Source organism: Tripterygium wilfordii, chromosome 8 (genome assembly GCF_013401445.1).
Source record: "Tripterygium wilfordii isolate XIE 37 chromosome 8, ASM1340144v1, whole genome shotgun sequence".
Classification (NCBI taxonomy): domain Eukaryota; kingdom Viridiplantae; phylum Streptophyta; class Magnoliopsida; order Celastrales; family Celastraceae; genus Tripterygium; species Tripterygium wilfordii.
In genome coordinates this window covers 8,262,848-8,334,936 of record NC_052239.1, presented here as the reverse complement: position 1 = coordinate 8,334,936, position 72,089 = coordinate 8,262,848, and the positions used below count along the sequence as shown (strand labels likewise).

General features: G+C 37.7%; 4 protein-coding genes and 2 long non-coding RNA genes across 10 annotated transcripts; 4 read left to right on the top strand and 2 right to left on the bottom strand.

Moving 5' to 3' along the window:
* Positions 1-5,714: 5,714 nt before the first annotated feature.
* Positions 5,715-6,622, top strand: LOC120003596 (putative pentatricopeptide repeat-containing protein At1g53330). Its single transcript, XM_038852619.1, has 2 exons — positions 5,715-6,504; positions 6,594-6,622. The coding sequence occupies exons 1-2, from the start codon at positions 5,715-5,717 to the stop codon at positions 6,620-6,622; spliced, it is 819 nt and encodes a 272-aa protein (XP_038708547.1).
* Positions 6,623-6,683: 61 nt separating this feature from the next.
* LOC120004460 lies at positions 6,684-9,913 on the top strand. Of its 5 annotated transcripts, none has more exons than XR_005469548.1 (4): positions 6,684-7,991; positions 8,165-8,509; positions 9,081-9,150; positions 9,473-9,913. It is a non-coding gene; the product is annotated as an uncharacterized LOC120004460 (long non-coding RNA). The 5 variants fall into 5 exon arrangements; XR_005469545.1 differs by having other exon boundaries at positions 6,684-8,091; XR_005469546.1 differs by having other exon boundaries at positions 6,684-8,509; positions 9,473-9,579; positions 9,716-9,913.
* A 17,247-nt stretch (positions 9,914-27,160) lies between these two features.
* Positions 27,161-28,107, top strand: LOC120003595. The gene is made up of 2 exons (XM_038852618.1): positions 27,161-27,699; positions 27,813-28,107. The coding sequence occupies exons 1-2, from the start codon at positions 27,161-27,163 to the stop codon at positions 28,105-28,107; spliced, it is 834 nt and encodes a 277-aa protein (XP_038708546.1).
* A 1,440-nt stretch (positions 28,108-29,547) lies between these two features.
* LOC120003484 lies at positions 29,548-29,914 on the bottom strand. Its single transcript, XR_005469356.1, has 3 exons — positions 29,828-29,914; positions 29,641-29,711; positions 29,548-29,563 (listed from the first exon to the last, which is right to left on the bottom strand). It is a non-coding gene; the product is annotated as an uncharacterized LOC120003484 (long non-coding RNA).
* Positions 29,915-37,551: 7,637 nt separating this feature from the next.
* Positions 37,552-60,988, top strand: LOC120004233 (chloride channel protein CLC-c-like). Its single transcript, XM_038853507.1, has 8 exons — positions 37,552-37,613; positions 53,840-54,109; positions 54,985-55,185; positions 56,772-56,949; positions 57,757-58,019; positions 58,560-58,829; positions 59,325-60,453; positions 60,715-60,988. The coding sequence occupies exons 2-8, from the start codon at positions 53,925-53,927 to the stop codon at positions 60,802-60,804; spliced, it is 2,316 nt and encodes a 771-aa protein (XP_038709435.1). The 5' UTR covers positions 37,552-37,613; positions 53,840-53,924; the 3' UTR covers positions 60,805-60,988.
* LOC120003594 lies at positions 41,898-50,497 on the bottom strand. The gene is made up of 4 exons (XM_038852617.1): positions 50,421-50,497; positions 42,626-42,722; positions 42,118-42,488; positions 41,898-42,042 (listed from the first exon to the last, which is right to left on the bottom strand). Exons 1-4 carry the CDS (start codon positions 50,495-50,497, stop codon positions 41,898-41,900), a joined length of 690 nt encoding a protein of 229 aa, XP_038708545.1.
* Positions 60,989-72,089: the final 11,101 nt, after the last annotated feature.

Genomic DNA, 72,089 nt, shown 5'->3' with positions numbered 1-72,089 from the left:
TAGGATGGCGTCCACAACAAATCACAAGAAATATAGGAAGGTGTGCTTTGTATAGCATGCACTCCTTGAGCTTGATTTAGCGTCAATGCCTCAATCTTCTTTGCCATAATAGCCAAGGTAGACATAACTTCATCATATCTACAACTTCCCCCTTGCTTTGGATTCCCCCTCGTCGAGAACCAAGAGTTAGTGGTCTTGGCCATTTTATCAAGTAATTCCTGAGCCTCCTCTTAATTTTTGGTCATAAAAGAACCTCCCGTGGCTGCATCAATAGTTTCCTTAGTATGCATACTCAAACCATTATAAAAGGCTTGATATACCACCCATTCCGAAAGTGCGTGGTTTGGGCAACTTCTAATAATGCATTTAAAGCGCTAACAAGCCTCACAAAATGATTCAAGATCCTTTTGAGTAAAAGACATGATATCCGCCCTAATTTGCACAGCCTTGGCCGGAGGAAATAATTTTGCCAAGAATTGCTCATCCATCTCATCCCAAGTGGTGATAGAATTGGGAGGCAAGGACATCAACCATCCATTAGCCTTGTCCCTCAAAGAAAATAGGAATAACCTCAGCAAGATAGCATCCTTAGAAGCTCCATTAATCCCAAAAGTAGTGCACACATGCAAGAAATAGCGAAGATGTACATTGGGCTCTTCATTAGGAAGACCATAGAAATTCACCGAGTTAGAGGTAATGTTGATGACAGCTAGCTTGATCTCAAAATTAATAGCATTGATAGGAGAATAGTAGATGCTTGAAGGAGATGTATCTCAAGTAGGCCTAGCACAATCCTCGAGAGAGCGAGGATCAAATTGCCTAGGAGGGTTTTCAATCTCTTCACCACCATTTCTTCAATTAGCACCTCCACCATTACCATTGCCTCCATTCACATTTAAACCACCAACGAGCTCACCAACATTCCTCCTTGCTTGATTGTCTCCCATACCTTCCATGATATTATTAGTATGCTCCCGCCTAAGATTGCGAAGTGTATCTCAATTTCCAAATCAATATCAATTAATTTCGAATTAAGAGTACGCCTTCCCAAGCTCATATAAGAGAATGAATTTCTATAGAAAAATTAAAAACCAATTAGTACAATTTAAAACCTAATTTGACACAAAAAACAATTGCCTCAATCCCCAGCAACGGCGCCAAAAACTTGATATGGATTTAATTACAAGCCCACAAATCACACAAGTAATAAAGAGATGAGTAAATTATCGTTTCCACTAAGGATGTGTTGGTAAGAGAAATCAATGTCAAACAAGCAATAATTATGCAAATTGGGTAAAAAGAATGAGTGATTGGTTTTGATTTTAACTAAACTAATTAAAAAGAACAAAGACAAATCAAACACAAGTATGTAATCGAAGATGGAAAGCACTAGGGTATTTAACGTCACCTCACCTATCCAATTCAATTCCCTTGGTCCCTTAATCCCTAATTCATCTCTCAATAATGACAATCGATTTCCCAACCTATTCAATGTTCTATTCCTAGATACATCATATGTATTTTCAATATAAATCCCTGTTATTCCTAGCAATCAGATTAATATATCAAAAACCTATTAAGAACTATGGAAATCATTTAGCGATTGCATAAGTCACAAGCCTATATTCTTATGGTTCATGCACCCTATGTCACCTATGGCTTGAGACAAACCCTAGATATCTCCTTCCAGTCTCAATCTAGGCAACAAAGCATTTAGATGGTGATCAAGCATCCAAAAGCATTAAGCACACCCATAGACAATCAATAAGAGAGACAAATCAAGAAATAAGGAAACCAAGTTTATTGAATCTTCAAGGTTTGATTACATTAAGACCCTAGAAAAAAAATCTAGCCACTCATAGAGTCAAGATACATCATCAAGCAATGGAAATCAATCATAAAAACTAAGATAAAAGAGGAGAGAGAAAACCCCCTTGTGAACCTTCTTCTTCTCCAAGCTCCAATGGTGGCCTCCAAGGTAGAGAATGAAGCTCAGCTCCTAGAACACCCCCAAAACCCTATTTTATGTCATTTTTTACTTCCCCAAACTCTTATGTCATTTTGAAAACAAGTTGGGGTTGTTTTGGCTCAAAAACACGTGAATTTGGGACTTTTTCATGAAACTACGCGTGTTGTGAATAGTAATAGTAACTCCGATCGATCGGACACTGTTCCGATCGATCAGAAATGCAATTTGCCTCCACGAATTCAAGGTTGTTTTGGTAGGTCCGATTGATCGAAAATCGCTTCTGGAGTAAAAATCTTCATTTGCACTCTTTTCCTCCATTTCTTGCCTTGGCACCTACAATATGCAAATATAGTTTTCTTAGGCAATATCAACTCTTAATCAACTCAAAATGGGATGAACTTATATGTAAAAGATGCATAAATATATGTATATATTTGGCACATCACATGGTTTAAAGACTATTATGTGGGTCCATAGATTTATCCAGTGTAAATACAAAAGATAATAGTTAAGGGTTCACATGTCATAAAAAAATTCACTTAAACATTATTAACTTAAACATCAAAGACCACAGTGGGAGAGCCTTGCTATCTGCATTTAAATCTAGTCAAGTTGGGAATTGTTTAGAGGCTAAATGTTATGACCCTTATTCATTAGTGGCGAATCTACTGATGTGGTAGTCTATTATACTAGTTTAAGTCGGTTAATTGTTGAGAGTGTATACTAAAAGCCCGGATTTTATGTATACATTAACTATTTGATTTTATAAATAAAATGTTTAGTTATATTTTTCAATTGAGAATGATGAATGGCATATGTGTCTATCATTTAATATAGTATATGAATTGGTATGTAGAGCTATATGCGTGCATACAAAAGATCAATTCATAGGTTCTGATTAAATATGAGATTTGATCACAACCTAGATGGAGTTGGACACACCATCGGTATAGTTGTGGTACGATATTGTAGTCGGCTTATTTTGGTGACAGAAAGCGGGAATTGCTTTACCCTATCGTATTAGTACACTTTGTGCGTATTGACCGGACCAAATACAAATAAATTGTTCTAGCTGACTATATGAACAATTGTACATTTGTATATTTGTTATTGAATTGTTTACGCTCTTAATTTATTGATGATTATCGTTACATGTGCATATGGTGTATGAGACTTTGATGTTACCAAAGGATGAGGTCTAAATTAAAGGCCAATAATTCCAGGGAAGTTGGGTCACCGCATTATGTGTACGACGGAAGGGAGTTAGTCAATAGAATTCACGTACCTATCGGGACTGCAAATACCCTCTTGAGGTGGCTTATAGGGTTTGGATTTGTGCCTAAGTCTTGCAAGCGGATTTTAATTAATCCGACACAAGCAAACGAGTTAAGTGGATTTGCTCAAGGATTACAGATATTGATTAAATATATGATGGGTATTTGGTACTTAACGTGAGGAGGCGAATTAAGCAATTACAACTTGAGGGACTCAAATTATAATTTTGAGATAATATGGGGAGTTATTCAATATTAGTTTTTTGGTGGACAAAATTAATATTCATATTTAAAAGTAAAATCGTGTATGATGGGTTTGGACTTTTAAATATAGTGTAGCCCATATACTATTTCCCTTGTAGGTCCATTGCTTAGCCCAAATAAGAATTGAGTTAGACCAAATAGGTTATTAATTAAAATAAGAGAGAATTGGGTTGCTTGTATTGCGCAAGCTTATAACCGGCCTACTCTAGGAAACCCTAGAGTGGGGGTCGGCCAAAGGTATCATAAATACCAGGCTTGGCCGGCCATACAAGATACAACACATACAAGTGTGTGAAAAGTTCCTCCAAAGGTATTCTCTCATTTTAGTTCATTAGTTTGGTGCTAACGATCTTTGTTGTAGAGACCACTCTCCACATCAAATGATTGATTCTAGGGAATAAGGAGGAAGATTTGCAAGTCATAGAAGTCCGAATCTCATCTATAATACACCAGATTTGGAATCAAGTTTTCAAGGGTTACAATCGATAGATTGTTGAACTCTCCTTGTGGATCTTCATCCGGAAAATCCAAAAGGTATTTTTCTAAATCACATAACTAGGATTCTGAAAACTTGGGTTAATTGAATGTAGTTCTAAAAGGATCATGAACATGTATCGAGTTTTAGAAAGCTTTTGTTGCATAAACAAAAATTTTGAAACCTAAAACTCTATTTTACAAACGATTTTTCTTACAAATACTGAGTATAAATACATGCTTTAGCCTTAGCTTTTGTTAGTCTTGATAATGAAATGATAAACAAAGGTTTCCTTCAGTGTGTTTCTTCTTTGTTATTCTCTGTATCTTCTTTTACGTTCTTCTCTTCCTCCATTACCTTCCCTTGCTAGGTCTAGGTCAAAAGGGGTTATATCAATTGGTATCAGAGCGATCTTGATCTAGAGATAAGCCTACTATTCCTTTCCTATCCAATCCGAGCCACTGTACTCTCACCATAGCCATGGATTCACAACACCGAGAATCACATAAATGAATGGACTTCCCAAAATATTTTGTAAGTGATGATCTTTTGGTATGGATTCATTGTGCAGAGCAATATTTTTCCGACTATAGGACACCAGATCAACAAAGAGTAGAAATTGCTTCCTCTAATTTGGACTTAGAATCCTTACAGTGGTTCCACTGCACGTACTTTCATCAACCTACACCACGATGGGAAGCCTTCAAGGTAGCTTTGTGTAAGGAGTTTTAACCTATGCCACGCTACCTAATACAATCTGCTGCTATGGAGAATCACAAATCATTCGATGAAGAAAATCTTGAAATTAGGGTTTCAATTCTTGAAGATAACTTGAAAAGCTATTTGCCAGTATGGATAGTGAAATTATGATAGGAACCTATATGTAAATAAATATTTGTTTACCCAACTGTTAAGTATTCTGTTAAACTTAACAGAATATGGTTTTAGGAGCTAATGTCCGTTAGTTGAGTCGGTTCTCCCTATTGTTATAAGAAGTAATTCAACTTTGTAACAACTAGTCTGGTTAATGAATTGATATGAAATGAAGATTACTCTTGACGTGTGTTCTTGTTTCTCTTCTCTGTAATTCTTCTTCCATTCCTCTTTGCATTTGGTTAAGGTTTGAAAGGGGTTCTCATCAATTGGTATCAGAGGTTTGATCCTTACTGTTCCCTTCTTGTGCAATCACACAGGTTAGGTCGAAAGAAGTTTTCATTCTCTATTTGATAAACATATTGTTCCCTTCCTTTGCATTCATGCATAATCTACTGCCATGGAAAATCAATCCATCCTAGAAGCAAATCTTGATAATCGAATTTCAATTCTTGAGACAAAAGTTGCAAAACTTTCTGCAGCAATGGACAGATTTCAGATCTTTGTTCATGTCAAGTTTGCAAACTTGTCGACAACAATCGATTCCAAATTGATTGCTGGAGTGGAAAAACTACGCCAAGATTTAGGGTTTTCATTTCCTGGTTTTATCAACGAAAAAGGCAACTATTGTGATGGAGCCTCTGCGTTGTCGGTTGCGACGATTTTCGGAGATGACGACAACACCGTTGTGGTCGATGTAGAGCTACCGTAACAAGCTGTGAAGATAAATCAATCTGAAAGTGTAATTGATGAAGTAACATATTGTTAACTTCTTGGAAAGAGGCTACAGGTAAGAAGATTTCTTGATTTCAATTTAGCTTTGAGTGAGAAATTTAAACAGCAAGGTAGTGGTATGGAAATGGTAGATGAATTGATGAATTTTCATACAAAACATGGATTAGTTGATTGTGTCCACAAGATGTTTGTGAAAATGCCAAAACAAGTATTGCCTTCTTGGATTTCTATTAAGTTTCCTCTTGATATGACTTCCATAAGAAGAACATTTTATGGGACCAATATATTTCCCTTTGATCCTGGGATTGCAGCTGGTTGTGATAAAATGTATGTTAGGAATGTATATTCAAGGTGTATTATTAGTGAGGCCTTGAGAATTTTTAGTCAAATAAGGAAAACAAATGTTAGACCCGACTTAGTTGAGTGGACTGCTAGGATAAAAGCTTGTGACATGTTGCTTGAACTTGTGAAGATTGCCATGGTTGATATAGTTAGTGGTTTTGGCCAGTTATTGGTTATGGCCTATGATTCGGATTTGTTGTTTGAAAATGGAAAGGTAGATGAAGCAATTTCTATATGGGAACAGTTGCCTACAAAAGATTGTGTGGTCGATTCCACAACTTATGGAGTATCAATATTTGGGTTGTGCACCAAGAGATACTTGAGTAAGGCTTTACAAATATTGAAGGAGATAGAATATGGAGGAAGTGATCTAGACATCTTTGCATATTCATCTATGATTAGTAGTTTATACAAAAAGGAGAGATTAGATGATGCAGCCAGTGTAGTGAGAGAGATGGATAAACATGGTTGTAAATTGGATTCTCGTGTTTGCAATGCACTTTTTGATGGGTTTCTCCAAGCTTACAGATTTGAGGGTGCAGTTAAACTTTTCAAAGAAATAAGCATCAAAGGTGGTTCTCCAACACTTGTCTCCTACAACACTATCATTAAGGGACTATGTAAAGCAGAAAGAATTTGTGAGCCATACTTGAATGTAAAGGAAAAGCTGGAAGAAGGGTGGAAACATGACATAATTACATATAGCTTGTGCATGGATGGCCTTTGTCAAGGCAAAAGGAAAGCTGAGACACTCCTCTTGTGGCACCAAGTTCTCAAAAAGGGGGTTTTACAACATGTAACTATGCACAATATTTTGATACATGGGCTTTGTTCTGTGGGTAAAGTTAAAGATGCTTTGTTACTCTATTTTGACATGGATCAGCAGAGTTGTGTTCCAAATCTTTTTACCCACAACACCTCATGGAACGGCTTCACAATACCAAAGATAGTAAAAAAGACAATAGAGATTTGGTATTGCCTTTTGGTGAATGAGTTGCAACCAGATATTATCTCCTATAATATCACTTTCAAGGTGCTCTATTCATGCAATAAAAATGTCAGATGCCATAAGGTTCTCGGATGATGCTTTAGCTTGATTTTCTATTGTGAAATTTGCAACCTTGTTATCCTTGAGGACAAGGATTCTTTCAAAAGGGGAGTAGTTGATAGGAACCTATATGTAAATCAATGTTTGTTTATCCAACAATTAAGCATTCTGTTAAACTTAACAGAATATGGGTTTAGGAGCTAACGTCCGTTAGTTGAGTCGGTTCTCCCTGTTGTTATAAGAAATAGTTCAACTTTGTAACAACTAGTCTGGTTAATGAATTGATATGAAATGAAGATTACTCTTCACGTGTGTTCTTGTTTCTCTACTCTGTAATTCTTCTTCTTCCATTCCTCTTTGCATTTGGTTAAGGTTTGAAAGGGGTTCTGATGTAGGATTATCCCACATTGTTAAAATCGGAGTCTCAAGTCCAACTTATAAGGGCGGGCAATCCTCTCTCTGTCAACCATGGTTTTCAGTTATGAGTTAGGCCCAAACTTATATTATTTGTTTTTCAGGCTAGACTGGTCTCTTTTGCCCATATGTGTTGTTTGGGTGTAATGTCTATTAGTTAGTCATTGGAATTGTGGAGTTAGCGTAGAAATGATATGTCTGCTCCTCAGAATTTTTGTTTTGTTGGCCGTCTAATTTTCTTTTCATTTTAAGTACGATAATCAGTTCTGTGAGGTATGTTTTGATTTTTAACGGGTTTATTTTTATGTGATTGTTTAGTAATTTGATATTGGGTTTTGACACAAAAGAGAGTAACATTTGGAGTTCTCTGTGGGTTACAGGTCTGATTTATTGGTCTTTGTTTCTTGGATTGTGGGTTTTAAGTCTTTGCTTTAATTCGACGCCTGTCACCGTGGAACAAAGAAGCAAAAACCAACAGTAATCAGATAAGAATACATTCCACCATTGTTTTGTTTAAATGAAATGTTTTGTTTTTTTTTGTAGAGGCTATGGTACACAACGGTAATGACCTTCTGTTTCCTAACAATTCTACTCACAGTTAAGAAAATTGTCAGTTTTTAAATTTTTTTTAAACCTCATTTCAGAAATTTTTCCTATTCGTTTTCCTCATTCAGCCATCCGTGTGATATCAGTGGAGGTACGTTCTTTGGTGTCGTCATGGATTGGTTGGTTGTATTTTACTGATTTTCAGCTTCCATACATTTTTGTAGGAAGAGGACGAGGCAAAAACAAGAGATGACTTACCATTCTATGCAAGCTTCAGTGGAGGAATGCGTCGTTTGATGATCGAACTGCTAATATCATTTGTACAATTGCTTCAGCAGTCATGCTACCAACTATTTTTGTCCTGAAAAGATGCTGGATGTTCAGGGATAATATCCGTGTTTTCATTGTGTAAATCAAACATGTTTGTTTCTAACGAGATTGAAGACTTTTCTTATTCCTATGATTTTTTTAACATGCAGGAAGCCAGGCACCAATTTCTCTTAGTTTGGGTATTTTTAGCATCTTTCAAGAAGAGGAAGAGAATTTTGTGGAGCTCAAAACTACAAATGGTACAGTAAGGCACTGCACAATGTTACCCTTGCCCTTGATTGTAAGCTTAGAATTGCCTTTTCTATGAATTTTGAATTGATTATATGTAAAGGATGTGTAGATTGAAATGATTGCTTTACTATAATGTTGAATTTCTTATCTTTCTCAACTGATCATTTTTTATGCAATAAACCTGAAAAAAAATTCGCATCACATACACTGAAGATGAAACTTATTGATGCATATGTTGGCAAATGGAAGATGTGACTCTGTTATTGTTGCTTTTCCAGTAAAAGAAGATGAAACTTATTGTAACATGCATCAGGGAGAACCTTTTTGAGCATCAATCCAATGCCATATGTCACAAATGTATGTCTATGATTTTCAGACCTAAGTCCTAATGTTCCAGATTCGTCTTCTTTATCACTAACCATTGCCAACCATTTCTTACTGAGTCATGTATTGTTCTTCTATGAGTTTGGTGTTCACTATGGATTCCATTTGCTGACTTATTTAAAGTTTTAAAGTTTTACCAGTTTTCTTATTTATTTTTAATGATCTCATTCAATCATTTGTGTTTCTTCTGGGTAGGTTTTCTTCACTTTGAGGAGAGAATTCAACTGCTATATATTGAGCGTTTGTGCTTCACCTTCCACCTTTGGTTTGTACTTCACTGAGTTTGGGCTTTGTAATTCGTTTGTTCCATGCTGTGACCATAAATAATGGGCCGATTTCAGCTTTTAGAGCTCACTAATTTTGTTCTTATGTTACATTTGGATTGCTTTAATCAATCTTGCCTCCTCTAAGTGCTTTGATTTTTTCTTTTATTTTTGATTCTTGCTTTTCTGATTTGGGATTGTAACCAATTTTGATTCTTATAATACTGTAGGGACAAAAACTCAACTTAATTCATGAAATTTGTTTCTGCATTTGTCTATTGATACAAAGTTGGGTTATATTTTCTTTTGTTGGTGCCGCGGCAGATTGAGGATGGTGACCTATAAGAAGAGGCGTGGAGCAAAATCGTCAAAGCTGAATCATGGTGTAGCAGCAGCAGTGATTTGAGAATTTCCAATCTTGCTCGCCAAGGGTTAATTAACTCCTCCCTCTTTAAATTCTTTGCTTTAGTACCTTTGAATTCATTTGGGGTACATTTTTATTTTTTTTTTCAGAAAAACTTGAGGTTCATAGATGTTTTCATTGTCATTTTTCTTTATCTTTTACAGTTGGTTATTTTTCAACATTGTTATCACACAATCGCCGACTTTAGAAGATTCTGTGAACAGTTCTTCATGTGGTTAGTAGCTGAATTTGGAATCGCTTCGCTTCTCTTACAGTGATGTATTGTGCCAAACTTTGTGCTACCAAGAATAGTAGAAATGTGGTTTCATGCTTCTCCTGATTAAAATGAATTTTGGACAAGGTTGTTTAGTTGGTGGTTTGCATTTATCCAAGTGATTTCTTGATTCATTCACTCATGTTTGCTGATATACGCCTTGGAAAGCTAAACAGGTGGACATTCGCCGACAAACAAATTTCATATCCAAACTTTTTCGGACACATAAGACTCAAAACAGAAGTATGAACTGAATCAGAGATCTCACTCACCAGATTGTCACACAATTGTCTCTTATGGTTCAGATTCATTACATTGATGCCCCATAAACCATCATTCAAAGACAAAGATCAAGCTCCATTAGAAGGTCCTCATCAACATGAAGAGGCCACTAATTCCAAGCGTCATGGACAATATTTTACAAGTAAAATTGGAATAACTATACTAATTAAAATAGACGCCCCGCTGCGGAGCGCGGGTTTCACGCTAGTCTCTCAAGAATCATTCATTATAGGGACAAAAACTAAAAAGAGTAGATGCTTATTGGTTAAAGAGTGGTCCCACTCATATTTCATCATTGTCTCATTTAGTTTCAACTATAGTAATATAAAATAAATAAATAAAAAAGTCAAGGTGAGAAATTGCCTACCCTTGACTCAACTGTGTCCGCCCCTGCTCCTTAGTACTTTTCTAAACCTAAAATATTAGGACAATACGTTATGAATCTATTTGTGTATATAAATCAGTTAGAGTGTGTTTGGATTAAGAGATTTGAGGGGAAGTGAAAGGGAAGGAAGAGAATGGAACAAAATGGAAAGGAGAATACATTTTTCTCTCTCATGTTTGGATAGATAAAAAAAAGATAAAAGAAAAGTGGTTTAATTTATTAATTTATCCTAACTTTTTAGGTTCAAGTATTATGAATAAGGGTAAAATAAGTTTTTAACTTATAAATAATTTAAGTAGTTATCCCTTCGCTACAAATGACTCCATTTTGGGAAGAAGAATTTTGACAAAATTTTTAATGAAATCTTCATCTCAAATCCCTCAAAATTCCTCTTCTTAATTTTTTATAAACTATCCAAACAAGAGAATTGGAAGGAAACTCCCTTTCCCTTCCATTCCCCTCAAATCCCTCAATCCAAACACACTCTTAGGGTCCGTTTAGAGGAGAAGATAAGACTTCGTATAGTATAAATAAAATCATTCGTAAGTGATGATATCAGATGTTTGTTTTTATTTTATACGGAATTCTTAGGATAAGGAGTAACATGACAAATGACAGAAAAATACCTTATTGAAAAATTAAACCCTAGCCATTTTGTCACTTTATTTATTGCTTGTAGTCTAAAAGAAGACTCTAGACACAAAAAATCTAAGGATTTTAAATATTTAAATTTTCATATAAAAATTGAAAAGAGTAAAATGATTAAAAAATATTAATTGTTTTAGATGTGGTAGTTCAAACATATTATCATATATCTTATACTTTCATTTTGTCTAACAACGACCCTTTTTTTTAATAAGAGAATTAATTTAATTAAAAGGGAGAGAACTCCAGCCAAGAACGACAAGAACAAAGAGGCTGTAGACAGAAACTACAACCAGGAACCAACTAAGACCAAAACCAAAAAGGCCTAAGCCAAAACAACAACAGAGGAACAGTAAAGAACAACCACCCATCAACAAACCATAACAACCCAACACCAACTAGCTCACAGAGGGACAAAGAACTACCACCCACCAGTAGACCAGACAAAACCAAGCAACAAGGAAGTCACAAGAGCCAAAAGATCAGAAGGAGGATCGATGTCACCAAGCCAAGCGACAAAGAGCTCTTTGGACATACCTTGTTTAGCAAGCGAGTCAGCTACTGCATTTGACTCTCTCCACACATGATTAAATGAGATGGGAGATAAGAGGTTTGACAAATTTCTAATGGCATTAAGATCATGAGCCATAGTCCAAGAGTTAGAAGTGCCTTCACGCAGCCAGGTGACAACATTCAAAGAATCAGACTCAACAACAACCCAACCTTTATCTTTCACACCATAACTGATAACTGTTAGAACTATGAGGTTAACTTAGTCATTTTAGCTTTTGTTGCTTACTTCTGTGTAATAGTATTTGACATGTCAACATAGTTTGTTAAGTTCTTAGTTTGACAAGTGTATGGTGTGACAGAGCTTCTCTAGAAACTTGTATTTTGGAATATCTTGTTCTTGAGCCTTTATGGCCGGTGTACCGTGTTCTCCGTGTGTGTAATGAATGAGAAGCCAAGTTCTCTGTGTGTTGATATTGTGTCTTTAATCTGTGTGCCTTTTGATCTGTCTTGAGCTCGTTGCTTTCAAGTGGTATCGGAGCTTCAGTTCTTAAGGGCCTGTGGCTATCTATGTCCTGTTGATTACAGAAAGAAAACTCAAGTGAATCATGTCAGCTTCTTCGTTGCCCTCACCTCCAAGTTTTTCAGGTGAGAATTTCGATTTTTGGTATGTAAAGATTGAAGCTTTTTTGTTTGCACATAATTTGTGGGATGTCATAGAGTCTGGCTATAATCCTTCCTCTTTACCTGAGGATCCCACTATTCAACAAATCAGAGATCATTCAAATCTTAGATAGAACAATTTCAAAGCCCTCACCTTTTTACATGCTGCTTTGTTTGATGACATTTTCCCAAGGATAGTGGGAGTTAAGTCTGCTAAGAGGGCCTGGAAGAAGTTGAAAGAAGAGTTATAGGGGAGTGAGAGGGTTAGGCAGCAGACGTTGCTACCCTCAAAAGGGAATTTGAAATGTTGAAGATGAAAGATATAGATTCCATTAAAGGGTATTATACTAAACTCATTGAGTTAGTGAATCAGATGAGGCTGTATGGAGAAGAAGTCCTTGATCACAAGGTTGTGGAGAAAATAATGATTAGCCTACCAGAGAGGTTTGAGGCTAAAGTATCTGTTATTGAGGAATCCTATGACTTGAGTAATTAAACTCACAATCTCTGAAGTGTGTAGTAAATTACAAGCACATGAGCAGAGAGTTAGTTTTAGACAAGATGATGTGATTGAAAGAGCATTTCAGATCAAGCATAAAGGGAAGCAGGAAACTGGTTTCAAAGATGGTAAAAAGAAGTTTAGTGATAAGGGTGGCAAAGCGAAGGCCATTGAAGTACCAAATCCTAGTGATACTCCCAAGAAGGGCAAGTTTTCTCCATGCCCTCACTATGGCAAAACTAATCATCCAGAGAAGACATGTTGGCAGAAGTATGGGAGACCTCAATGCAGATTTTGTAAGAAGTTAGGCCATATTGAGAAATTTTGTAAGGCAAAACATAATTCAAGTCAGGCTGGTGGAGGTGGTTCAGCATCACAGCAAGCAAACTTTTCTAATGAGCAGAAATATCAGAGTCAAGATTCTCTCTTTATGGCTGTGGATACTTCTCAGATTCAAGTTTAGAATGTACGATTGATAGATAGTGGGTGTACAAGTCACATGGTAAAAGATGTGAATTTGTTCACTGCACTGGATAAATCTGTTAAAACCAAGGTCAGACTTGGTAATGGGGATGTTGTTGAGGCAGTAGGCAGAGGTACTGTTTCTATTAGTACAAAACAAGGTATAAAGTTTATCCCAAATGTTTTTATTTGTACCTCAATTGAAGCATAATCTACTCAGTGTTGCACAGATGTTGAAAAAAGGTTATGACTTGCATTTTAAAGGTTGTTTTTGTACTATCACTGCTCCTAATGGTAGTGAGATAGCTAAAATTAAAATGGAGGACAACTATTTTCCTTTGCAGTTTAAGGTTGTCAATAATAGTGTTCTGAGTGTCAGGGCAGATGAATCAACATTATGGGACATCAGGTACGGTCACTGTAGTCTTGGAGTTTTAGAGCTTTGAAGTTGGCTATTGATGGTCTTTAATCAGAGACCTACCAGAGATACATGTGGACCAGGATGTTTGTGCTACCTGTCAATATGGGAAGTAGAAAAGAGAGGCATTTCCTATTGGTGGAGCTTGGCGAGCTGAAGATAAATTTGAATTGATCCATACTGATGTGTGTGGACCAATGTCAGTGCCTTCTCTTGGCCAGAACAAATATTTTGTTCTGTTTATTAATGACTTCACCAGGATGTGTTGGGTGTATTTTGTGAGTAGTAAAGCTGATACGGGACTACGAAGAGGATTCACAATCTCGTATTTAAGATAGAATAGAAAACTACGAAAAGCTGGGTCAACAAGATAAATAACTTGATTTTGTTGAAGAAGTCCTCCGGATACAGAACTCACCACCAAATGATTCAACACAAAGTCAAGGATCTAGTGAGGAATGGATTCGATACAGAAACGCCACGAGTCCACGCTCACTATCTAGCCTAATCGTTGATACAGAAGCACCACAACGATAAAAACTAGGTTTTTGGAAGCTTTCACAATCAAAGAAGAGAAAGCCTCTCAATTTTATTAAGAACCAGAATAATTATTCCATACAAACTAGGGCCTTTATATAGTTGTGAAATAAATCCCCACACATTAGGTTTAGGAAAACCTATTAAAAAGAGAACAACAAAAATACCAAAATTCGTGCTAGCTAAAAAAAGGAAACAAATTCGAAATAAAATAGTTGGTTGATTTGGCTCGAGCTACCAAAGTTTAACTCAAGCTAAAACAAGAAATTATCACATGAGTTGCTACTGATGCAAATTTGGCTCGAGCTAAAACACGTAATTCTTACATAAGCTGCTACTGATGCAAAACTTTGTTGTGGATCCGACGTCCCCGTCAAAAGCACATGTGTTTACAGTTCTTAAAAAATTTAAACTTATGGTGGAGTCACAAAGTGGTAAGAAGATTAAGGCTTTTAGATCTGATAATGGCTCAGAGTATACCTCAAATGTCTTCAATCAATTTTGTGATGATCATTGGATTGCACACCAACTTACTGTGAGTTATAACCCTCAACAAAATGGGGTATCAGAGAGAAGAAATAGAACTGTGATGGAGATAGCAAGATGTTTATTGTTGGAGAAAAAATTGCCAAAGCATTTTTGGGCAGAAGCTATTTATACAGCAGTCTATCTCTTGAACAGATTGCCAACAAAATCTCTGAAAGAGATGACACCTATTGAAGCCTGGAAAGGTGTTAAACCTTCAGCCAAGCACCTTAGAGTGTTTGGTTCTATGTGTTACTGTCATGTTCCATCAGAAGAAAGGCATAAATTGGACAAGAAAGCTGACTTAGGGATTTTTTTGGGCTATGTTTCACAAGCCAGAGGTTACAGAGTTTATAATGTGGAGTCCAAAAAGATTGTGGTCAGTAGGGATATTGTCTTTGATGCAAGTTTATATTGGGACTAGGATTTGCAAACAGCTCAGAAAACTGTTGGAAATAAGGAGTTCGTTCCTTCTGGTGTTATATCTGAAAATTCAGATGATGATGGATTCTGATGATGACATGTTAGTGATGATGACCAAGTCATTGGCAGATGTGTATGAGCAATATTGTGCAGCCATTGTGGAGCCCAGTATTATACTGAGGCTTCAAAATATGTGGAGTGGAATAAGGCTATGGAAGAGGAGCTGAGAATGATCAATAAAAATCATACTTGGGTTCTCTGTGATAGGCCTGAAAATAGAAGTGTTATTGGAGTTATATGGGTGTATAAGACTAAACTTAGGGAAGTTATCTCCCACAGTTTGAGCATTATATCGGGGACTAAACCGGTCAAGTAGAAGAAACATAACTTCGCCCCAAAGAGACAAATCGCCATCAGGGAAGAAGTGGGGAAGCTACTTGTAGTTGGCTTCATCCGAGAGGTTCAGTACCCAGATTGGTTGGCCAACGTGGTCATGGTGAAGAAGGCGAACGGGAAGTGGCGTATGTGTGTTGATTTCACAAATCTGAACAAGGCCTGTCCCAAGGACAGTTATCCTCTTCCCAAGATTGATCAATTGGTGGATGCAACTTCAGGCCAAGAACTCCTTAGCTTCTTGGATGCTTATTCAGGGTACCACCAAATTAAGATGAACCCAAGAGATGAGGAGAGTACCTCATTCATAACTCCAGAGGGGACATATTACTATAAAGTTATGCCCTTCGGACTTAAGAATGCAGGAGTCACTTATCAAAGGTTGGTAAACCATGTCTTTGCTGATCAAATAGGGAAAACAGTGGAAGCATATGTGGACGACATGGTCGTAAAGAGTAGAAGGGCTGAAGATCATCCTTCAGATCTTCAAAAGGTGTTTAACACTTTAGCTAAGTTTCAAATGAAGCTGAACCCAGACAAATGTGCCTTTGGAGTAAGCTCGGGAAAATACCTCGGTTTTCTTATCACCAGTCGAGGAATCGAAGCGAATCCGGAGAAGGTAGAAGCCATACTTCAAATGGAGCCCCTAGAGTCTCCAAAGGAGGAAAGGAGGTTTAGAGATTGACGGGAAGAGCAGCAGAACTTGGGAAATTTCTTGCTCGATCAGGAGATAGATGTAGACCCTTCTTCCGGGCCTTGAAAAAGGCCAAGGAATTTCTATGGACTGAAGAGTGTCAAAAGGCTTTTGAAGACTTGAAGAATTACCTCGGACACCCTCCACTACTAACTTGTCCGAAAGATGGGGAAGTACTGTACTTATACCTTGCTACGACAGATCACGCAGTAAGTGTAGTCCTTACCAGAGAGGAGGATCAAGTGCAGAAGCCGATCTACTATATTAGTAAGGTCATGGTTGATGCGGAAACCCACTATAAGAAGCAGAGAAGTTTGCCTTAGCCTTGGTAACCGCTGCTCGAAAGCTAAGACCATACTTTCAAGCACATACGGTAGTAGTACTCACTGACCAGCCGTAGAAATACATACTCCAGAAGCCAGACACATCAGGGAGGTTGATAAAATGGTCAATAGAGCTGAGTGAGTTCGACATCCAGTACAAACCAAGGCAAACGATTAAGGCTCAAGCCTTGGCAGATTTTGTAGTAGAATGCCTCCGACCGAACCAAATAACGCCGACCAAAGAGGACTATCCGAGGTGGAACCTTTCACGGATGGCTCTTCCAACCAGGAGGGAAGTGGAGCAGGAGTACTCCTCTTCGGCCCGGGGGGCATATGTATAGAGGATGCACTTTCGTTTCAAAGCCTCCAACAATGAAGCAGAGTATGAGGCAGTACTAGCTGGAATGAGATTGGTTGCTGAACTTGAAGTCAAAAATTTATTGATCAACAGTGACTCCTAGCTAGTGACTGAACAGATGAAGGGGGATTATGAGGTGAGAGGATAAAAAATGAACAAATACTTGGCTGCCGTAAGGAAACAATTGGCTAAGATTCCCAAGGTGGAGATTAATCGAATACCTAGGGAAGAAAATGCGAAGGCAGATGTGCTGGCCAGATTGGCCTCAGCTTGTTCGGCCAAAAAACCTACTTCAGTCAGAATAGAAATACTTCCTCAACCAAGTATTTCGACTGCATTAGAAGTGACTGAAGTAGATGTTGAACCATGTTGGAAAGATCCAATCGGAGACTTCTTACAAAGTGGAAAAATCCATGAAGATCAAAATGCAGCAAGGAGTCTACGAAAAAGGGCAACGAGATATACTTTGATTGATGGAGAATTATACGTGAGATCCTTCACACTCCCCTATTTGCGATGTTTGGCACCAAGGGAAGCAGATTATGCACTACGGGAAGTACATGAAGGAATTTGTGGGAGTCACATAGGAGGACGAACATTGAGTTATCAGGTACTACGTTGTGGATACTACTAGCCTACGATGATGGCAGATGCCAAGAAGTTGGTTAAAAAATGTGATAAGTGCCAGAGACATTCCAATGTACCCCACCTTCCTTCTAGTCAGATGGTGCCCATCCAAAGCCCCTGGCCATTTGCTCAGTGGGGGCTTGACCTTCTTGGTCCTTTTCCCCCCGCATCGAGTCAAAGGACATTTTTTATCGTGGCTGTGGACTACTTCACAAAGTGGGTAGAAGTTTTGCCACTCGCAACTATTTTTGAGAATAAGGTAATAGACTTCATCTGGAGAACCATTGTCTGTAGATATGGGATACCAAGGGCCTTTGTTGTTGATAACGGTAGACAATTCGTCGGAGGAAAGATGAAGAAGCTATGTGAAGAATTAGGGGTTGATTTCAGAGTCACTTCGGTAAGTCACCCACAAGTTAATGGGCAAGCCGAAGTGACAAATCGAGTGATCCTACAAGGTTTAAAGACAAGGCTGGATACTGCCAATGGAAGGTGGGTAGAAGAACTACCGAGTGTGCTATGGTCCTACTGAACCACAACACGAACTTCTACAGGAGAAACACCCTTTTCCCTTGCATTTGGCTCTGAAGCAGTCATACCAGTAGAGATCGAAATCCCAACTACCAGGATCATTAACTTCAATATCTCAGAGAATAATGAGGCACTTTTGAACAATTTAGACCTGGTTGAAGAAGTTAGAGAAGAGGCTCGAATCAGAACTATTGCGTATAAATAGAGGATGGCCAGGTATTACAACCGAAGTGTCAAAGAAAGGAGGTTCAACCCAGGGGACCTCGTCCTAAGGAAAAAAGAAGCAGCTGGAAAGCACCCCGGGAAGCTTGGGAAGACATGGGATGGACCCTTCAAAGTGATTGAAGCATTCAAGGAGGGGACTTATCGTATTGTAGACCCGGAGAACCCTGGGAAGGAGATGCGTCCTTGGAACGCTGACAACTTACATAGATATTTCATCTAAATTAACAATCTTTATTACAATGATTGTTTACTTTTTCATTAGTTCAATAAAATTCTGAAGTTGTCTCAAGAATCGTCCAAAATAAGGCCACTTCGGCCCAAATACTTAGAAAAATTTTTAAGTCTCAAATTTAGGCCGCTTTGGCCCGAAGAGACCCTTCGGTCCAATAAGGCCACTTCGGCCCAAATACTTAGAAAAATTTCTAAGTCTCAAAATTAGGCCGCTTCGGCCCCATGAGACCCTTCGGTCCAACCAGGCCACTACGACCCAAAGACTTAGAAAAATTTCTAAGTCTCGAATTGTACACTTCAACCATAAAGGGTACTTCATCCAAAGCCTATCCTTCAGCTACAAAATGGTACTTCACACACGAAGTACACTTCGATTTTGGAAGGTTCTTTAGCAAAAGATGTTATTTCGGCCAAAGGAGTAATTTTAGGCAATGAAGTACACTTCCACCCCCAAGCACATCCAAAAAATCTTAAAAACCAAAATGGGAATAACCAAACATAAAAAGAGAAATATCATTACAAAATGATTCCAAATTGTTCATACAAGAGATAACAAGTCCTAAAGAAAACAATTACAGGATTTAGTCATCTTCGGTTGAGGGGTTTGGTTCAGTCACTGGTAACTCTGGCTGGTTGGCTTCAAGCTGGATAGGCACAGTAGGATCAAAAGGAGGAACTTCATCTAGAGTAAACGAGAGAATTTCCCCTGGTTCAATTGAATGAATTAGAGAACCACCTTCGACATAAACTGTTGGATGAGGATCTTCTGGAGTAGATGTGATGATAGTAAGATCAACCGAAGGAGGGTCATCCATATCATCAAGGTCACCTTCAGAGTCGTCTTCCACCTCAGCTTGGCGCCTCACCTCTTCTGCTCAGGCAAGCTCAGTGTATATTTCCTCTTTTGATTCCTCCAACCCATCATTTCCTATTAAGACAGGGCATAATTTGTCTAGAACGCTGGGATCCTACCCAACATCAATCAAGACCTTCCTGGCCATCTTAAAGGCGCCTCAGCAGCCAAAGTAACCCTCTTGACGAAGAGCCAATTTGAACTCCTCAGAAGCTTTGAAGGTCTCAATACCAATAGCTTTACCTTCAGCAATGGCGTTGGATCGTTCACCTTCTACAACTTGAGAGAGCCTTGCCACCTCATTTTCAAGCCAGAAATTCTCTTTTCGATACTTCAGCTCCCTGGCATTGGCTGCGTTTAATGCTTCAGTTCTCTCGATAAGTTTGGCATGAACTGTCTCCAACTCAGCTTCCGCCTTCGCTTTTGCCACTGTAGAAGCTTCGGCTCGCTCAATTTCCATAGTTTCATTGTGAGCTAAGTTTGCAATGCCTCCGAGAAATGTAGCAAGAACAGAAACGACCTATAAAGGTAAGAAGATAGGCTTCACTACTTCATACCAAGAGTTACTTGCACAAAAATTTTCAAAAGTCCTAAAGACCAAACTGAAGGAACGTAATAACTGAAGCAAAGTGACGAAGAACATACCTTCATTGCTATGACATTTAATTCAAACACTTTTTTTGATAGAGACAGAGCCTCGTAACAACTGACGTCCGCTGGAGTGGGGGCCTTCGTGACCATCCTATCGGCAATCGTTGGATTGTTGGCTGAATCACTTACCAAAACCTCCCAGTTCAGAGTATGAACGATAAGGGCTTCGATGTTCATCCTTCGAGGGGGCTATGTCATTGGAATCGACATGTTCGAGTACTCTGAAATATGGGATCAATTTGTGCTTAACTGAGTGACTCTGACCAAAGTATTGATGATTATGGGAGCGTTAAGAGCAGCACTCGTGGTCGAAGTCTCCGCAGTATTGTTTTTTCCAGAGCACTTCGGGTTAGGCTTCCTCCTATTTCCCTTGCCAATGTCGTGCTTCTTGTCCCTGGAAGCACCAGCGCTGAACATGTTTAAACATGTTTACATAATCTTCCATGCTAGCCATATCTGCAAAAAGGATGACCAAACTTATTAGTAAATGAGTAATAGAAAAGAGGGAATTTCTCTAAGTCTAAATGGACCAACCGAAGCACACCTCTCTAAAGAATAACCGAAGAGTAGGTGTACGCGGAATAAACTCTACTAAAAGTTAGGTGGACCGAGGGATTGGGAGGAAGGTAGGACTTCAATCAATTTAACAAGTCTCTATTAGCCTCAAAGGGATTATTGAACTGGAAAACATGAGGTATATCGAAGGTAGTTCGGAAAGGAAGGTTTTCCCCAGGATGAAAGGGGGCCTTCACGAAGAAGTAACCCTTCTTCCAATCCTTAATGGAAGCTTGATAGTGAGGGGCTTCAATAGGAGGCCGAAACTGAAATAGTATAGCGCGGCCTCTCTACCATGACGGCTTAATCTAAGAACGTGCTGAATGATGAAAGAATTGAAAGGTACTTTGTACTTGGAACAAAGGTTGATAACGGTATTAAGGAAGAGCCAAGAGTTCGGGGTTAGAAGAGTTGGACAAATATTAAAGATACGTAAAAAGCTGGTCAGTGTAGGAGGGTATGGTATTCTTTCACCATATTTAAAGAGTGTAAAGAAATGGTGAACTCTCCTTCCTTAGGATGAAGGGGGTGTTCATCTGAAGGTATGCTTTGATAAGGCCAGGGAATACCGTACTCCCTCTTTATATTGGCCACACCATGGTCATCTAGGCCTGAACCAGACAAACAGGTTGGTTCTGTATCATCCTCATCTCCCCCTCTTATAGGTTAGGGGGAACCTCACTTGGATCAGCAATTTCAGGATGTGCTAACCGAAGTGTCGAAGCCTCACTAAAGTTGATATTGGAAGAGTCAATTACGTTAACTCTAGGGCAGATGCGGTCCACTCACTCGAAGTGGAGGAGGAAGATGTATCCCCCGAAGAGGAAGATGAAGTCGAGGAACTTTAGGACATAACTTTATAAAAAAGGAAGGAAGTAAGGACTGACCAGATGGAAATCGAAGGAACTGGAAGGAAGTATGTTCGATTGAAAAAGGGGAGGCTTCGGTCGGTCAATCGGATGGAACGCTCTCAATAGTGAAAGAGACGGGTGAAAGTCGAAGAGAACTGCAGGTCTCCTATTTACATAAGGTGAAAAATCTGATCTAAAGGTCCATAAGTTGTGGCGCTTCGTATACTTCGATCTTAACCACAGAGATGCACCAATGCATAATATTATTACACTCATACCCAGTTCATCATTAAGGTACCTTGGTATGAGTGTGGGGGGCAACTCATATTCCCAAAATGCCCCTCAATAATTGGAGAATGCCACGTGGTAGGTTAGATGCCAACAGGGCCATGGTGGTAGAAGAACTGAAAGGTGCACTTCTGTTCATAACCGAAGTGTTCACCTCGGTACAAAAAGGAATAAGGCACTTCGGTGCATAAACCAAAATGCCCATTTGGTATATAATAGAAGGAGGTACTTCGGTAACCACACTGCAGAAGCGAAGATATATAAGGTTCAGCCGGAGAAGAGTCCTCATAGGATGACAATTCTCAAGAGAGTCCTACTCCCCTTTGGAGGAGGACACAGAAGTAATTTACCCTCCGAAAAGCCCTCCAGCAAACCAATGAGAGAGAATCTGAATACTACTACAACTCAAACACTTCAAACTCATATAAAAGGGGAACCTCTGCCGTCAAGTAAGCTCTAACTCTCACTCTGTAATACTTACTAAGCAAGAGGCAATGCTCGAAGCACCAAGCCATCCTCTCAAGTTAGTACTATACTAACTTGAGCTTCGGAGAGGTCCCCCCGAGTACACCCTCGGGGCCCTACCAAAGCTTATGTTCGCTTCTTGCACAGGAAGGTAGAAAGGGACTACTTGCCAGCAAAGGAGAAACTGGTTGTTCTTACTCAGCCTGACTTCACTGATTCATCTAATTGGGTGAACTTGTTTTAGACATCATCATTCTTTGTTCTTTTTAATTAGTTTAGTTAAAATCAAAACCAATCACACATCCTTTATACCCAATTTGCATAATTGTTGCTTGTTTGACATTGATTTTTATTACCAACACATCCCTAGTGGAAACGATAATTTACTCATCTCTTTATTACTTGTGCGATTTGTGCGCTTGCAATTAAATCCATATCACCATGTATGTCAGGTAAACACATTATAATTATTTACATGTACGAATTCATTAGGAATCAAATCCATGATCTCCAAAACTAGTTAGTTAACAATTGATTCCTATCTGGATGAATACTTGACACATACCAATCGACTATTGTTTGTCTTAGTCAACCTTTCCTTGAATAAGTTGTGAGATTATGTTACTGTCTTTTTTATTTCCTAATGTAATTTAATGCACATGTTGTTTGATGTAATCTAAATTTTTCTGCATTGCTAATCTTCATTGAGTAAAATAATTCTGATAATGAGAAGCCAATTTTGGGTGATTCATGATATTGTTACTTAGCCCGACATTGTAGGTTTGTAAGAGGACAAAGTTGAGGTAATTTCAAAAATTTTCATTTTTAAATATAGTTTGTACTTATTGTTAATTATCTCTAATGTAACAAAAGTATATTTAGTCAACATATTTGATTGGAAGGAAGAAATCTACTCCTGTTATTTTATTAGTTTAATTATTTCTTGTTTGATATTTTTTGAAATTTCACAAATAATTAACCCTAAATTTTAAGTGTATAATTATTTGCAAAACATGACTATGGAATGAAGCCACGGGGAAAAAGCATATCTGATGGGGTGCAAAATTGAACTGACTTCTAGATTGTTTGACGATCGACTACTTAGTTCTACAAAACTCTCATTTGATTAGACTATGGATCTGGAGGTTGCAGTTCTACCCCAACACAAGTAGGAAACATGAGCGAAGGGGTCCCCGAGTTGTACGTCAGGGGATGCTCTGACGCTCAAGTTGGATTGGTAGACGATGTGGCTAGTGAGACAGCTTGGTATTTAGAACTCTTTCTTTTAAGTAGTATTCAAAAAATGAAATAGTAGTCCCCTTTTATATAAATTTTGAAATATGGATCTTCGATGATTGCTGGAGAGATTTCTGGGGGTGAATCTCCTCAAGATCTTTTGTGGATCTTCTTCATGATTGGTGATGGATGCTCCTCAATGCCCCTAGGTGTTTTGGTCACCTAGGGCTCCCGAGGTCGTGTTTATTAGGTTGTGTTGAGGAGTGTATACCGAGGTGTTACTGAGATGCTCCTCAACTCGATCTAATCAATGACATGTGGTTTTATCGAGATGCTTCTCAACTCGATCTCATCTTCTTTATCTTACATAGTGACATGTGTCAGCGTTTCATTGAAGGGGTGTATAGGTGATATATCCTGTCACTACTCTTTTAGCTCAAGGATTTGATTGGATGAGGTGAAAGAGTGTCATTATTATTGCTCATTAATATTGGTAGCGCCTTGTTGAAAGAGGAGATCAGTAGTCTTGATTGGGATATTTGAAGATGCACGTTTATTTTTTGCCATAGATATGATCGTGGTCTCTATTATAAACAGTGAAGTAAAATATTCATTTCTTATTTTTTACAGCTCTCTGTTGATTTACATAGCAATACTATCTCTTTTTACAAATTTCTCACCTATTACCGAGCAAGTGTCAGGTAACTTATAAAATGTCTTCTTCCTCTGTCACCCTACTGCCTCTATGTTGGGCACTGATGATGCTGCTACAAACTCATCTTCAGACGTTGTAATCACAAACGCTCCTTGGGACAAGAATTTTTTTTCTCAGCCCTACGTATTGCACTTGAATTTACGATAGATCTCACTCCTCGGGAGCTCCCTTCCCTAGTGTGAGAGCAAGGGATGACAATCTCAAAGAGTTTGAACCAATGTACCTTATATGTACTCAGTCTTAAAAGCAGATGAAATCAATCAGGAAGAAATATTAAATCCCTTGGATTTGTCGTCTGGTGAGTTTGCTACCTCACTTCGAGTCTTCCAATCCAATTCTTGGATCCCTTTTCCTTATACCATTACATGTTTTATTTGTAACTTTAATGATGTTATTATTACTCCTAGTTCTTGGCTTTTCCTCGGCACTATTACTTTCCTCACCCAGGCACAACATCTTAGCATATCCTCCTCACCTTTTCACTTTATGCCGAAATTCTCATTCTCTCGACATAATTAGTTAAGTTTAAAAAAAGCTTTAAATCTCCTCACCCTGTCAACTCCTATATAAAGGAGATTGAGGGTGAGGCAAGGAACGCTTCACATTATTCTCTAATTCACTTTCACTTTGATTATCTCTTATGAGTACTGACTTATGTGTCGGAGTGTCCCCAGGCCACGAAGGGCTGCCTTCTCCCTTAGTCTTGCAAGATTCATGGTGGTTTGCCGCTCATTTAGCCGTGTTAGTAGCTGGCATGTGGGTCATCGTGCTTTTTCCATCCACAAAGAGAAACTTTCATACGTATCTAATCCAAAGGTGTAAGGAAGTGAGGAGAGTAGGGAAGAGAGAAATTTTTGACAACTAGAATGCAAAGGAGGCCAACGTCTACTTTGTTGGCTCGGGCTATTATATTCTAGAGGAGTCGAACCAAGGGAATTATGTTGCACCGATTCTAAAGACAAGAAGAAGTATAGAGGGCTCGGATCTTAGTGTCTTAGTATGCTATTGTCGTGTTCTTTAAATTGTAATTTCATTGTAATTGAACATCCTACATTAACACTCAGTGTCCATTTGGCACACCATATATGGCCACAATATGTGGCTATAGAACCATATATGGTTCTCATGCACCAAACAACAATATATGGACCCAAATTCCAAAACAATTATGTGAAAATATATGACCCAATTTGGAATTGTTCTCATTTCAACCATTTCGAGACAATTTCACATCCCAGTTACTACTTTACCCTCAAAGTTGCCCTAAATTACTGGTATACCAGAGTCCATTTGACTATGGCTTTCTTCACGCGAGATGCTTCTCATTCACGTTAAAAATTTATCCAATCTCTGATCTCTCCTCTACAGCTACACGGTGAGGTGTGACCTCCACCGACGATACCAACCTCCTCTAAAGATTCTCCGATTGATTGCTTCACACACTGGTAAGAGTCTCTCTTGACAGCTTTTCAATAGGCTTATGACTATTGAGACAGGGTTGGGGTTCGATTTTGAAACTGGCAAGGTTGAGGCCATTGATGATTGGTGGGTGGCTAGAATTCAGATAATTTTTCTTTGTTATAAATGCTACATGATTCAAGTATTATGTTTAAAAACATTCATATGCTACTTCCTTTGTGCAAGAGAATATAAACTTCAAGAAATTTAAGAATGGAGGCTTCCCTTTTCGTGGGGAGCAAGATAAGTTGTGGGGGGAAGCTCTGCCACTGGTGATAAAAGAGTTTCTCTAGCATTGATATTGGACAATGATTTCATTCAATCATTTGGAGCTGATTGCTACACTCCAAGCTAGTCCAGTAGACTCAAACTATGACAAATTGGTTGATGATTTCTCCACTGGTTCTTCACTTGTCAAGGCAAGCACACACTCCTAGTTCTGCCAACACTGAAGGAAGCAGAAAGAGGAAGAAAAGCCACTGAAGAAATAAAAGATCATTGGTTTGATAAGCTTTGTCAGCAACTGCACTTTACATCTGAGAAACAAACAATACTCTTATTTCGTAGTGAAGCACGAATATTATGATGTGAAGAAAGAAGTTGCAAAAAAAGTTAAACTTGTGTAGCCTGTCCCAATTGTGCAACCTGTTCAGCCAGTGATACCAGTGTAGCCATTGATTCCTATTGATCCACCATATGATGCCACTATTAAGGCCCTTGTGGACATGAAACTTGATGTGCAAAATTCTGCACTATTCTACTTTGCTGTCTAGCTTTTTAATACCAATAGTTAGAGGCAGTTGTTCCTTGCATTGCCACAGAGTACTCGTTATGGTTACATTGAGCTACTCTACAAGCAGCATGATGGAAAGGCTCCAACTACATGATGGCTATCTTGACTCCTATAGGATGACATTGCATGATGGATGCTTAAGTTTTTTTTCCCATTGTTTGCTACTGTAGTTTCAATTGTTTCTTCATTTATCTTTATGGTATATACCTACCATAATATAATGAATTGGACAGTTTTTTTAAAAAAATTAATTGAGGACCATTTTCTTCATTTATTAGGAGTGTCATTTATATACAATTTCTTGTTAATAGATTTGTATTAGCAACCTTGGGGTACTGTATTGGTTTTTATCAAATGTTTGATGTTGTTATCAAATGTTTTTATCAAGTGTTTGATTGACAGTTCTTATTTGGAAATGCTTGGCAATGTTTACTGTGATTCTGTTTGCCATGAATATAAAAATGCTTGCTTTTATTAGTCCATGATTCTGTTAAGCTGAGCTAACTCTCTTACAAGAATTATGTTTTTAATATAATAGAGATGCTATCAGGTTCAAGTTCTGGTGATAGTGATGACGGTGTTGACATCTCATAGATTTTATTGCTTCATTTCCTCAAGCGTCACGTTGATGCTAGAAGTTCAAGTGCACGATCAATGACAAATACTCCATATAGGACGTGTACTTTAAAAGGACGTGATTGGGTAGCAGATGTACTTCAAGGTCACCTGATTCGTTGTCATGAAGCATTTAGGATGCCGGTTCAAGTTTTTTCACGCATTATGTAGAACTTTAAGGGATGATTATGGTTTGACTGGTTTGGATAATATTGGCATTCCTGAGATGGTAGCGATGTTCATATCTATTTTATGTCATGCTCAAGCGAATCGGGATATACAGAAGAGGTTTCAACACTCAGGCGAGACTATTAGTCAACTTTTCCATAAGGTTTTGCTATTAGTCCTGAAGTTGTCTAAGGATATCATCCAACCTAGGGGTAATGCCTTACATGAAACCCCTATGTATATACATAAGCATCCTAAAATTTCTTATCGTATATGTTTTAAGGATTGTATTGGGGCACTGGATGAAACCCATATATTGGCCATTGTTGGGCCAGAGAATACACAAAGATATATTGGGAGAAAAGCTGTCATCACCCAGAATGTTTTAGCAGTGCGTAACTTCGATATGATGTACACATATGTATCGGCTGGATGGGAGGGTTATGCCCATGATAGTCAGGTTCTGGAACATCCCTTGCGTGTTGAGAGAATGAAGTTCCCAAAGCCACCTTCAAATAATAAATATCACAAAAATGTTAATACTATTTTTAAACCACATATCTATTAACATTTTTATTTGTAGGAAAATATTACTTGGTCGATGTCAGGTATGCAGAGAAGACAAGTTTCCTCGCACCATACAAGGGAGAGAGATATCATGTTCCTGTATTCCATAATGGAGCACCCCCATCGGGACCCCATGGAAGATTCAATAAGGCCTATGCTTGGCTTAGAAATGTCATCGAAAGGACATTCGGGGTTAGAAAGAAGAAATTACGGATCTTAAACGCAATGACTTCCTATGATATAAAGGTTCAAGCGATGATTGTGTTAGCATGCACGGCACTTCACAATTTTATACGCATGCATGTTGTTATATTCGGTGCCCGACCCCCTTCATGAAGATGTGGATGATGGAGTCGACGACTATTTGGTCATTGACGATGATATGAAATATGCATGAATTTGTTAAAATTATATGTATGAATTTATGCATTAAAAAATGTCTTAGTTTACGCTTTAATAAAATTTCTCGAAATTATTTTACCATTAATTAGTTTTATAAATTGTTTACAATTTAGTTTTCTTTTTACTTAAATCTGTTACAACTTAAATGCATAATACCCCTCCCTCTACTTAATTTGCACAACAATTATAACACCATATATGTTACCAGCAAATGTTGCATCTGTCACGCCCCGTCCCAGGAACGTGACTTATTGACAACACGTGTGTACACCCACGTGCTGCCACCTAAAACAAGGACTCAAATCAACTTAATCCATAATTTTAAAAGCAATAAGATTTAAACAAAAATTCGGCAGCACCTCCCCGTATTTCGGAGAATGCCCTCTGCACAAACTATAGCAATTTAAACCAACAATCTCCATACCACCAAACTAAACATCCAGGGCCTCAGGCCATATCATCCCAATCATAAATCTTCATACGCACATACATACCAGGGCATTAAGCCTAACCATCCAAAATCATCATTCATCCCACACATTACATACTTGTATATATCCTAATATACAATTAAGCTAAAGACTAACCAAACACCACACAAAATAAAACAACAAACCACCACAAGTCCAGGCCATCCGCGTCACGCTCCTCCCAGCTGATCCGTAGTCGGAACACTAGCGCTAGTACCTATATCACCTAAGGAGGGGAAAATATAACACGGTGAGCAGGAGGCTCGCTAGGGATATCGAATAGGAGCATAAAATAAGGAATAAGGCCAAAATATCATAAGAAATAAAGCTATGCAACAATATGCCATGTCTTCAAACCAATGCAATCCGTACATCCAACCGAGCCATGTCGCTAGAGCCAATTAATCGGAACCACTAGCACATGCTCTCACACATATTCCATACCATGCCACTAGATCCAATTAACCGGAACCACTAGTGCATGTTCACACAAGTACCATCAACCATGTCACTAGAGCCAAATATCCGGAACCACTAGTACACGTTGACGTATGTACCAAAATCCAAACCACCACTTTCACCATGTACAAATGCAACATCACACATGAATGTTATGCAACTAAATTTATTTGCGCGCAATTTCATTAAAACATGTGCTCAAGAGTATCGACTACTCGATAGATGACCGAGTGTCCATGGGTAATGCATTCAACATTAAACACACAAATAGCAACTTGAGTTCACAGTAGCACACAATCCAAGGTTTGTTTCCCCTTGAACAAAAAGGCGGAATCGAATGAAATTAATACATAATTCGGGTACCCAATAGTGTTTTGAGATTAAGGGTTAAGAAAATCCCTACCTCGTTTGAGAAAAACTTCACCACAACTCTAGCCTGGTACCTTCCAAGTTCAAATAACCTAATTTATAACATTTACAATCACTTCCCTTCCAACAATATCAATTTCAACACATACATTCACAATAAGACACTTACCTTAGTCAATTCTTCAAACCCTTGCTCAATCCCTTCTCCTCCTATCTCCACACTTCAATCCAAGCTCAAATCTAGCATCAATATACATAAACTTTGATTACTCAACAAGCTTTTACCCCAAAACCTCCAATTTCATGAAATCCCACAACACCCATAAACCCTAGCTTTAAATCCATGGAAATCTTACCTCAATCTTGAAGAAATCTTGAAAGCCAAGCTTATACAAGTTCCAAACCCTTGATTCAACCTTTCTTCTCCTTGATCTCCTTCAAAACCATCACTCTCTCTCTACTTCTCTCTCTCTCGGCCTTTCCTCTGTCAAAGAAATGAAAATAAATCCAAATTTTGCCCATTCAAGTCTTTTAAAAACCCAGTTTCCCTATAGGTGTCCGGACGGCTCCAAGGGGTGTCCGGACACTTTGTGAAGAAAATGAGACAGAGCGTAGAACTGTTGGAAAATTGCTCGAGGTGTCCGGACACTTTGTTTGGGTGTCCGGACACTTCACCATTTTTTTTATTTATTTTTTTTTCAATTGGGTTTTCACATCCTTTCCCCCTTAAATAAATTTCGTCCTCGAAATTTAAGTCATACCTGAGAAGTCGAATAGATGTGGATACTTTTTCTTCATTTCGAATTCCAACTCCCAAGTTGCTTCCTCGGTTCCATGGTGCATCCACAACACTTTCACCAATGGTATTATGCTTGACCTCGTAACCTTATCTTGCCTATCCAGAATTCTCATCGGTTGCACAAAATAGGTTTCGTCATCCTCCACCGTCAATGTCTCCCAATCCAACACATGTGAAGGGTCCGGTTCATACTTTCGAAGTGTCGAAACATGAAATACATTATGCACATTCGACAATTTTGGTGGTAATGCCAAACGGTATGCCACTTCCCCAACTCTCTCCAGAATCTCAAAAGGCCCAACATATCTTGGTGCTAACTTACCTTGCTTGCTAAAACGTTGCACTCCTCTCCTAGGGCTAACTTTCACAAACACTTTGTCACCCACCGAGAACTCCAATGGTCTCCTTCTTCTATCCGCATAGGATTTTTGTCGGCTTTGGGCTATAAGCAACCTCTTCTTAATCTCCTCTACCTTGAGTTTGGCCTCCTTCACAAATTTAGGTCCGGACAACACTTTCTCTCCAACTTTCGCCCAACACAAAGGTGATCGACACGGCCTTCCATACAAAGCCTCAAAAGGAGCCATTCTGATACTACTTTGGTATGAGTTGTTATAGACAAAGTCGACGAAATGTAAGTAATCCTCCCAACTCCTACCAAAATCCATAACACACGCCCGCAACATATCTTCAAGTATTTGGATCGTTCTCTCACTTTGTCCATTGGTCTCCGGATGAAACGAAGTAGACACAGTCAATTTAGTATCTAATGCTTCTTGCAAACTCTCCCAAAAATATCCCGTGAACCACGGATCTCTATCTGACACAATGCTCAACGGAACTCCATGCAACCTCACAAATTCCCGCACATACAATCTACTCAATGATTCAAGTGAGTCTGCCTTGTTAACTGGAAGAAAATGTGCCGACTTCGTCAACCGATCCACAATCACCCAAATGGTGTCCTTCCTCTTCGGTGTCAATGGTAGCGCTGTCACAAAATCCATTGTGATATTCTCCCATTTCCATTGAGCAACCAGAAGCGGTTGTAACAACCCCGCCGGTCTTTGGTGTTCCGCCTTCACCTGTTGACAAGTGAGGCACCTAGCAACATATTTACCCACATCAACTTTCATTCCACGCCACCAAAACTGACGCTTCAAATCTTGATACATCTTGTTACCCCCCGAATGCATGGCAAACCGGGAATGGTATGCCTCCCGCAGAATTTCCTCCTGTAACTCTTCATCATTTGGCACCACCAACCTACCCTCAAATCTTACACCACCATCTCTGCCTCTAATCCATTCGGACTCCTCCTCAATCACATCAAATGTTGCATCCCCAATTTGTGCATCTAACACCTTTTGAATCAATGCCGGCCGAACAGAAACACATCCCAAATACAACTTCTCCTCTCGCTCTTGCAATTCCAACCCAAACGAATTAATCAACTCCACAAACTCCCACTCCCGCATAGAAATTGCCGCAATGGTATTCTTTCTACTCAAAGTGTCGGCCACCACATTCGCTTTCCTCGGGTGATAATTCAATGCAAAATCATAATCCTCCAGATATTCCATCCACCTTCGCTGTCTCTGATTCAACTCCTTTTGTGTGAAGAGATATTTGAGGCTCTTGTGATCAGAGAACACCTCAAACCTCTCTCCATACAAGTAATATCTCCACTGTTTAAGTGCAAACACCACCGCCGCCAAATTCCAAGTCATGAACCAGAAAATTCCGTTCATGCTGCTTCAATAACCGTGAACCATACTCCACCACCCTCTCCTGTTGCATTAAAACACATCCCAAGCCTATTTTAGAAGCATCACAATAGACTTGGTATCCCATATTCCTCTCCGGAACAACTAATACTGATGGAGATGTAAGTCTCCGCTTCAACTCTTCAAATGCCTTCTCACACTCCTCGGACCATACAAACGGCGTTTCTTTCCATGTAAGCTGCGTCATTGGTGCAGCAATACGCAAAAAATCACAAATAAACCGTCGGTAATATCCTGCCAAGCCAAGAAAACTCAGAATTTCAGTAATATTTTTCGGCCTTTCCCACTTCAACACTGACTCCACTTTGGACGTATCCATCGCAATGCCCTCCTGTGTTATAACATGTCCAAGAAACTTCACCTCCGTTGCCCAGAATTCACACTTGCTCAGTTTTGCATACAACTCATGCTCCCGTAATGTTTGTAACACTGCTCGTAAATGTAACTCATGCTCCTGGACCGTGGGTGAATACACCAATATATCATCAATGAATACCACCACAAAACGATCCAAAATGGTCGGAGTACCCGCTGCATTAAGTCCATAAACACAGCCGGTGCATTAGTGAGTCCAAAAGGCATAACAAGGAACTCATAATGCCCATACCGTGTTCGGAAAGCCGTCTTCTGCACATCTGACTCCCTAATCCTCAACTGATGATAACCGGATCTCAAGTCAATTTTAGAAAAGTGTCTTGCACCCCGTAATTGATCAAACAAATCATTGATTCTCGGTAATGGGTACTTATTCTTCACAGTCATCCGATTGAGTTGCCGGTAATCAATACATATTCTCAAAGTTTCATCTTTCTTCTTCACAAACAACACTGGAGCACCCCACGGAGAGACGCTCGGTCTAATAAACCCCTTTGACTCCAAATCTTTCAGTTGAGTCCCCAATTCCCTCAACTCCGCCGGTGCCATTCGATAAGGAGCAATAGAAATTGGTTTAGTGTCCGAAACCAACTCAATAGTAAACTCTATCTCTCTCCTTGGTGATATCCCCGGCAAGTCCTCCGAAAATACATCCATAAATTCCTCAAATACCGGTATCGGCTTGGCCATATCGCCACTCGATGCCGAAGTGGTCAAGCTTGATACAAGACAATCAGCATATGCATGGTTTTCCAGGAAGTGCGAACATGGCACTCTTTTAGGCCCTTGTAATTTAATCACCCCACCTCCCTGTACATTCAAGGTAATTTTACGCATCCAAAAATCAATAATAGCTCCATGTTTTGTCAACCAGTCTACACCCAAAATTACATCAAAGTCTTTAAAATCAAGGACATATAAATCCGACGTCAATTCTATTTCACCAAATCTACACACCACTCCTTCCACCATCCCCTCAAGTGAAGTAGTGTACCCAAATGGGGAAGTCACCGCAAACATTCGTCTTATTGGGGACACTTCTAATTCTATTGACTTTGCCAAGGATGCAGTAATGAAAAATGCAGTCGCACCAGAATCAAACAATACTCTCACTAAACAATTTGAAACAAGAAAAGTACCTCCAACGAAGTTTGGATGCTCCGACCCTGTCTGGTGCCCTAAGGCAAATACTCTCCCCTGAGTCAATCAAGGCTGAATCTGTGACTGCTGCTGCTGTGTCTTGGTCTGTGATCGTCCTCTTCTAACAGAGCCACCTGAGGAAACCGACGGTGCACGAGGGGTAGTAGGTGTGGAAGCAGCCAATGAAGCCCCAGATCTCTGCTGTGTGTCTCTCCTTCTCTGAGGACAATCTGCCCGCATATGGCCTATCTTATCACACTCAAAACATTCAACTCCAGAAGTAGTGCATTGGTGCCTAACATGACCCGTCTGTCCACATCGAAAACAAACCCTTGGTCCCTGCTGTGATCCTCTACCTCCCTGGGACCTCTACCCTCCATTGCTCTGCCCAGACCAGTTCTGTGAAGTTTGACTGTCTGTCCTCTGCCTCTTCTGACCAGACCACCCCTGCCTCTGTCCTCTAAGAGCCCCTCCAGTACTACCACTTAAGGATCGACCGCCAAGAGTATCCCAATACTTCCTTGAATCTTTATCAATCTGCTCCTGCTTCAAAGCCTCCTCTCTCATATCATCATAGGTAACAATCTTCATGCTAGCCAACGGTGCACCTATATTCGGTATCAAACCTTGCCTGAATCTCTCCACCTTACTCTCCTCATCCGGGGCATACATCTTCCCAAATTCATATAACTCCTCAAACTTGTAACTATAGTCTGCCACTGACTCATCCGGTTTCTATAACAAAGTCAAGAACTCCTTCGCCTTCTCCGTGCTATAAGAGTTTGGCACAAAATGCTACAAAAATAATCTCTGAAATGATGCCCAAGTGAGTTGCTCTTTCCTCTGCCCCAAAGCATACCACCAATCATAAGCCTTGTCCTTCAGGAAGTACGAAGCCACCATTCCCCGTCTCTCATCCGGAATGCCTAAGGTATCCAGACGTCTAGTCATCTCTCGGATCCAAGTGTGAGCCTTTGCCACATCTGTATCACCATGAAATTTTGGAGGCTCTAATTTGCGAAGTCGATCCACCTCACTTATTTGTCGCTGAATTCTGTCAGCCTCCCCCGAGATCTGACCCTCCACCACACCGTGAGTATCCAGTCCAGTTCGTGCCTGAACTACCTGTGTAATGTTCTTCATCACCTTCGACATCTCTTTCATCACTTGCATTTGAGCCTCAAACATCGAAGCCATCTGAGTAGTTGATAAAGCTTGCCCCTGAGTTGGTGTAGCCTCAGGAACCACTCCCTCTCCACCTGCCACATTCACTGCAGGATTCTCTGCCTCCTCAGAATTCCTCACCGTAGTGCGCCTTCCCCTCTGTTGCACCCTACTACATGTAGGTAATTCAAAAACTATCGCAGGAGCGGGTATATTTTGTTCACCGCGTCCCCGCCCAGCTCCTCGACCTCGACCGCGACCTCTACCTTGTCTACCCCCACGGGTCCTAACACCCCCTCATCCACGCCCCTGATCTAGGGACTCAAGGGAACGAGCACTCCTACGCGTGTCCATCTACAACCACAATATAAATAACCAACGTTCAATATCATCAAAACATACGAGGATTTACAGGATTCAAATACATACCGAATCAGTGGAGGTAGTGACGTGGCCTGGACATACCACACACACCATTCACACATCATACGTTACACAAATACTCACCCATACACACACAAATAATCATACTGGACCCAACCCTTAGGTCCTACACAGAGCCAACCTCGCTCCTATACCAACTTGTCACGCCCCGTCCTAGGAACGTGACTTATTGACAACATGTGTGTGCACCCACGTGCCGCCACCTAAAACAAGGACTCAAATCAACTTAATCCACAATTTTAAAAGCAATAAGATTTAAACAAAAATTCGGCAGCACCTCCCCGTATTTCGGAGAATGCCCTCTGCACAAACTATAGCAATTTAAACCAACAATCTCCATACCACCAAACTAAACATCCAGGGCCTCAGGCCATATCATCCCAATCATAAATCTTCATACGCACATACATACCAGAGCATTAAGCCTAACCATCCAAAATCATCATTCATCCCACACATTACATACTTGTAAATATCCTAATATACAATTAAGCCAAAGACTAACCAAACACCACACAAAATAAAACAACAAACCACCACAAGTCCAGGCCATCCGCGTCACGCTCCTCCCTGCTGATCCATAGTCGGAGCACTAGCGTTAGTACCTATATCACCTGAGGAGGGGAAAATATAACACGGTGAGCAGGAGGCTCAGTAGGGATATCGAATAGGAGCATAAAATAAGGAATAAGGCCGGAATATCATAAGAAATAAAGCTATGCAACAATATGCCATGTCTTCAAACCAATGCAATCCGTACATCCAACCGAGCCATGTCGCTAGAGCCAATTAACCGGAACCACTAGCACATGCTCTCATACATATTTCATACCATGCCACTAGATCCAATTAACCGGAACCACTAGTGCATGTTCACACAAGTACCATCAAACGTGTCACTAGAGCCAAATATCCGGAACCACTAGTACACGTTGACGTACATACCAAATCCAAACCACCAGTTTCACCATGCACAAATGCAACATCACACATGAATGTTATGCAACTAAATTTATTTACGCGCAATTTCATTAAAACATGTGCTCAAGAGTTATCGACTACTCGATAGATGACCGAGTGTCCATGGGTAATGCATTCAACATTAAACACACAACATAGCAACTTGAGTTCACAATAGCACACAATCCAAGGTTTGTTTCCCCTTGAACAAAAAGGCGGAAACGAATGAAATTAATACATAATTCGGGTACCCAATAGTGTTTTGAGATTAAGGGTTAAGAAAATCCCTACCTCGTTTGAGCAAAACTTCACCACAACTCTAGCCACCAACCTTCCAAGTTCAAATAACCTAATTTATAACATTTACAATCACTTGCCTTCCAACAATATCAATTTCAACACATACATTCACAATAAAACACTTACCTTAGTCAATTCTTCAAACCCTTGCTCAATCCCTTCTCCTCCTCTCTCCACACTTCAATCCAAGCTCAAATCTAGCATCAATATACATAAACTATGATTACTCAACAAGCTTTTACCCCAAAACCTCCAATTTCACGAAATCCCACAAAACCCATAAACCCTAGCTTTAAATCCATGGAAATCTTACCTCAATCTTGAAGAAATCTTGAAAGCCAAGCTTATACAAGTTCCAAACCCTTGATTCAACCTTTCTTCTCCTTGATCTCCTTCAAAACCATCACTCTCTCTCGGCCTTTCCTCTGTCAAATAAATGAAAATAAATCCAAATTTTGCCCATTCAAGTCTTTTAAAAACCCAGTTTCCCGATAGGTGTCCGGACGACTCCAAGGGGTGTCCGGACACTTTGTGAAAAAAATGAGACAGAGTGTAGAACTGTTCAAAAATTGCTCAAGGTTTCCGGACACTTCACCATTTTATTTTATTTTTTTCAATTGGGTTTTCACAGCATCAAACACCTACCACCATTTTAGGAATAATTTCTGCTATCATTTATTACCATCGTTTATTATCTGTAATATATGTTACAATGTATACTACTGATCAAATTGTCTATCAAACGGAGTCTTATTGGTATATAAAATTTTTTTAAAAAAAAATAAAATAATCATAAAAATCTTTAATTTTCGGTTCAACTTTAATAAGAAGTCTCTCTTTTGTTTCTATTTGATTAATTGCCTAAACAAATATAAAAATTTCTTAATTGGCCGCCAACTAATAATGACGTAACATCTAAAAATAAACAATATTTAGTAGCAAAAAATAAAATTAAGGAAACTAAATGAAACAAAAAGAAAGTAAATTAAAAAACTAAATGAAAGAAAAAGACAATGAGACTTGGTGGGTCCCGAAAAAATTGTCCAAAACTTATTTTCCTTGGGCCTTTTCCGTATTGCTCTTAATTAGATTAATAATAAATAAATTATTGCTTCTTTTATTCTTTCCATGGTCCCCATTGAAGCTGTCCCAGAAAGCAGAGAGAGGAGATAGAAGAAAAGAGGGTTTTTTTGAAAAATAACCCTCGTTTATAAACATTTTTCAAATCTAACCCTTCTTTTCAAAACACTTAAATATAACCCTTTTGCCAAAGGAAAAGACATTCATATCCTTTCACGTCTTTTCATGCACCACCTCTCTCTCTTAAACCCTAAAAATGATTTTCCCTCCCAAAAACACTCCTCTCCCTCTGCGAAACCACTCTCTCTCTCCTTCAAACCCAGTAAAACCGCCCATGTATACCTCTTTCATTCGAAATTTGTCACAGATCTAGTGAAATCGATAAGCCAAAAGCTCAAATCTTCAAGGTTGAAGTATCGGGACGTATAAGCTCGGTAAGCTGCCATAGCGACGTCGTCGAAGACGCAAACGAGCCTAAAGTCGACAACGCAATCTCCGAATTCGTTCCCCTAGAACATATAAGTGCTCACCGTGGTCGCTACATTTCCAACCCTTCGTCTCCTACTTCAGCGAGTTTGCATTTTACCATACAACATCTTGTGCTAAAACATCTTGTCATTTAAGTCGAGAAGGAAGATAGCACCAAACTAAGGTTAGTGTAGTGCATTTTATGAGTTAATATACCAGTACAAATATTTCGTTGATAAATGATTTTTCGTTGATGTGAGACAAATTTTTCGTTGGTTACTTCGTTAGTTTTCGTTTAACTCAGACAATTTTTCGTTGATAAAACATTTATATGGTTGATAATATAACGATTTCAATGAAGTGGGTTTCTCACCCAACAACTTTAACCATGGCTAGATGTATAGCGCAGAAGATGTTCGACCAATCGTAAATGGCAGAAAGTTTACACTTACACTTCACCATTCTGTTAGTGTAATAAAAACTCCAGTAAATATTTTTCGTTGCTAAACTTGTGTATTTTCATTGCTAAACGTGTATATTTTGGTTGCTAAACGTGTGTAATCTCGTAGCTAAATGACTGTATTGTCGTTGATATCGACAGCTTTTTTAGTTGATAACTGTTTTACTTTTCTTATATCATACCAATTGCAGTTATTTCGTTGATAACTGTTTAAATTTTCGTTGCTAAACGTGTATAATTTGTGTCTGTTTCGTTGATAACCCTGTTACTTTTCGTTGAGTTTTTTGGTTGAATACTCACTTATTTTGTGATTCAGAAATGGAAGAGGTTAGCATATTGGTTCGTTATTGTGGGTCTTGGGAAAAGGTTGGTCTCAGTTATGCATATAAGGGTGGGAAGAGTAAGGGCATGATAATTCCAAATGACATTTCCTACAACCAATTATTGGATATGGTGTACGAATTGACGAATATCGATCGTCGGACACATAACATCCAATTGAAGTATATTTTCAATGTCCATGGTCCAACTGAACCTGTTGAGATTGAAGGTGACAGGGATGTTCATTTTTTTGTACGATGCAACAGCGACAAGAACATACCTGGGACATCTCTATGCATTTCAAACACTGATAGAGAGGTATATGATGATGATACTGAGGTAAATTTTGAGTTAAATGATGATCGATATGATATTGCAGATACAGAATTGTTTGAAGAACCTGACATAGTTGGATTCAGTCGGAACATTGATGATCGTAACGAACCTCAGATAAATATATCAGAAGTTAACGCCAATGATCATACAACTGCCCAGGAAAAATTTTCTTCTGAGGGTAATGCTGGATTTGCCGGTTCTAATTCAATTGGTGCGTCACAAAGCTGTGGTAATATGATCTCACCTGTTGTACATGATGATTCATATGCTGTTTTGAAAGTCGGAGAAATATTTCCAGACAAGAAGAGCTTGTTTAAAAAGTTATGCATGCATGCGCTTCATTTGCACTTCGAATTCAAAGTGGCAAAATCGACAAAAACTCTTTTTGTTGTTCGATGCAAAGTAAGTGAATGCAAGTGGTGGCTTCGAGCAACGAGAGTTGATGACACTTGTTTTTTCGTCATAAAGGTATATCGTGACGAACATTTGTCTTCTTCTTGTTTTGAATTTCATGAAGCTCGTCAAGCAACAGGTTGGGTTGTGGGGGAATGCATTAAGTCTAAATATGAGGGGGTTAGTTGCATTTATAGACCAAATGACATTGTCAAGGATTTTCAGAGAGTGCATGGAGTTTCAATCACTTATGGGAAAGCTTGGAGGGCTAGAGAAAGTGCCCTACATTCATTACATGGTACGCCAGAACAATCTTTTGCTGAACTTCCTCTTTTTTTGCACAATTGGAATCAAACAATCCAGGAACGGTTACACATATTGAGTTGGATTCTATCAATCGATTCAAATACTGTTTCATGGCCATTGGACCATCATTAAGAGGTTTTCGTACTTGTATAAGACCTGTAATTTGTGTTGATGGAACTCATTTGAAAGGTAAGTATCTTGGAACATTATTTGTTGCCACATGTTTGGATGGAAACAACCAGGTTTATCCTTTGGCTTTTGGAGTAGGGGATTCAGAAAATGATGATGCGTGGACATGGTTCTTTGAAAAATTGAATGGAGCTATTGGAAGCATGGATTCACTTGTTTTTATATCGGATAGGAATGCAAGTATTGAAAAAAGTATCCGAAGAGTTTTTCCAGAGGCCATACATGGTGCTTGTATGTATCACCTTGGTCAGAATTTGAAGTCCAAAAAGTTTAGTGATTCCGTCATCCCTCTATTCTACAAGGCAGCAAAGTCATACAATAAGGTGGAGTTTCACCATATCATGAATCAAATACTCAGATTCGATGCAGGTAATGTTTTCAAGTATTTAAGTGAAGCTGGTTTTGAGAAATGGTCTAGGGCTTATTTTCCTGGACAACGGTATAACATCATGACAACAAATATAGCTGAATGCTTAAATGGAATATTGAGGGATGCTCGAACCTTACCTATTACGAAGTTGATGGATCATCTGCAATCTTTATTACAACGATGGTTTCATGAGAGACGATCAATAGCTCTTGAAATGAAAGGTGAACTGACTGACTATTACGATAAAGTTGCAGAAGAAAGAATGAATAGGTATTTAAAGTAATTTAATTCTCATTGATAACCTTGATAAATTTCGTTGATGATTTGTTTATTTCGTTTAGAATTTAGTTATTTTGGTTGATAAAACTTCGAGAATTTTCGTTGATGATTTAAATATTTCGTTTAGAATTTTGTTGTTGTAGTTGATAAAATGTATCGTTGATAACTTTGATGATTTTGGTTGATGATTTATATATTTCGTTGAGAATTTTGTGTTTTTCATTGACTAAAGTTTCGTTGATAACTATTATTTTCTCGTTGACTATTACAATTTTATCGTTGATAATTAAAATTTTGAAACTTTTCAGGGCTAGGGTCATGACTGTGGAGCCTATTAGTATAAATACTTTTCTTGTTAAAGATGGTGATGATGGAGGACAAGTGGATTTGGCCAGCAAGACTTGCTCCTGCAGAGTTTTTGATATTGACCATATACCCTGCATCCACGCCTTTGCAGCATGTAGAGTTAGAAAATTACCAATAATTTCATTGTGTTCGCAATATTATCGTACTGATATGCTACTGCTGGCATACGCAGAACCAATCAACCCTGTCTTGAACACAGACGCTAATGTTCTAACTGAGGAATTGAGGGTTGTCTTACCTCCAGAAACCAGGAGAAAAAGTGGACGACCAAAGAAACGTCGAATTCTATCATCCGGTGAGCAAATATAAAAAAGAAAATGCAGTCGTTGCAAACAAGATGGTCACAACCGTCAAACTTGTAGCGAGCCCATTTGTTTACACCCTAGCACGTCAGCACAATGAGTTATGATTGAACTTGATCGTTGGTATTTATTTGTTAGGCTATCTCATGTTTCGTTGATAACTATTACTTGTAACGTTGATAAGTCTTACTGTTTCCGTTGGTAGTTATGTTATGGTGCATATTTTTCGTTGATAACTATTATTCGTAACGTTGATAAGTCTTATTGTTTCCGTTGGTAGTTATGTTATGGTGCATAGTTTTTCGTTGATAACTATTATTAGTAACGTTGATAAGTCTTACTGTTTCCGTTGGTAGTTATGTTATGGTGCATAGTTTTTCGTTGATAACTATTATTCGTAACGTTAATAAGTCTTATTGTTTCCGTTGGTAGTTATGTTATGGTGCATAGTTTTTCGTTGATAACTATTACTTGTAACGTTGATTACTCAAACTGTCTTCGTTGGTAAATATAGAATATCATATATATAAATGAAATAATTACAGTTGTATATATTAAATAAACATAATATGTTAATAAAATAGAAATTACATTCTCATCGTGCCCATTTTCCATGTCTCGACTGTAAAATTTTTCGTAATAAATCCCATGTCCTCAGGTTTCAAAATGGTCACGTCCTTATCGGCTGAGAGAATCTCTATGAATTTTATACAGAACATGCCGCAGTCCGAACTGAACGAAAAAGCAAGCGAAATTAGGTCAATTATTTATTAGAAGAATATTTATTAAAGGAATATAAAACCTTACCCATTTTGTTGTTGAGGAACTTCAGGTTGACGCTCTATGGTCCATGGAGATTCATCGTCGATGACGTTGGCCCGCTTCAGCATCTTGGGGATCAATGTTGCAATGGATTTCATTTCATTACTAAATGTCTCCTGTCTGGTGTGCTTGATAAGTGAATCATAACAAATGATCCTCTTTTCTTGAAGGTCTATCACACCAGCAGCCCAATGATCAGCAGTTATATTAATTGGGAAATAAACCCTATCCAAATTGGACCAAGAGACCATATTTTCCTTAGATCCGTCAACAAAATGCAGTAGAAGATCATCACGGTCCCAATGTGAAGGCTCATTGTTCTCTTCGTGCAATTTGTAACGGATGTTAAGATATGTCTGGAAAAAAAATTATATTGAAATATCAACGAAAAAATATTTATGTTATCAACGAAAAAGTGTATATTATAAACGAAGAGTGTAATATAAATGTCAACCTAAACATAGATAAAATCAACGAGAATTAAAATACTTACATGAAAAGGTGTATCCATAATCGCACATTTTTGTCTGAAAATATCAGTATTCTCAGACATTCTTTTACGAATGAACTCGAATGCAACGTCAAAGATGCTGCAGAACATATTTATATCATTATAAGAAATAAAGTAAGTTTATCAACCATAAACACCAAAACAAATACAGTTATCAACCAAATCTATATGCATATATCAACCAAATCTATATGCATATTGACCAGACCTCTATTTTGAGGTCCTAATACTATCTAATTAGGAGGTTCTAGTGCTTATAGTAATTCATTTGTGTTTAAATAAAGTAATTTTACCCTTATACATGTTTCCCGTTGGTTCTGCAGGAAATCGGGCTTAAATGACTGAATTGGGCACTTTTTGCTGTGAGGTGTCGGGACTTAGATTATGAAGATATTCTTGAAGACTACAAGCTCCAACGGTACACTAATCTATGGCCGAGATTGAATTGTTTTATGAATGGATTAGATTACAACAAGACTTGAAGGGTTAAGATGATCATTTAAAGGTGAATCCAATGGTTATGCATAAGACAACATTCTTGCTTGCAATTTTTGACTTAAAAGAAGATCTTACTTGATTTTTGGAGTCAAAGATGGCTGCAAGTTGCCACACATTTAAAAGGAAATTGTTGGAGATACCAATGCCAAGATTTGGTGCAAGTTTGATCAAATGGTCAAAGATGACAAAATTGTTGGAGATACCAAGGTCAAGATTTGGTGCAAGTTTAATCAAATGGTCAAAGATGGCTGCAAGTGCACATGACAACTCAAATCTTGCAAAGCTAGACTTGGAAAATAATGCAAGTGCAACGGCTACATATTGCAAGGTTGAGATTTAATGAATTTTTCATTGACTTCTCCAAGAGGAAGCCACCATAGGAGTAGTGTAGATCTAGTTTCTCTCTCTAAGTTTTCTTTATTGTTTTTGGTGCTTTCTCTTGATTTTGTATAAATTCTGATTTAGATGACAATAGATTGGATGTTTATTGCAACAATCATGAGTGGGTAGTTCTCTTCTCTAGTTTCTAATCCCGAAAGGTGGATGCAAGGTTTCGATTACTCAAGGTATGTTCAAAGAATCGTAGCTTCGATTCTTCTCTTTTAATTTCGTGATAGTTATGTGAGTGGATATATGAGAATGACATATTTGATTGTATTCTTGGATTGTCTAGTCTAGGGATTGCATCTAATGTGTTTGATTGAGAATTGTTAAATCCATTGCATGATTTCCTTAATTAATTGAGTTTTCCATTGCATAACTATTAATTATGTGTATTGATGATGGGGTTTTGGGTTAATTTAGGAATGTGCATGGGAGAGTTATGGTTAATTGATCTTTGAGTGTGAAACTAGGGTGTTAGCCAAGCCGAGCCCCAAGGGGGAACATTAATCCATAATATTAGGTGTTTATCCCTTTGCGTTCATCGTAGATTAAGAGACCCGATGGCCTACATGTATGAATTGAAGTCTTATATCCCAATTCTCTTTGCATATGCATGATTGATAGTATCACACAATGCATTGTGTATGGTTGTGTGTGTTTGCAATGATACCTTGAGTATGAGAACCGAGTAACCACCGGGACGGATTAGAGACTAGGTTTTTAATTAATTGTTTTAAATCCAATTTGTGCTTACTTTGATTACAAAATCGCTCATGCTACCGAGTCATTCGGCCCATTTCTTTTACTTGCTTTAATTTGATATTCATTGTGTTTATTAGTGTTAGCTAGTCATTTGCATATCATTCACTTCAAATTTGCATTGCTTCCTCGTGGATCGATACCGGACTCACCGGTTTATTACTTGACGATACCCTACACTTGGGGTAAGTACACACACACACTTTGGTGTCGGTCAAGTTTTTGGCGCCGTTGCCGGGGAAGCGAGTGTCAAAGACGGAGCTGGGTGGCTTGTAGATGCTAGCTTTATGCTATTAAACGCCATCAAATAAGGAAGGAGCACGGTCACGCTTCAAGGGTAACTTCGTTCCTTCATTTTCCTTGCTCTCTAGAGTAGTTGATTTAGTATAGTTGCTGAAAAAAAAAAAAAAAAAATTTTGTGAGGAGAACTTGGCGGATGGGGCTAACTTAGATTCCTGTGGGCGATGGATGCCACCTTGTTTGCTGCTTGGTAGTGATACGTTGTTTAAGAAAGCTTTGTGCATTTTTATTTTTATCACTACTTGCTACATCTTGGTGTGTTATTGTTCCTAAGGTTGATTGTTGCTCTATTCCTATCCTTGCTCTTGTTCTTGCTTAATATTGTTCTTGGTTGTTCATTAATTGAAAAAAAAAATAATAATAAATAAAAAAAAAAAAAAAATCTTGTGTTACTTGACGTGGTTGATTGCTACTTTTGTGTGTTACTTGCTATTGTTCCTTGCCATCATGTCTCAACCTAGAGATAATGTTAGTGGGCGTGGGTCTAATAGAGATGGGATAAGTGGTGATATAAATGTGAGTGATGCGGGGAGTGTACGTGGGGGTGATATGAATCTTGATGCATTGCGTCGTCTTTTGCAACATGTGAATATTGATGAGTTGATGAATCCGGTGCAAGGGCAAGATGTCCAAATTGGCAATGCCCAAAATTTGCAAAATGTTCAAGTTGAGCATGCTTTGCAAAATGCACCTCAACCACTTCAACAAGACAATGCGGCGCAATTTGCCCCACAAAATGTCCACCCACCTATGTATTATCAAATGCCACAAGTGCCACAATATGCTCCCTTCGGACAAAATTTACATGCACCTCCTCCTTTTGACTACATTCATGCACATGAGTACCAACCCTTTAGGCAAGCACAATCTTCACACCAATGTATAGCTCCACCATCTTACCAACCATGCACCCCACCCCAAGAGAGATCACTTGAGGATACGCTTCAAATATTCATGGAAGCTCAATTGGAGGTTAATCAAAGGAGATTTGAATTTCGTGAGCAAACCAATAGAGCCTTAGAAGATTTAAGAAGCCAATTGACAAAGATCACTCAAACATTAGAATTTCAATTCGAAACTTCAAGTGAGGGGTTGGATGTGCAAGAACAAGAACAACCCATCATTACCTCAGGGAGTGGGATAGTAATTGACAATACCATGACTCCTAAGGTAAGTGAGGATGAGAAATTAGTGGAAGAAGTGGGTGGTGAGGTGAAAAATGTTGTAGTTGGAGATAAATCATGTCGAGACAAGGACAATTATCAAGTTGAAAAGGTTGAGGAAAAGAGCGAAGAGAAGAGAAATGAAGAGAAAGAGGAGAACAAAGTGAGACCAAAAGGGAATGAGTTACACCTTGGGAGGGCAATTGAGTGCATCCCTAAGCTTTATATTCACTCTCATGTTGAGGATAAATTAGAGATGACACTTGCAAAGAATTCATTTGAGGGTGTGCTAGTTTTGATTAAGAAAGGTAGTCGACTTTTGATTGAGGGAGATATTATGAAAAAAGTTTTGAAGTTCTTGACTATTTATAGTGTAGAACATTTGCCCCTTCATTTAGGAGCATTAGAGGCTTTCCCAATCAAAGTCGGTGCATACCAAGTGCATCCTCAAGAATTGACAACGTTACCTTTTGCAAGTGGATTTAAAGAATCCTCTAAACATCATGTCACATATAAAATATTTAACAAAATTAGAAAAGTGTGGCATCCCAAACCACGATTACAATTCTTTTTAGGTGAGTTTGGGGAAAAGGGGACCGAATCATGTGTGGTTCGTCATGTTCCTCAAAGTGGGAGTAGTGATTTTGAGGATGTTCTTGGTATCTCAAGGATCCCAGTTCTCCCATGTGTCATGGTTAGATTTCACCCTTGTACCATAGTATGGTTGTGATTAGTTTTGATTTGATTTCAATTTTTGTGTGTGTTTTGTATGCTCACAATCCATTTCCTAATTTTTGCTCCTTATGCACTTATTCAAGTTGGGGGGTGAGAATTGTGAAATGATTGTGTGTTATGTTGTGACTTTCTTACCCTTAATTTTGGTGTGTTTTTTGCATGTTCACAATGCATCTCACAATTTGTTCTTGCCTTGTTTTTTATTCTTGACATTGGGGACAATATCTCATTTAAGTTGGGGGGTGAGAGAATTGTGAATTCATTGTGAAACTTGCTTTATTTTGGTGTGCTTTTGTGAATATCAAAAATTTGAAAAAAAAAAAAAAAAAATTTCTTGTTGTGTCATGCTTGGATAGTGTGGTTGGTATTAACTTTTTCAGGATATGCTTCGTTTCTCATGATTCCGATCACTTTTGAAGAGTATGGTATGATTTCCTACCCTCTATCCTATTGTGTTGTGCTTTGTTGTTCATACATGCTAGATGGACTTTAGGAGGGGACGGGTAGGTGCTTTTGGGGATTCACTACCAATTTGACTGTTAATTTCTTATTCTTGTTCACACGTGCAAGTGTAGAGTAGGTTCCTTGGTTTCTTTTGCTAAATCAATGCATGTGATTGAGTGGGATGACTATAATCAATTTTTCTTGGGATGATTGGGACCTAGTTTGATATCAAAATTGTGCAGTTGAGCAGACATCTTGGCATTGAAGCATTTGCATGACAGCGTTTTTGGATCCTTTTGTCTGAAAAATGACCTTTTTACCCTTCTCATTCCTTTGAGCCATTCTTCATTGATATACATTGGGTTTTGGGTGATTCTTTTCATTGATATTCATTTGACATCTTAGCGCGTGTTCTTCAATAGCTTTGTAAACATTACATTTGATTACTGAGAAGTGTGATTTTTGTATTTTGCCACTTGCTTGTGAACTTAGGATTGAAAGATTCACTAGGTTGAGAGATTTGAGCTTAGCCTATTCATTTGTGAGTGATTACAAGCCCTAAATTTCTTTAAGCCTTTTTAGTTCACTTACAAGCCTTGTGTGAACCACTTCCTTAAATACTTCCCACCTTTGGTTGCAAGGTTGAGTATGAGCTTGAAAAAGATAAGTCGGTAGTGATATTACCCTTTCTTATGTTGAAAAAAAATTGAGGGTTGTTGTATAAATGTTGTTTATTCTCAAAAAAAAAAAAAAAGAAAAAAAGAAAAAAAAAAGGAAAAAGAAAAAGAAAAAAAAAAGTATGCAATAAAGAATCTTTTGTGTGTAAAGAAGGAGAAGTCTTTGAAATTGTGGTACAATGGAAGGGGTGACAAAATGAGAATTTAGCTCACATGTTTGAACTTAACCTTGCAACTTGTCACCTAGTTCCAAATTCTTCCTACCTTGTCCCATGACCACATTACAACCCAGTTAACCTTTTGATGAATTTGATCCAAGGTAAGCAAGTGAGTTGGTGAATGCATTAGTTGCTCTTGTAGGTGATTTCTTTCTCAAAGCTATGCCCATCCAAAATTATCATTCATAAACACATACATTTAATTCAATTGTGTAAGTCATTCACTTAGCACAATGATTTCATGTTTTTGTGTACATTTGGGATTGGGAATTTATGAACACCAAAAGGGTCCATAACAAGGTTTTGCTTGTGTGAATGTGTTGAGTTGTCTAGTTTGATTGCTAGTTTGATTGCACATATATTTTTCATAGTATAAAATGTTCTTGGTCATTTTTAAGGGGATTGAGATTGATTTTCCGAAGAGTTTGCATGTTTTCGACTAGCGGGGGAATTGGGGGATTAGCTCTATTTCTTGCATGTGAGAACTTAAGAATAATTTATGGTGCTTTCAAAGTAATAGTGGATCCCTTGGTAAGTGTTTGTGGGTATCGCTCTGATAAACCCTCACGAGACTACAACTCGTCCACTAGGGTGACCTAGGGGTTTAAAGGCTTGTTGCATGCGCTAAATGCAACCGTGATGCCTACGTCAGTGAGTTAGGATTTTATTTTTAGAAGTGTTTGCATTGCTAGGGACTAGCAACGTCTAAGTTGGGGGGTGTGACCAGACCTCTATTTTGAGGTCCTAATACTATCTAATTAGGAGGTTCTAGTGCTTATAGTAATTCATTTGTGTTTAAATAAAGTAATTTTACCCTTATACATGTTTCCCGTTGGTTCTGCAGGAAATCGGGCTTAAATGACTGAATTGGGCACTTTTTGCTGTGAGGTGTCGGGACTTAGATTATGAAGATATTCTTGAAGACTACAAGCTCCAACGGTACACTAATCTATGGCCGAGATTGAATTGTTTTATGAATGGATTAGATTACAACAAGACTTGAAGGGTTAAGATGATCATTTAAAGGTGAATCCAATGGTTATGCATAAGACAACATTCTTGCTTGCAATTTTTGACTTAAAAGAAGATCTTACTTGATTTTTGGAGTCAAAGATGGCTGCAAGTTGCCACACATTTAAAAGGAAATTGTTGGAGATACCAATGCCAAGATTTGGTGCAAGTTTGATCAAATGGTCAAAGATGACAAAATTGTTGGAGATACCAAGGTCAAGATTTGGTGCAAGTTTAATCAAATGGTCAAAGATGGCTGCAAGTGCACATGACAACTCAAATCTTGCAAAGCTAGACTTGGAAAATAATGCAAGTGCAACGGCTACATATTGCAAGGTTGAGATTTAATGAATTTTTCATTGACTTCTCCAAGAGGAAGCCACCATAGGAGTAGTGTAGATCTAGTTTCTCTCTCTAAGTTTTCTTTATTGTTTTTGGTGCTTTCTCTTGATTTTGTATAAATTCTGATTTAGATGACAATAGATTGGATGTTTATTGCAACAATCATGAGTGGGTAGTTCTCTTCTCTAGTTTCTAATCCCGAAAGGTGGATGCAAGGTTTCGATTACTCAAGGTATGTTCAAAGAATCGTAGCTTCGATTCTTCTCTTTTAATTTCGTGATAGTTATGTGAGTGGATATATGAGAATGACATATTTGATTGTATTCTTGGATTGTCTAGTCTAGGGATTGCATCTAATGTGTTTGATTGAGAATTGTTAAATCCATTGCATGATTTCCTTAATTAATTGAGTTTTCCATTGCATAACTATTAATTATGTGTATTGATGATGGGGTTTTGGGTTAATTTAGGAATGTGCATGGGAGAGTTATGGTTAATTGATCTTTGAGTGTGAAACTAGGGTGTTAGCCAAGCCGAGCCCCAAGGGGGAACATTAATCCATAATATTAGGTGTTTATCCCTTTGCGTTCATCGTAGATTAAGAGACCCGATGGCCTACATGTATGAATTGAAGTCTTATATCCCAATTCTCTTTGCATATGCATGATTGATAGTATCACACAATGCATTGTGTATGGTTGTGTGTGTTTGCAATGATACCTTGAGTATGAGAACCGAGTAACCACCGGGACGGATTAGAGACTAGGTTTTTAATTAATTGTTTTAAATCCAATTTGTGCTTACTTTGATTACAAAATCGCTCATGCTACCGAGTCATTCGGCCCATTTCTTTTACTTGCTTTAATTTGATATTCATTGTGTTTATTAGTGTTAGCTAGTCATTTGCATATCATTCACTTCAAATTTGCATTGCTTCCTCGTGGATCGATACCGGACTCACCGGTTTATTACTTGACGATACCCTACACTTGGGGTAAGTACACACACACACTTTGGTGTCGGTCACATATATCAACCAAATCTATATGCATATACCAACCTAAATAAAAGCAGTAGTCAACGTAAAAGTAATTCAGTTATAAACATAATTTAAAAACTTTCATTAACATAATAACTAATTTATAAATTTCTATATCATTAACAGAAAACGTAATATACAAATTAAGAGTTATAAGTGCGTACCGTGTCTAGTAGCCACTTGCTTTGGTCGATGATTGTATCAAACCAATCCTTTTTTGCATCAATTGTTTTTAGATCAATTGTCTTATCATGATTGATGGGATTCTTAAAGAATTCATTCATTTCAACTTCCCATTCGTTAGGAAACTCTGAAATAGGATTGAACTCTGGGAGGATCTTTCTCTTCTTCTTGGAAGGGTCAGTATATGGTGACACTTGGTACGGACCCCTCTTCTTCAATCTTTTGCTCTAATACTGTTGACCTTCTGTTGCAAGCTTTGCCAACAAACGTAATTTATTCGCATCAGTATCATCCTCCTCATTAGCAATTGAACTACTCCCATCAACCATTTCTTCGACTGAGGCATCAACCAGTTCATCAGGTTGATCAACCTTAACTTCAGAGATACCAACCATAAATTCATTGGTATCAACCTTATCTGAAGTCGTTGCAACCGTGTTGTCAACCATAAACGTAAGGTTATCAACCTTAAGTTCACTGTTATCAACTTCAAACTGGTAATTATCAACTTTATCATCAACCTTGATATCAACACTGTGACCCTTCTCAATTGCTACAGAAGGATTATCAAGATGACGATCATCATCATCAACAATCTCATCGACATGGGGGGCAACATAAAATCTATCTGCATCATCATCATCATCGGTTGTTTCAATTGGCAACTGATCCACCTTTTCAATAATATCGCTAATAACTTTATCAAAAACTTCTTTGGATTCAGTTGCCAAGTTCTCGTCCCCCTCGATGGATGTTATATCACCCTTCTCCAGGTGCCCAATTTCCACCTGCTCAGCTTCAACTTCATCTTTATCATCATTTAAAGAAGGCTTCTTCTTCATTGAAGCCTTCTTTCTCCTGGAAATCAGCTCTTCCAAACCCACTTTTTTCTTCTTCTCCAACTCTTGTAACTCTGATATTTCTTTGGCTGCCTTCGGCATTAAACGTGAGCTCCTTCTCAGAGTATTTTTCTTTACATGCTTCCCCTTTTTTATCGCCCTCATCTTCACAATCTTCCTCTTAATCCCCACCTTTTCTTCCTTTTCCTCAACTTTATCATGTGTAATTTTCTTTTCTTCTTCTTCTGTTTTGCTCAACTTCTGAGCAGATTTTAGGCTCACAATCTCGTGCTCAATAGAACTGAGTCTCACCGAGATATCATTTATCTTCTCATCCAGTTTATTTTCTAATGCAGCAAGAGTATCCTTGACCAATCCCCTGATCAACGAACTCACAAGCAATCCCATCTCAAATGTATCATCTGACTTTTTAACTGAACTGACATCAGAGTCAGCTCCAGGGTTCTGAATGGGTTGCTTGGCTTTCTTTGCCTTCTTTAACAAGACACCTACATTCCCTTCACAATTAAATGTATAGTCTTGCTCACTTTCTGAGTGTGTGTTGACCATTTCAAAGACTGTAACCTGAAGATGAAACAATAATATAATATAAAACATCTAAATTATATTATCAACGTAAATAAATAAATTACCAACGTAAATAAATAAAATACCAACTTAAATATATACAATACCAACGTAAATATATATAATACCAACGTAAATATATACAATATCAAAGTAAAAAAATAAAATATCAACGTAAATATATACAATACCAACGTAAATATATACAATATCAACGTAAATATATACAATACCAACGTAAACTATATACAATACCAACGTAAAATTCTCAATAACAAATAAAACATATAAATTGTAAATCATCAAACTTCACATTTTCATTATAAACCAGAAAAATATAATTACCTCATCCGCCTCCAATATATCGTTGACAGTCTTGGACTTTGGTGCCTTAGTTGATGACCATTTCAACATTCTAGGCAACAAATTCAGATCAACACAGTCTGCAAAACTTGCTGCAATACTTGGAATAACCTCGTATACCCATAGTTGGAAAGCCCAAGGAAAGCCCAATAGATTGTACCATTCAAAATCATTCTGCTTGGCCTTAAATTTGTCGGACCTTCCAACAAGACAATTAGTTAGGGACTGTATTGTCTTCTTGTAGGACAAAGTCCCCCATGGGTACTTGTTGAACTCATCAACATAATCAACCAGATTCAAGAAATCAACATCAATCAACAGCTTCACATCTCTACCTAAGAGTACATACTCAACAAAATATACAAGTGCCAACTTATATACATCTTCTGGATCTTGGCACTGCATAAAAGTCCTTCGTAACTCTTGGCATGAAATATGATAGCTTCCATTGAAATACTTATTCTGCAAGCCCACCCTAGGTTCACCAGACTTCTCCATCTCTTTCAAATATAATGAGATGTCTGGTAGGGAATGACACCTCAATCCAGTTATGAGGTTAAATTCCCTTATTGAAAAACTAGTTTCTCTTCCACCAATCAAAAACACCAACTTCCCTTTCTTTTCATCTTCTTTTGATTGTACTTGCCGAAGGAGGAGTTGGTGTACAATCTGTGGAGCCCATTTAATGTTTTTCAATTGTAAGAAAGTACCAAAACAGGTTCCCCTAAACAAAGTCAGCTGATCTTTGCTCAGCTTACTCCTAATATCGTTTATTGTTTCATGTAACTTTGAAAAAGAAAGAACCTTGGCACCAAATCTCTCGTTGATGGGAATCTTGTATGCCATTTTATGTCAAATCTGCATGTATATGAAAGGTGGAAAATAAGTTTATCAAACATAAACACAAAACCAAAACAGTTATCAACTAAATATATATGTATTTATCAACGAAAAAGTCATACAGTTCCCAACGAAAAAGTAATAAAGTTATCAACCTAAAAGTAATACAGTTATCAACCAAAAAGTAATACAATTATCAACCAAAAATTAATACAGTTATCAACCAAAAAGTAATACAGTTGTCAACATAAATAAAAGCAGTTATCAACGAAAAAGGTACAAACTTTCATGAACAGTACAACAACTTTCTACGTGTACTGCAAAACTGATAACAACGAACATGCACGCCTTTACCAACGAAACCCAACACCCTATAACATATATATTACACGCATGACTGTACTGTTTCTCTAACCTCTTCCAAAAATCTCATACATATGAACGAATATTTAAACACCGTAAATCCATGAAATGAAACTAACCTTAGAGTCGCGTTTGTTGTTGTTGTTGTTCGTTCGTAAAAAACCAGAAGAAATTCCAACAAATAATATTCTCGGAAGAACGAAGAAGTTGAAGGAAGAAGATACAGATGTGAGAGAATTTTTTATGCTCGTGTGTGAATAAACGAAGAAGAAGATGAAAGGACGGGTTTTACGCAATTCGAGACGGTAATTATTGACTTTTAGGATTTTGAACTGTGCAATGGGTAATTTTGTCTTTTCCTTTGTCAAAAGGGTTATATTTAAGTGTTTTAAAAAGATGGGTTAGATTTGAAAAATGTTTATAAACGAGGGTTATTTTTCAAAAAAACCCAAGAAAAGATTCAAGGCTTCACAACAGATTGTTGTATTTGAAAAGGAGATTGAGAGGCTGAGAGCAGATTGTCGACATTTTGGCTATGATGGATGAGAGAGAAGAGAATGATATAGAGATAGAGGGGATAATTGGGTATGAGAGGAGGGGATCAGGGTTCTCTGATCAAACGATTAAGGAGCCACTGTTGGGAAAAAGCAGGATCAACAACACTTCGCAGATTGCGATTGTTGGTGCCAATGTCTGCCCCATTGAGAGCCTCGATTACGAGTAAGCCCCTAGATTACCCTTTGCTATCTTATTTTTTTATTTCATGCACGGTTAGTTAGGTCGGTGCTGGAAAACGTTTGATTTATGTAAATCGTTTGTTTCTAATTCTCTTTGACACGTTTTTGTGTTATGTTGCGTTTTTGTCACCAAAATTCAGCTTTTTAGTATTGTTCTCTCAATTTCGTTTTGGTATGACTTTTGATTTGTTCCTTTTTCCCCTTTGAGGTTGTATTTGGTTTCTGTAAATGATGGAGTTGAAGGATCAGATGGTACTGGATATATTTTGGATATATTTTGTGATGCTGTTTATGTTTTTGAAATGGGTGTTTGTTGGATTTTTGCTTCTGGTGTTGGAATGATATGGGAAGGAGATATGAGGTGCTGCACTGAACGTTGTTTTAGATGAGATTATGTTGTTTCATTGTCAGTTACTCAGTTTCATAAATTTTCTGTTTGATAGCTAGGAAAATGGTGCGAGGAAAAAAATATTGGGATTGCTGTATAAACTAGAAGAAAACTTAAAATAAATGTCTATTTCATCATTATATCTGCAGTAGCTCAAGTCATTTCATTTGAATTAAGAAATAAAGTATTGCAGCATCATTGCCATTTCAGTGAAATGTTCATAAATCATGTTCCAAGGTACATAATGGTGAGTTCCAAAGTGAAGAGATCTAGCCAAAAGTAACCTTAAGCCATATGCTGCCATCACTTTGCTTGCAATTTCTGTCCACAAAATTTTATTTGATGCAAAAGTTAATTCATCCAGATGTTTCCTTCTAATACACTATTCAAGAGGAAAAAAAGAAATAATAAAAAGCGAACTTCTTAACACTATAGACATCTACCTAACATTGTCTCATTTTTTTTTTCAGGATTGTTGAGAATGATCTTTTTAAGCAGGACTGGAGGTCTAGAAGGAAGGTCGAGATATTTCAGTATGTTGTCCTAAAATGGACACTTGCACTCCTCATTGGGTTAGGCACAGGGGTTGTTGGTTTTTTCAATAACCTTGCCGTTGAGAATATTGCTGGATTCAAACTTCTGCTCACCAATAATTTTATGCTCAAGGAAAAGTAAGCCTGACTTTGTCTTTGTTAATCCTATCCAGCTTTTTTTGAATGGTCTGAATTATCTTGTTTAAATTTTGTTTACTTTGGTTTAGGATCACTTCAATCTATGAAGAGGTCATATTTTATGTATTTCTTAGGTAGAATATTAGGTATAATATTTTAATGTTACTGTACATATTTCATAACTCGTAAGTTCATTTTTCTGCTCAAAAATAGTCCTTTGGGAAGATTTTAGTATCCAGTTACATTTAAGCTACTATTTTAAGCATATATTATTTATTTGTGATGAATTCTATACCTTTTGGAGTTGAAAAGCTATGTATCTTTTGTAGATGTGTTATTTTGTTCCATTTATTCTCTGCTATGCCCATAGAGTATTTGGCCACCTGTCTAAGGTTTGCCTTTCAAATAAATAGCACAATACTTTTACAAAGTTCTCTCTTCTTGGTGACGAAATAATACTGTTAAGTAAATAATGGTGCAAGTGCATGGTAGGGGTCTTATATCTAAATTTATGATTGCTCATGGCCATTCATTATCGTTTTTTTCCCTTTGTATCCCTATCAATTAGTCACTCCATTGAAGCCACTGTTGGATATAGTTTGCATCAGAGCCACAATCTTTTTATTTTAAAAAAGAGACACAATATGATTTTTATGGGTGGTTTAGAAAAACATTTGCCAATCCCAACAGTAGCTTTTTTGTTGGTTGGTGTTCCCCCTTGGAGCATAGCTGCACAGGTTACAGAAAGTCATAGTGTATTGGTAATGACGTAATGTACCTCATATAACATTTGCCCATGCAAGTTTGTGGTTCTCCAGTGTCATATCATATTGCATCCTTATTTTTGTTCCCTTTCTGTACGTACAGACTTACGTTAGGAAATACATGCTACACTGCATGCATATCTAGAAAATTATTCTACTGAATTATGATAATTTATCTCTATAGCTAAAAGGTCATTCAGGGTTAAATTAATGTTTCTTTTTGAATGCAAAAAGAAACTTTATTAATGGGCACTAATTAAGTGCACAAGAAAAGAGTACAAAATCAACAAAAAATGAAAAAAAGAAAGAAAGATTAAAAAAAAGGCTAAATGAGGAGAGAACTAGACACCATTTAAGTTGATAGACTCAAAAGAAATTGTTAAACTGTCTAAATAGCCAAAACTTGACTGTAGATAGCCAATTTTCCATGAACTGGTGCAGCTTAGATTCTTTCTAAAGACTCTGTTGTTTCTTTCTTGCCAAACCAGTCAATAAGTAATCATGAAGGTCCTCAACCAGATTTTCCTTTTCCCAGCATTTCCATACCAGCTCCAAGAAATTAGTTTTGCTAGTAAACCACTATATCTAACCTAGCTGATTCCTATCAATTTCATAGTGTTTCACACAAAAAGTATTTGTTCTTGGAATTTTTGCCTTTTTAATGTCCAAGTTTTTCCTAGATCATAATGATTGTCCTGTTGCGCAACTGGAATGTCTATTTTTTTTTCCTGAAATAACTTTCATGCATGTTTTTAACAATCTCATACTTCCAACCTTTTGATACTATTGAGTAACTATGAAGTTCTTTTTACTCCAGTGCAGGTATTATTTTGCATTTCTATGTTTTGCTGGTTGCAACGTGGCTTTGGCGATTGCTGCTGGTGCCCTTTGTGCTTATATTGCTCCTGCAGCAGCAGGCTCTGGCATACCTGAGGTGAAAGCATACCTCAATGGTATCGATGCTCATTCTATTCTGGCTCCAAGTACCCTTTTTGTGAAGGTACGTCATCAACAACAATCTGTCTCTCATACACACTCACACATGGAGGCAACATGCATGCATGCCCTAGTTAAATAATTATTTTATTAGTATAGCATTTAGCTTGTTTCTTGAGCATATGAAACTTCTAGCTCACTGGGAAAAATATCTCGTGAGTGAAATTTCTGTGATTACTCACTTGGGGTTGAGAATGTTGATACTAGTTTATCAATCGGAAAGGGAGTCTTGAAAAAAAAAGGAAAAAAAAGAATCATGAGTTAGATAACAGACACATTCTATTCCTCCCGTGTTAGCTATCTAAACTACATACATATCTTATTTATGTGCCTGGTTATTAGCCTGGATGGAAGTTGAATTGCATTCAGCTGGTTCTCAAAACTCGTTTAATATTCTGGTTATGAACAGTAACTAGTTGGCTTCATAGCTTGGTTGTGATTATGTTTTGTTGTCAGAATCAACCACTCAGTGGAAACTGAAATTTGTTGTGTGTGGTTCATCATTTGAATTTCAGCAGCCCATTACTTCAGTTATTCAATTTTGCGGCCAGACTAAATGCTGACATGTTGGTAAATCATTTTCTGTATCTTGATAAATTTTTCTGTTGTGCTGGAAAACTTTTTCTTGTATTGCCCCTATTCTGAGAGAGAACTATTAAAAATGATTCAGCTTTCTTTATATTATTTTAAGTCTTACAACTGAATTAGTTGTCTATTTCCTACAGTATCTCATTTGTTATTAATTGCCAACGACAGGATAGAGCTTAATTCTAAATAAATCTACATTGATTCAGCAATTACAATTTTGCAGATCTTCGGTTCCATTTTCGGTGTCGCTGCAGGATTTGTTGTGGGTAAGGAAGGACCAATGGTACATACTGGTGCTTGCATAGCTAATTTGCTTGGACAGGGTGGTTCTCGAAAGTACCATTTAACTTGGAAATGGCTTAGATACTTCAAAAATGATCGGGACAGGCGGGATTTGATCACATGTGGTGCTGCTGCTGGTGTAGCAGCTGCTTTTCGTGCACCGGTGGGTGGTGTCCTCTTTGCTCTTGAAGAAGTGGCTTCATGGTATCTCTGTCAACTTTTTAGCTCTGCTTTCTAGTACCCTAATTGTGGTTGAATGAGCAGTTGCAACATTATCAATGGTAACCAATCCCCCAACCCAAAAAATAGAAATGGTTTGACCAATATTTCAGACCTTGGCATAGTGATATAATAGACATAGATGATATCAAACCATTATCATTGCTTGAATTGATGATACCTCCTGTATTCGGTTAATGTGAAATTGCTATGTACTCTGGCATCTGAAGTGATGTAATGGAGTAGGAAAAATAGGGAAAGAACAAGGAAGAGAGAACGACTGTTTGAACTTGCTTAGAGTACAGGTACTCCTTTTGAGAATCTAGTAATCTACTAATTTGATGAACTGAGATAACTTTTTCTAGTATTCAGAAGACAGTATAAACAGCATTTCTGGTGCTAGATTTTTAGATTAGTGCTTAGTTCAATTGAGGTCAACTTTCTACATTGCTTCTATTGAGAAATTCAAGATCTTGATCCCTTCTTTATACTTAGGCATACTGTGTTTTCGTTTAATTCATTTAGGTGGCGGAGTGCTCTCCTTTGGAGAACATTTTTTACAACAGCTGTTGTGGCTGTGGTTTTGAGAGGTTTCATAGAATTTTGCCGGAGTGGAAAATGCGGGCTGTTTGGACAAGGAGGTTTGATCATGTTTGATGTCAATTCAGCAAAAGCCATGTACAGCACCCCAGATCTATTGGCAGTTATATTCCTTGGAGTCCTTGGAGGTCTTTTGGGAAGTTTTTACAATTATCTTGTGGACAAGGTTCTTCGTACTTACAGCATCATTAATGAGTATGTACTGAAATATCTTGCAGTTGATGATTATTGCGACACTGATGCTATTTTAGCTTTCCCACAGAATCATTGTTCACTTTGGAATTGTAAATTTCCAGTTACATCCAGATGTCTAAATGGCATATGGACAAAATATTTTGATGCCTCATAATTTCTGAAATTGTGAATATCGCCTACTCAAAAGTGTTTAATTTTAAGAAAAGAGTTTATTTATGTATGCATAACACATGTACGTCTTCTGGTGTGCAATTGATATTTCAGTAAACCCATATATCTATACGCATCTAATAATGTCTTGACGTTATCTTAAAAAGTTCCGTTTGTTTTCTTTATCAATTCAAAAATATTTTATAAGCTCAGGCTGCACAAGTCTGTAAAGCTCCACCTTCCATCATTGCTTTGGTTTTATTTTCTTTGGTATTCTGCTATTTTCATGTGATGTATAGAATTTGGTTTCATCTATCTGTAGCTGATTCTTGATAATAATTGCAGGAAGGGTCCTTCATTTAGAGTCCTGCTTGTCATCATCATTTCACTTTTGACCTCTTGTTGCACCTATGGCCTTCCATGGCTCTCCCCGTGTATTCCTTGTCCTCCTCACCTTGAGGACTCATGCCCCACAGTGGGTCGCTCTGGAAACTACAAGAATTTTCAGTGTCCGCCCCACCACTACAATGATCTTGCTTCTCTTTTCTTTAACACCAACGATGATGCTATCCGCAATCTATTAACCTCTGGAGCTGAAAAGAGATTCCTGCTCTCTTCCCTATTTGTTTTCTTTGCTGCTATGTATGTTCTTGGTATTATAACTTATGGCATAGCCATTCCCTCTGGGCTATTTATCCCTGTCATACTTGCCGGAGCTTCTTATGGACGCCTAGTCGGGAGTTTCCTTGGTTCTCTCTCTGAACTTGATGTGGGTCTGTTTGCTCTTCTTGGAGCTGCCTCCTTCCTTGGTGGCACCATGAGGATGACGGTGTCTCTCTGCGTCATACTTCTGGAGCTCACAAATGATCTATTGATGCTCCCATTGGTGATGCTGGTTCTTCTAATTTCCAAAAGTGTAGCAGACTGTTTCAACCATGGTGTCTATGATCAAATTGTGAAGATGAAAGGTTTACCTTATTTGGAAGCACATGCAGAGCCATACATGAGGCACTTGGTTGCTAGTGACGTTGTTTCTGGTCCATTAATTTCATTTTCTGGGGTTGAAAAAGTGGGAAATATATATCATGCTTTGAAGATAACAAGGCACAACGGGTTCCCCGTGATTGATGAACCACCATACTCTAGTGCTGAGGAGTTGTATGGGCTTGTTTTGAGGTCTCATCTGCTTGTGTTGCTTAAAGGGAAAAATTTTTCAAAACAGAGCACGATGACTGGATCAGCAATAATGAAGATCTTCAAGGCACATGATTTTGCAAAGCCTGGCTCGGGCAAGGGGCCCAAGCTGGAGGATTTGGACATTACAGAGGAGGAGATGGAAATGTATGTCGATCTTCATCCCATTACCAACACATCTCCCTACACTGTAGTCGAAACCATGTCGCTAGCTAAAGCTGCTGTGCTCTTTCGGCAACTTGGCCTTAGGCACATGTGTGTGGTGCCTAAAACTCCCGGGGTAAGACTCTCTCCCCCCCTCCCTCCCTCCCAAAATAGGTACTCACATGCTTTTACGCCGGGGGCCATGCTTTTAATCAGAATTTCTTTGTATCTCTAAACTGGAAGACCAGAGCCCAACACTGTAACCCACCCGTCTTTCTTTTTTTTCTTGTCTCTGGAATTGGATTAGTCTGCCTACTAAGAATGTCTTAACTTTCACCAATATACTATTAGTTATTACTAACCATTTTTTTTCACAATTTTTTATGATATTCTGCAGAGGCCTCCTATCGTCGGAATCTTGACGCGTCATGACTTCATGCCGGAGCACATATTGGGACTCTATCCACATATAAACCCCCACAAGTAGGGCAAGCAAGCAAGTCACCCATGTGTTTTACCACCTCCATGAATTTCAATAGTATCATGTTTTCTCGTTACAAAATTCATTGGCATTCTGGGTGCTCTTTTTTTTTCATTACTGAAATTTGTTTTTCTTGAGGGATTCTTTAAGGGATAAGTATTAGAGAAGCCCCTGAAGTTTCAAAAAAAAACCGGTTAAGCCCTTAATTTTTTTTTCGGGCCAAATCAATCCTTAACCTTTTAATTATGGTCCACGTTAACCCTCAGACCATTTTGTCTTTAAAATAGTATGATGTGGACACCATTTTTAGATAGGAAAATGACATAGGTACATAATTTTTGATATTCATAACATACATAATCTATGTGGCATGCCAACTAAGCATGTCACATAGATTTATGTAGTCAAAACCCTAAAGTTGAATATTATTTTCCCACTTCTCTCTCATCAGATATTTTTTACATGTTTTAACTTTTTTGATCTCACTTTTTTGGTTCTCTCCCATTCACTCTCTTCAGATATTACACACCACTTTTCTTCTCTCTCTTCATTCCAACTTCTTTCCTCTTTCTTATCTCAGCAATCTTTGGGATAATTACATTGTGCACAAATAGTGCAATAATACACTGAACAAATTACACTACCAAATTCATAGTGTAATAACCCCTGGATTAAATACAGAGTCAGATTTTATGCTTTGTGCAAAATTATAGATTGTTAAGATACATTACACAATAGTTTAGGGCCTACAAAAATATGAATTACATTTTACACATGACAGTGTAAAACCAATATTCCCTAACAAAACTTAATTACATTGGTTTTACATTTGAACCCATAGACAATAACAGGACATATGCTTAGGTGCTCCTCACGTAGGGGAGTGCATTTGTGCCTTTGGTTTTGGCCATCCTGAAAAAGAATGTTCAATTACATTACTTACTAGTGAACGATGACTTTCAAACAAACAAATTAGGTTGAACAAAATGAGAGGACATCGAAATGCAAAAAATGCATTCAAAAAATAATTACATATCAAAATGTCAATGTATTGAACAAGTGCATTGTGCATAATTTACAATGTTCCAAATACAATATGCATTGCCCAAGACCCCAATGGCTGCATCCCTGTTTTTACTGTGTCTAAAAGGAGTTTAGAATTTGATGTATCTATCAATGTTGCTAAAATTTTTAGGTCATACCCAGGAATTTTTTGCGATAATTACATTGTGCACAAATAGTGTAATAATACACTGGGTCAAATACACTACCAAATTCATAGTGTAATAACCCCCTGGACTAATTATAGAGTCAGATTTCATTGTGTAACAACTCATTGGGGTAAACACACTGGAAGAAATACACTACCAAAAATCACAACTATGATCTTGAACATAAAAAACTATAATAACAATGTCATAACAACTATAAACACACTGGAAGAGAGAATTCACGTGAGAGAGAGGAAAGGGAGAGATAGAGGAGAGATAGACAGAGAGAGAAAAGTGAAATATGAGGAGAGATAAGAGTGATTTTAGGCTTTGATTTTTTATTTTTGAATTTGCCTAGTCACTTACTTACATGGCTTGTCATGTCATTGGACCCATTTGGTAAACATTTTTCACGAGCATTTATGCTAGGATTTAGTATAAATGCTAAGTGGCTACCAAACGAGCATTTTTGGGTTGGAATACCGAGACAATATTCAAAGCATTTTATGGTCATTTGAAAATGCTATTGAGAGGGACCATTTTGAGAGCATTTTATGTTTTTTTTCCAAATATACCCTTAGTTTTTTATTGTGTTCCCTTAAATACCCTCATCTTCAACTACCCTCCTAATACCATTATCCATCGAAGAGAGACTGCATCTCCACCGGACTTCCTGCACTTCCTCCTCGACACTTCTTCTTCGTCTAACGGTATTGATGATGGTGGGGATCGACTGTCTCGACAATGGGGATTGACCATCTCTTTGTCCTTCTCTCTTTATACCCATACTTCAGATTGTGGATTTCAATATTATACAGAATGGAAAAGCAAAATATGAAATTGAAAGATTGTAAGAGAGATTCCTGAATCTCAACTTGAGGTTCACTTCTTGGGGGACTTCCGGTGCAAACTAGCCACCAAGCATCTCTTTGTTCCATGGCGTTAACGAAACCCACAAAGATGTGCTTGTGGGAAGAATTTTTAATTTTTTTTTAATTATTGTTCATTAGAAAATTATTAGAAATTTTTTTAATTATTCTTCAAATAATCATTATGTTTAGACATTAAAATATTTTATGATAATTATATATCTTTAATTTTAATTAATTATCTTTATTTTAGAATTAATTATTATTTATTTTTCATTGTTTTACATATATTACTACTAAAATGTATAATACTCTTGCACGTAATTTGTCACAGAATGTTACACATCACAAATGTTATCAACAAAAGTTAAACCAAACACTACAAACCATTTATAAAGCATATCTACTATTAAAATTGTCTAGCATTTCTGCTACCACAATTTCTGCTAGCATATCTGCTACTTTCAAAAACCTTTACCAAACTATGCCATTATGTATACTTATGTATATCAATCTTATGTATGTATATCATAACCGTTTTAGATATGCATTTTATTTTGTTAAAAATTATAAATATATGTAATTATTGACATGGCATGTTATAAAATAAAATAAATAAAAAAATAAAAAAGTAAAACCCTAAATCTAACTCTCTTCCTCCCCATCGTCGTCGTCTAGCCCAACTGAAAATTTCATTCTTTCTCACGAACCTCTTGTTAGCTCTCCAGGTTCTCAATCTTTCTCCTAGCCTCTCGGAGATGGTTGGGTTTATAGATGAACAAATTGTATAAGATCCTAATCAACCATAAAAGCTCAACACTTTGAAGGACCCACTTGGAGCCGTTGATCCCAAAGCAAAATGAGGTGGATGGGTATGGTCTTGCAGTGAAATAGGAATCGAAGAAGTTTGCAACCGAGCGGACGATATGGGCAAGGTTAATTTGGTTGAGGAATCTATGTGGGCAAGAGCAAGGGCACCGACGAGGCTGAAAGTGGTTCTAAAACGGAGAGTCAAAACCCACGGATTTGAAGACCCAAAAGTAGAAGACCCAAGAGCGCGATGCTGAGAAAAACTAAGATTCAAAAGCTGAAGATCCATAACCTGGACTTGTATGGATATTTTGCTTGATCTGTCCAATTGTATTTTTTTTTACCGAAAATTTCATCGGAGAAGATGACTGTGGTTTTCAGATTTTTTTAATGTCAGTTAACAAGTGAAATTTCCTTCTTTTACTGAATTACACATGTCATTATATGATTGGCACATACCTTGTTTACGTCACGTGGAGATTGAAATTTTTTATAGTCATCACAATTTTAATGGAAAATTTTTGAAAGAGTAAACGTGATCCGTTGTTAGATGAAATAGATTTGGTCACCCAAGAATTTTCAGAACCTATATAATGATACATACAAGTATTCTTTGCTTAATAACGTTCATTTGGGGATTATTAGCAAGTTGAGTTTTTGGCTCCACATGATGGAGAAGTCGTTAGCCGAATTAGTACAAGATGGATGCAAGGATTAATGCTAACGAGTTATTAATTTGAGGAAACTTGTGCAATTGATCGATCTCTTATCCTAGTTAATTTTTATGACCTTTTTTAGTGCAAGCAATTTTCATGACTCTCAGTCTTGTTTTTTGTACTTTGTATGAAGCCTACAAGTAGTTCATGGTTGAGGATTCAGATTAGTCATTAAGAGCCTGTTAATGGAAAAAGAAAAATGGTCCATTGTATTTATGGTGATGGGATGTTGTTAAAAGAAGTACAACTAGTTGGCAAAAAGTTATTAGTTTTACTTCTGATTGAAGAGTGCCAATCTGTATCTATATATCTGTAGAATAATGCTTGAGACCCTCAAAAAGTGACATCCTCTACTTTGTAAAACGACTCAATTGAGCCCTTTTATTGTTTTTCGGGTCATCCATGTAATACCCCGAACTGCTTTTCTTTTAGAAATTAGGTAGGACCAACATGTGTTGAGTATGTGTATATATATATATATATATATATATATATATATATATAATCATTAGAAATTAATACCGAGTGATTTGGGGGTGTACGAGTGGTTTTAAAACTGAAATTTTTGACTACAGAGGTAACGGTCAGGACAGTTTTTAAAAACCGTCCGAACAGCTATAGAAGAAACTGAAATAGGGTGATTTCAGGCATAGGTGTCTGGACACCTCCCACAAATCTGCACCCCGATGATTGTTTTAAACACCCATTTTCGCGATTCTTTCAAAATACCCGACCTAAACAAACCCTAAACCTCATTTTCTCTCAAATTTCCTCCCTCCCATCAATCTAAGATCATCAACCAAGGTAGGATTATCCTCTTTCAAGTTGTATTCATAACTTCTTTCTCTAGCTTACATATCCTTTAATTCCTCTATTTGTTCTAATCTTTCAAGGTTTGAACCCAAACTCAAATCCATGAGTTCCTACATCATTTGATGCCTAAAGGAAGCTTGAATCCCTTCCTTCTATTTGTTTCTACAACCTTAGTAAGTTTCTTAAACTTAAAGGTTAGTATTTAGAGATTGGGTGATTTGGGATTCTAGGGTTTTATGGGTTTTGTAGATTTGGGAAAAAATCGTTAAATTAGATGAAATTAGTGATTTAATAAGTTGATTTAGACTTGTTTATGATTGCATTTCTAGATCCTACTGTTCATTGGAGTAGCAAGCTTGAGTAGGTGAAGTTCAAGAACTTGGAAAGTTTCGGGTAAGAGAAGGTAATGGTTTCTTGATTTATTGGGTTAATTTGTGTTAGATATGTGAAATTAAAGTTGTTTATATATAGATTGGAGGATGGGCTTACCGAATAATAGGTTGATTGAGGCCGGAGAATTCAAGGTTGAGTATTGGTTTACATAGCTAATTTTTGGGAGTGCGAGGTAGGGAAATTCCACCATTTGCTATTCTCTTTGGATTTGTCTTCCTATTGAGAACATTTATCCTTCCCCATTGCTCATTAGATGCGTTCTCGCCTTAATTGTGCTTAAGGGAGAACAACCCCACTTTGTGTTTTCTTTGTTGTATGATTTGAGTTATATTGCATACCCTACTTGTTCAGTCTTCCATTGAGCATGAATATTCTTAAACATGCATCATGTAGTGTGTGTGTGTGTGTGTATATATATATATATATATATATATTTAGGTTGTATGTATACCCTATCGCATAACCATGTTAGACATGCATTGTAATTGCATAGTAGATGTCGGGTATGGACCCACATATCTCCTAGTTGTGTTAAATGTGAAATGAGGAATGTCGTTGGGCCGTTCAGGGTTCCTATGAGTACAGGAATGCTGGTGGGCCGAGTCAGGATTCCATTTGGGTTCGAAACACAATATGATGATGTCGTTGGGCTATTCAGGGTCTCGATATGTATAGGGATGCCGGTGGGCCAAGTTAGGATCTCGTATGGTGTGATTAATTACTTGTGTTTAGTTTACATAATGTTAGCTATCATATTGTTGCATTTGTGCCTTTCTTTAATATTTCAACTTTATGTTATTCACTTACTCTTTATTATTCCCTATTGGGCCTTTCGCTCACCCTTTTGTTTCTCCTATTCCCTCCTCACAGGTGAGTCTAGTTCCGGTATCAGGGTCGCGGATCAGGAGGAGGGTGCGTGACATGGATGGACCCCTGGAGAGTGATAGGACTAGATAGTTCTAAACTTTGATTATGTTATTACTATTTTGTCGTATCTATATTTCTTAGTTGAGATATTGTGTGATATCCCTATTCGATGGTGGGATGGACGGTAGGGAGGGTACTCCATGTGATCGGGACTCCCGAACCGGGTTTGTGGACTTTGTGTCATGATGATTTCTTATGTTTGCTGAATTGCTATATGCGTTGGATGTTGATTATATATGTTGTTGTGTGGAGAAATTATGTGTGACTGTTAGGTGGCCTGAGGCCCTACTTAGATGTGAGAATTTGATTGATTGTATGATTTGTTAGGTGGCCTGAGGCCCTGCTTAGAATTGAGAATTTAACTGTGATATGAATTGTTAGATGACCGGAGGCCCTGCCTAGGTTGTGAATATATTTGTGATTTTGCTGCGTGTTTACTCCATTTGGTATCCTCTGTATTATGGGGAGGTGCTGTCGAATTTTTTTTTCGTGACTTAATGATTGAATTAATTAGGAGATTGATTAAGAGGATACCAAAAGTAACGCATTTCGGGTTGGGGCATTACAATCCAAGTCTCTCTACTTGCAAGAATGGGCTCTGTTAGCCCATGTTCTTACGAGATGCTCCACCTCCTGGCATCCCCATCAATTAATCTTAGATCTAGGATTCCTTGAGTTCCAAAACCACCACCAGGGTTGTCGTCCTCACCAGCATCACTACAATAAAGTCGTGAGTTTTTGATACCCGACCCCAACAAAGAACAACAGTAGACCTAATTCGATTAGGAGGATAAAAACTTAAAAGCACACTGAGGAAGATGGGGCTTCCATGGCTGTTTGGAAAAGGGAAGAGAGAGAGGACACGTGTCGTATTTTTTTTGGCTAAAGACACGTGTCTGCCTAGTCAGCAAATAAGAAATTAACAAAAAAATCCAACTCAACTATTTAACTGACAACTCAGCTCTGTTATAATGGAAGTTACCATGAGGGGCCATTCTGGCCCATTCTTTGAAGTAGAGGGGCCTGAATGACTCGAAAAAAAGTAAGAGGGCTCAATTGAGCCATTTTGTAAAGTAGAGGGACTTTTTCGATACTTTCCCCTTTCTAGAATAATATTATGAAATGGGTTGTGCTAGAAAGGAAGACAACCAAAAATATTGGGCCATTTACTTCTAGAATAATACTTTTGATGATCACTGCTTTCTTCAGGTTCTCTCTCACCTTTTCTCTTGTTTCTATTGGATTTTTGAAGCTTGAATACTATACATTTGATCAGAATGATCTCTGTGCTTATATTCTCCTTTTAATATCTTTGGATTCTAGGTTTGTGGTTAATTGTGATGTTAAAATTGATGTGCTTATATCTTGGAAGCTATTTGACACTTGATGAATGCCATATATGCTTAAAGTTTTACCGTCGATTTTTTAAAATTTTAGTTGTTAAAGCTCATCATATTTTTCACAGCATTTCCGCTAGCATTGAAAATCAAGATTTCCGCTGTGTCAAACGGAGCCATAATGAATCTTTCATAGAACCTCCTAATCAATTTGGTGATGACATGAATGACTTAAATGGTAATCATAATATCACATATAATTTATCTCATTTAACTCAAACTACAATTACTTCAGATCTTGGATTATCAAACTTCAAATGTTAGTTTTGTGGTGCAATGTTTTAATTAGTAGAGCGTGTAAAATCACGCTGTAAGTTGAACCTTGTCTTTTCTCTTTGTTGTCATCATGAAAAGATAAGGTTACCATTATTAAGACCAACACCACCACCACTTGATCGTTTGCTTGATTATAATGGAGGAAAAAGAAGCAGATTATTTCAACCAGGGTTGGGACCGGGTCGGTTTTATCGACCATTATTGGCCAACCGATCCATTATCGGCCGGTCGATAATCAACCATCAACCGATCCACATAGTCGGGTCGGTAATATCACCCGACCCATGTATAGATGGGTCGGTTGATGGTTTCTAAAATACGTTAAAGCCGATTGGCCGATAATTATTGGCCAATCAACTATTTAAAAATATAAAAATTAATATAAAAATTGGTACTTAATTATTATTACTGAATAAAATTGATAGCTTTGTTATTTATTGTTAGTAATTAGTAATTACAATACTTATATAGTAAGTTCTAATACAGAGTTATGTTGTGTTCTATACTTCTATTAACTAAGGGGGTTAGAGAGAATGGGAGGTAGCCTGGTTGGTCAGGTTGTCTGTCCAGAACCTTGAGGTCCAGGGTTCCATTCTCACTAGGGGGTTTGGGATTTGGATAGTTTTTCATCCGCTATGGTGGCTTTCATGCCCCTCGGGCATGGCTTAACGTGTGTGTGGCCTGTGGGCCTTTCAAAAAAAAAAAACAAACTAAGGGGGTTAGATTTGAAAAGGAGGAAAACTTGAGGGTCACAAATTGAAATAAAGAAAAAGAAAATCTCAAATTAATCCTAATATAGATTATAGAACACCCCTTTATGTCTTGGGAGCAAAACAACAAAAACCTAATTTCTTCCTTCTCTCTTTTTCCCCCACTTTCGCAGTGTGTAGCCACAACCTATAACTAAGGGGCTCCGATGTCCAATCACAGATGGCTCCCAAACGAACCAGACGTTCATCACTATCTAAGCCCAACCTTCACCCACCGTAGATAGCCACATAAACGATCGTAAATTCAATCGGACGGCTCAGGAGTTTCGAGATAAAAAGAGTCTGATCCAGCCACCTCCGATGCCATATCTGCAAACGAATGTGTTATTTGGGTTCCCTAAGTATGCTGGAACACCTACCTGATCCAGTCGCCTCCGACGCCGTATTTGGGTTCCCTTTGGCTTTAGTTCTAAGTGTTTTTTGTTTACTTGTTATGGATATACCTGTCAACTGACCCACAACTGACCTAAAAAGGTCAGTTGGCAACCGACACCTAACCCACAAAGGTTGGGCCGATAATGGTTTCTACATTTGGGCAAAGTCGATTGGTTGGGTTGTTGCATTATCGACCGATAATCACCTGACCTGACCCAGTCCCAGCCCTAATTTCAACTGGACATCCGTGCTTACAACTCAATGTTTGCTTTTACATCTATTGGTTTTAAATTTGATCGAAATATTAATAGATGATAGGGTTCGTATGTTTTTAGAATTAATGGACAAAATCATCAAGGACTTAGGTCATTGTTACCACCTGTAGATCAAAATGCAAAATTTGCTCAACTATACATAGACGATATAGATAATGAAGTTAAAAATAGAATCTCAGCTGCGACTCCTAATGATGAAGGTGGTTCTATTGATGAATCTATCATTCAAGAATTAATTGAGATGATAGACAAGATAAATGCAATTGTGAAAAATTTTATCGTTTCAATGAGAACAAGATGTATCATATGACATGGAGTTTATGTGGTAATAGATTAGCGAAAAATGCACTATATAATCCACCTTCTACTTCTGAAGTTGCAACTTTAGTTGTTGGAGATTTTGGGAAAGCAGAAAATTTACGACATATAATCATTGAGGATAGATTTGAGGGATTAAAACGCATAAATGAGTTGCATCATAGCTTTATCGAAATGCAGTACCCCATTTTGTTTCCATACGAAGAAGATGGCTATTCAACCGATCTTAAATATCATGGGGTGTATTTACTCGATCAACTAAAAGGGATTGTGTGATTGTGTGACAATGAGAGAATTTTATGCATATCGAATATAACAAAGAGAAAATGAAGGTCAATCATTGATAAAAGGTGGTAAACTATTTCAACAGTATATTGTAGATGTCTTTTCAAGTGTTGAAGAAGAGAGATTAAGGTTTATTATCTACAACCAAAAATCTCTCAGATCTGAATTTTACAAAGGCATAGAAGATGCTTTTTTGAGAGGTGATCTTGAGAGTGATAATATTGACAAACGTACTATCTTGCCATCATTATTTACTGGTAGCCAGTGTTATATGATGCAAAATTATCATGATGCTATGGCAATATGTCGAAAATGTGGTCATCTTGATTTATTTATCACTTTTACTGGCAATGCACAATGGAAGGAAATTGGTGCTGCTCTAACTTTAATTCCAGAAAAGAAAGTAGAGGATATGCCAGATATCATAAGTCATGTATTGAAAATGAAATTGGATGAATTCATACTTTATATCAAAGAAGGAAAATATTTTGGGAAACCTGTTGTCACTGTGTATACTGTAGAATTTCAGAAAAGATATATCCCTCATGTTCATATTATTGTTTGGTTAAATCCACAAAGGAAGTGTGTTACTCCATCGGATATTGATGCAATTATTTCTATTGAAATTCGAGATCCAGAGAGGTTTCCTGAGCTTTTTCAAACTGTTTCAAAATTCATGATTCATGGTCCATGTGGTGTTGCAAAGAAGAAATCTCCATGTATGTTCAACAATCGTTGTGTAAAGCATTTTGTACACAAGATATTCACTTTGTTTCCATAAGTATGAACTCTAATATTATAGTTTATGTGAACTTGAAAATCTAACATTAAAATTACTTATTGTAAATATGATATTGAATAATCTGACACATGGAACTTCAATCCTTGCAAGTATAAGGGTGGATAATGCAAATCACTTTGGAAAGCTGTTGGTAGAGGGAAAAATCTATTGGTTTTTCAGATTTTATAGTTCTACATGTCAAAGAAAAGTACAGACAAACCTCACATGCATATATGATCCAATTCCTTAGGCCAACAAAAGTTGAGCAGATCAAGGATGATAACAATGAGATTTCTTCACATGCATTTCAGTTCACTGATTTCCATACAGCTAGGAGTCGACTAAACAACGATGAAATTCTCACAGGTTTAAGTTTTTATTTTTCTTCTTAATTTTTTATACTTTTCATGTTAGATTATATTCAACTATTACAACTATACATAAACTATTAAAAACTTAATGACGACTTAATAATATCATCAATTTTGCTATTGTAGATATAATTGGCCGAGTCATTGGTATTTCTCACATGGAAGATGTTGTTCGTGCTGATAGAATAAGCAAAAAGAAAAATATAGAAATTCAGAACATCGAGTATGTTTTCATTATGGATAAAATTAACTACTCAATTATCTTTATTTAGAATGGATGTTTTCTTGATGAATCTGTGGGGACTAATTTCATATAGATTGAATGAAGACAAAATCTTGGAAATTGGAAAAACTAAATCAGTTTTCATAGTTTTGATTGGAATGACTCAAGACTCTACAGAGGCTAGTTAAAAAAATTATAATCAATTAAAATATTTATTATGATCTTAAATAATCTCTGGAACAGGTTGAAGACACCAACAGTCCACTCGTTTAACCAGCACAAAATGAGAGAAAATATCATGCACCGAAGTAAAATCAATGACTTTATTCAACTTGATGATGTCCTTGAACATGAGGTTAGAATATAACTTTTACGTACCTTCCAAAACTAACATGATAATAATCAAGAATTACAATCACTTACACTGATGAATATATGCTTATCTACCTCATTCTTGAATTAAATTTATTGTTTAATCTTT

What these genes read in the sequence shown, in the direction of transcription:
- LOC120003596 (XM_038852619.1), top strand. Translation starts at nt 5,715, where the DNA reads ATGGTAGATGAATTGATGAATTTTCATACAAAACATGGATTAGTTGAT. An exon ending in CAAAGAAATAAGCATCAAAG is followed by an intron (nt 6,505 to 6,593) that starts GTGGTTCTCCAA and finishes TTGAATGTAAAG; the next exon opens with GAAAAGCTGGAAGAAGGGTG.
- LOC120003595 (XM_038852618.1), top strand. Translation starts at nt 27,161, where the DNA reads ATGAAGCATTTAGGATGCCGGTTCAAGTTTTTTCACGCATTATGTAGA. An exon ending in TTGCGTGTTGAGAGAATGAA is followed by an intron (nt 27,700 to 27,812) that starts GTTCCCAAAGCC and finishes GGTCGATGTCAG; the next exon opens with GTATGCAGAGAAGACAAGTT.
- LOC120003594 (XM_038852617.1), bottom strand. Translation starts at nt 50,497, where the DNA reads ATGAATGAATTCTTTAAGAATCCCATCAATCATGATAAGACAATTGAT. An exon ending in ATTGATGCAAAAAAGGATTG is followed by an intron (nt 42,723 to 50,420) that starts GTTTGATACAAT and finishes TATGTTCTGCAG; the next exon opens with CATCTTTGACGTTGCATTCG. An exon ending in TTATGGATACACCTTTTCAT is followed by an intron (nt 42,489 to 42,625) that starts GTAAGTATTTTA and finishes TTTTTTTTCCAG; the next exon opens with ACATATCTTAACATCCGTTA.
- LOC120004233 (XM_038853507.1), top strand. Translation starts at nt 53,925, where the DNA reads ATGATGGATGAGAGAGAAGAGAATGATATAGAGATAGAGGGGATAATT. An exon ending in CTTGAAGAAGTGGCTTCATG is followed by an intron (nt 58,020 to 58,559) that starts GTATCTCTGTCA and finishes TAATTCATTTAG; the next exon opens with GTGGCGGAGTGCTCTCCTTT. An exon ending in ACTTACAGCATCATTAATGA is followed by an intron (nt 58,830 to 59,324) that starts GTATGTACTGAA and finishes TAATAATTGCAG; the next exon opens with GAAGGGTCCTTCATTTAGAG.